Source organism: Peromyscus eremicus, unplaced genomic scaffold, assembly GCF_949786415.1.
Source record: "Peromyscus eremicus unplaced genomic scaffold, PerEre_H2_v1 PerEre#2#chr23_unloc_1, whole genome shotgun sequence".
Lineage (NCBI taxonomy): Eukaryota > Metazoa > Chordata > Mammalia > Rodentia > Cricetidae > Peromyscus > Peromyscus eremicus.
Genome location: NW_026734287.1, coordinates 1,058,181 through 1,130,074, shown reverse-complemented (window position 1 = coordinate 1,130,074; position 71,894 = coordinate 1,058,181). Strand labels below are relative to the sequence as shown.

The following is a 71,894-nucleotide window of genomic DNA, read 5'->3' as shown; positions in this document are numbered from 1 at the left end:
CTTTGGGAATGTGATGATCAAAACTGTATCACATCTTTGGAAATCCCTGTTGCCCAATGTTTGGAGCTGAGATAGAAAGGACTACAGGAGAGATTTAGAGTCAGAGAGAACACTTGGCATGTGATGTCCAACTAGCATGGGTGGCAGAAGCCTGTTGCTCAATCTGTCCTGCCAATAGGCTGACAAGGACACAGATCTGAGCAAGATTGTGGTGCTGTTTGCTGGAGGAGTTCTAACTGTGGATAGTCTGTGAGAAACTTGTTGCTGCTGTGCTGCTGCTATTAGGGTAAATAATGTAACTCCATTAGTGAGTGAAGATGTCCAGGCTTAGAGAAAGGACTGTGAGGTGCACTAACTGGAGGGCTTGTTTGGCATAATAGTAGCCATTGTGTGAATGTGTCAGGGTGGATTCTCCTGCCAGCTCCACTGCACACATATGCTTGTTCTGACTCCAGGTTTCTGCTGAGGAAATTCCAGGTATGATAATGCTGGGTTTGCAGTATCCTGGAAACTTTTATTTGTAAATTGTCCAACATCAGCTATTCCTTAAGTCAGAAAGTATAGAGGCAGTACAGGAGGACAGCTTCCATAGAAGGCAGAGAAAAAGGTCTTTGAAGAGCCAGAAGAAGAATGGGGGAAATGTCAGGAAATGCCTAGAGGAAGCAAGGAACCAGATACTAAGAAGTGCTTCTGATATGAGTGTCCACTGAGACCATTGGCTGGATACAGATGAGGTAAGAGATTGAGAAGTACATGGCTAAGTATGTATGTGTATACATCTCTCAACTACTGAAGTAACCAGAGGTAGCAGAGGAGAACTTCATTTGTGTCTCTAAAATTATTTCATTTAAAATTTATTTTATAATTAATTGTTTAGTTAGTTTATTTGTCCATGACTTTCAATGGTATGTGTATGGAGGTCAGAGGACAACTGTAGATTCAGTTTTCTTCTTTCATCATTTGGACTCTATGGGTTGAACTGAGGTTGTGAAGCTTGGAAGAAGGTTCCTTCATCCAGGAACCATCTTACTGGACTAAAGGTTCATATGTTAATCCTCATAGGATAAGACTGAGCTAGCCATGTAAGGTGATAGCTGTAAAGATGAGACATTGAGGTGCCTTGGTCAACATATAGCTTAACTCTTCATTGGTTCAATTATTCTTTGAAGAATGCATTTAGTTCTGAGTTCTTTGCTTGAGAACATAAACAACCTGGAATTTATGACGACCTTGGTGGGTCTTTAGTGAGTGTTGTGTGAAATTTTCTCCAGGGACACATGGCAGCACAGCGTCTATTCACCCCAGAATCCATGAGAGACCAGAGTAATGACTACAGCAAAGTTTAATGTGGTGAACCAAGGAGTTTATTGGAGAATGGGGGAATGTCTACTTGCAGGAGCAGGGAGAACTCAAAAGTAGCTGCATCGCAGAAAAGCTCATCCCAACACTCATGATGATTCATGAGAGTGTCAGAGCCCTGGAGCTCTCTGCATGACCTGCAGCCAGCCTCGTTGGTAGGAGAGTCTCTTCTCTCTTTTTTTATTTAAGAAATTTTTTCATTCATTTTCTGTACCAACCACAGATTCCCCTCTCATCCTTCTGCCCCCATCCACCCTTCCCCAACTCCTAAGACCTCCCTCCAAAAGGGTAAGGCCTCCAATGGGGAGTCAGCAAAGCCTGAAATATTCAGTTGATGCAGAACCAAGCCTCTCTCCTTGCATCAAGGGTGAGCACGGTAACTCACCATAGGTAATGGGCTCCAAAAAGCCAGCTCATGCACCAGGGATAGATCCTGATACCACTGCCAGGGGACCCTCAAACAGACAAAGCTACACATTTGTCTTCTCTATGCAGAGGGCCTAGTCTGGTCCTATGCAAGTTCCACAGCTGTCAGTCTTATGTTCTTGAGTTCCTAAGAGCTTGTTTTGGTTGTCTCTGTCGATTTCCACATCATGATCTTGATGCCCCTTGCTCATATAATCCTTCTTCCCTCTGTTCAACTTGACTCTTGGAGCTCGGTCTGGTGCTTGACTGGATCTCTGCATCTGCTTCCATCAGTTACTGGATGAAGGCTTTATGATGACAGTTAGGATATTCACCAATCTGATTACAGAAGAAAGCCAGTTCAGATACCTTCTCCACTATTGCTAATGGTCTAGTCTGAGGTTGTCCTTGTGACTTCTTGTGAATTTCCCTAGCACTCAGTTTCTGCCTAATCCCATAATATCTGCCTCTATCAAGGGGATGGGGCATGAGAACATGAGGGAATGGGATGGCTGAGCTGGGGGAGGGACAGAGTGGGAGAACACTGGAAGAGTGTCTCTTCTTAGCAGTATGGCTGCTTAGAGTCTCCTGCCTAGCCTGCCTCTCTTTACTGTTTCCATGTCTTTGGGAAGGGACCCTTAAGACTCTTACAAGTTTCAGCTTTCCTAGATGTGTGAAGTTTGTTTACTTCCTGAGTCTCACCAGCATCTTCCCTCCTTCATGTTTTAGGGAGTGTTTCAGTCAGATGGACATTGCTATAAAACAATGCAGAGGGAAAAATGAAAACCAAAGAAAGATAGGGTAATACTTGTAAGATCAATTTAGAATTGTTTGTTAGGCTTCACCATGGAGATTAAGTGGCCAATGATAGCAGTGTTCAGATGGGAAAGGATAAAGTATAGATGGGGAAGCTTGGCTGATGAATTGCTGCAATCCTAGTTTCTCCTGTTCATGATTCACAATTTGATGGGCACAAATATATGCAGGAGATATCTGAGGCACTTTTTCTACGGGGTTTGGGTAGAGTGGCTTTGTTATGTTTTATCTTACTACTCATTGGTGTTTCTTTAAACCAGTGGTTCTCAATCTGTGAGTCACCAACAAAATCTTTACATGACAATTCATAATGGTAGCAAAATTACCAGGAATGAAAATACTTTTATTGTTAGGGGGCAACCATGACACAAGAAACTGTATTAGAGAATTGCAACAATAAGAATGTTGAGAACCACTACTTTAAAGTGTCCTTGACTCTGCAGAAGAACAATATGAAATACAGTGACTCACATATGACTGTCCCTTATAGAACTAAAACCCGCTAGTGTTTTAAGAAAAGAAGGATGCAGAAGCAGCAACCCTCAGAGGATTCCATATGTATCCATTCATGCCCACCCTGACTCCTTCCTCCCTCTCCTCAATCACGTTCCTCTTCTATCTTCATGAGCTCTTCTTTCTTCTATTTGTAGCTTACTCAGTCTGGTTTACACTCCTTGATGGGATGGATGTTGGTGGATTTTGCTGACTTGACCTTGTGCAGGTGATCCTAACTGTGGTGAGTTCATGAGTGCAGTGGGTATACTATGTCTGGAGGGCAGCATTTGACAGCATTTCTCTCTATCCACATCTGATAATTTTCAGTTAAGTCTCAGGGGTGAAACTTGCGTCATCAGGCTTGCAGGGTACCGTGTGTTATTCTTGGTGAGATATCACGCCAGTCCCAAATTGGGCTTTCATTAGAATGCAGATATTCTAGAACTTCGCAGTGATGATGATTTTTTAAGAAAGTGTTTGAGATTTCTCTTTTTTAAAGGATGATTTGGATATTAGAATTGTTGCACATTAGAAATAGACATACACTTGTACAAGATGTCCACATATGATCTAGTATCATGTCCAGTGAATACATACAAAGACATTTCAAATATGTAAAATAAAGAGAAAATATTCTTCACATTTTTCTTGAGAAAAGAAGTGCTCATTGTGAAGCTGTGTTTCTTGCATGACACTTCCGTCTTCTCCCTGTTCCCTCAGGGGCTGAGGAACGGAGCATGTGGAGGTGGAACCAGACCTCTCTGGAGGACTTCATCCTTCAAGGGCTCTTTGATGACTCCTTCAACCACTTTTGTCTTTTCCTCCTCATCATGCTGGTCTTCCTTACAGCAGTGAGTGGCAACAGCCTCACCATCCTCCTCATCTGCGCCGATCCCCGTCTTCACACACCAATGTACTTCCTGCTCAGCCAGCTGTCCCTCATGGATCTGATGCACGTCTTCACAACCATTCCCAAGATGGCTAGCAACTACCTGTCAGGCAAGAAGTCCATCTCGTTTGTGGGCTGTGCCATCCAGCACTTCCTGTACCTGTCTCTGGGTGGTGCAGAGTGTCTCCTGCTGGCCCTCATGTCCTATGACCGCTATGTTGCCATCTGCCACCCCTTGAGGTACACTGTGCTCATGAGCAGAAGAGTGGGAGTGATGATGGCTGCCATGTCATGGCTGAGTGCATCTGTGAACTCCCTAATCCACACATCCATCTTGATGAGCTTCCCTTTTTGTGGTTCGAGAATCATCCACCATTTCTACTGTGAATTTCCAGCTGTTTTGAAGTTGGTGTGTGGGGACATCACTGTGTATGAGAACACAGCCTATATCAGCAGCATTATACATCTTCTCCTCCCCATCATTCTTGTCTCTACATCCTACGGATTCATTCTCCACAGTGTCATTCAGATGCGTTCAGCTGGGAGTAAGAGAAATGCTTTTGCTACATGTAGCTCTCATCTCCTTGTGGTTTTCCTTTTGTTTGGTGCTTGCATGTTCTCCTATATGAGACCCAGGTCCCAGCGCACTCCATTGCAAGACAAAGTTGGTTCTGTTTTCTATAGCATCATTACTCCAACTCTGAATCCTCTTATTTATACGCTGGGGAATAAGGATGTTGCTAAGGCTCTGAAGAAAGTGTTGAGGAGGGATATTCTTGCCTAGAGATTGCAATCACCGTTGCCCTGGATACAGTGCTGGGTAAATATACTCCTTACATTGATCAGGGCAAAACACTAAGACTTTTAGGTTCTAGATTTCTGATGCTCTTTGAGGAGGACATGAGAGAAGTTTTAAGCTCGAAGCTCACTATTACAATATTTTTCCCAGCAGGCCATACCACAAATTATGGTCCAGTAAGCTGTTTGAAGTGGGGGTCAATACTAAAATGTCTCTTTAGAGGAGTTCATACAGGGCAGCAGCTCAGTTGGTAAAGTGCTTGTTGTGCAAGCATGAGCTGAATTTTGTGCCCAGAAATTTGTATAAAAAGCCTCACATGGTGGCATGAACTGATAATCCCAGTGTTGTAGAAGTGGAGACAAGCTGATGCCTGTGTCTCCCAGTCTAGCCAGCTTGGCTGAATGGGCAGTTTCAGGTTAAGGAGGCTCAGAGAGGTTGGATGACTCCAAAAGAGTAACATCCAAGGTTGAGCTCTGCTTTGCATACACACACACACACACACACACACACACACACACACACACACCAAATACACACAAATAAAAGATGAGGGTGAATATAATAGATAGGAATCCACTGATAGAGACAGACAGATGGACAAACAGATAGACAGACAGATTATAAAATGGATAAAAAAGACACATAAATGCCAGTGGAACTGAAAAAAAAAGGTATGGTAGTCAAACAAGGATCTTTATCAATTATTGTTTTTATTAATTTCAAATAGACAAAGCATGACAAAAGAGAAGGTGTAATTGGGCCACTGTGGTAGTTTGAATAGATATGGCCCCCGTGGACTCATGTGTTTGAATGCTTGGCCTATAGGGAGTGTCATTATTAGGACATGTGACCTTGTTGCAGTAGGTATGACCTTGTTGGAGGAAATGTGTCACTTTGGAGGCAGGTTTTGAAGTCTCATATGATCAAGCTACACCAACTGTGGGACCCAGTTCACTTTCTGTTGCCAGTGGATCAAGATGTAGAGCTCTCAGCTCCTTCTCCAGCACCATGTCTGCCTCCATGCCATCGTGTCCCACCATGATGATAATGGACTAACCTCTGATCTTTAAGCCACTCTCAAATGTTTTCCTTTATAAGAGTTGCCTTCATCATAGTGTCTCTGCACTGCAATAGAAACCCTAAGACAGACCCATACAATGCTTTTTAATGAAAGTGTGTAGATTAAAGCAAGTTTTAGAAGAAAGGGTGGATGTAGGGCTCATGATAGCTCACAATGAAAAGGTGCTTGCTTCAAAGTTGCTGACAGTTCAAGTTTGATCCCCATAACCCACTTGGTCCAAGGGAGAAAACTGACCCTTGAAAGCAGTTCACTGACTTCCACATGTATGCTGCAGTATTTACCTACACAGAAACACATGCACAAAATAATAAATAAACAAGAAAGCATAGATGGTAGGAAAGCCATATTTATAGGCCTTTAAAGTGTTGTTTTACTCAGTAGCCAAGAATTGAGAGAGGGGCTGAGGAGATGGCTCAATGGGTAAAGGAGGCTTGCTGCCAAGCCTGATGATGTGAGTTCAATCCCCAGGACTCACATGATAGAAGAGGTTGTCCTTTGGTCTCTAAATCCACACATACAAATAAAAAAAATAAAAGCTCATTCTCATAAAAAATAAAGTCAGGGAGAATGAATAATTATATATATATATATGTACACACATACACACACACACATACACACACACAGACACACACACACACACACATATATATTGAGAGAGAGAGAGAGAGAGAGAGAGAGAGAGAGAGAGAGAGAGAGAGAGAGAGAGGCAGGGAATCACCATGCATCTTTGGCTGATTTAGAGCTCATTATGTATACCAGGCTGGCTTGAACTCAGAGATCCACTGGCTTTGACCTCCAGAGTGCTGGGATTAAAGGTATTCACCACCAAAGCTGGCCACATTTTGTGTTTTCTTAGTGAAAACATGTGTGTACAGTTTTTATAATGCGTGTTGAATCACACAGAATTTACTGAGTGTCTGTTATCAGCCAAGTGCTTTGATGGGGCTTTGGGATTTGTCTTTATGAAATCTCACATCCTTTTTGGGGAGCTTCTAATTTCTTTGTTCTGCAGTGGACCTGTAGCACCAAATAGGGATCTAAAGATTTGATATCTCAAAGTCCACAACCCCAAAAATCTTTGTGTTTTCTGAGGATTTGTTGTTGTCTTTTGAAAGGGAGTCAGACATATTTGAATTGGAACCTGTCACTCATAAACACTATAGCATAGGATAAATTAACCTTCCTATGCCTCAGCAATCTTATATAACCAGCTTCTTTAATAAATTATATAGTAAATCTTAAATATAAAACACAAGTATCTGATATTCTGTGTTTGCTTTGGTGTGAGTTCTGAGAAAGAGACGTGAGACCTGAATGTCATCGTTGGAGAATGATTTTACTGAAAGGATATTGGGAACAAGACAGAGTTGGAGGGAGCTCTACAGAATTAAGCTTTGTTTCGGGAGATGGTTCAGTTTCTAAATGCTAGCTGAGCAAGCCTGAGCATATGAGTTCAACCTTCCAGAACCAAGGTACAGTAAGGTGTGGTGTAGACTCTATAAGCCCCGTGCAGAGTGCAAACTTGTACAGTCACTTTGGAAATCAGTATAGTGGTTTCTCAGAAAATTGGAAATCAATCTACCTCAAGACCCAGCTATACCACTCCTGGGCATATGCCCAAGGGACAATCCATCGTACATCAAGGACATTTGCTCTGCTATGTTAATGGCAGCTTTATTTGTAACAGCCAGAAACTGGAGACAACATAGATGTCCCTGAACATAAAAACGGATAAAGAAATTGTGGCACATTTATACAATGGAGTATTACTCAGCTGTTAAAAACAATGACATCTTGAAATTTGCAGGCAAATGGATGGAACTAGAAAAAGCCATCCTGAGTGAGGTAACCCAGACTCAGAAAGACAAACATGATATGAACTCACTCATAAGTGGATAATAGCTGTAAAGTAAAGCATACCCATTCTATGGTCCACAGACCCAGAGAAGCTAAGTAACAAGGAGGGCTCAAGTGGGCAGGGGGAAATCTTCTGGGAAGGGGACATAGAATAGACATTATGGTTAGAAGCGGGTTGGAGGTATGAGAACAGGAAAGATTAGGTGGATGAAGGATGGAGGTAGAGCGTCCTCAGAGAGACAACTGGAATTGCGGGGTATCTCAGGACAAACTAGAAACCTAGTGCAATGGAAATTTCTAAGAATCTATGAAGGTGACCCTAGGAATAGGGCATACAGGCCATCTCCTGTAACCAGGCATGACTTCCAGTAGAGGGTTGGGATACCAAACTAGCCAAATAACTTTCAACTTACAATTTTTCCTGCCTACAAGATGTGCTGGGGTATAGGTGCAGAAACTGTGGGAGTGGCAAACCAGTAACTGGTCCAGCTTGAGAATCATGGATAGAACCAAACATGATTGGCAAAAAACTAATGAAATGGTTCCTAATGATATTCTGCTCTACTCATAGATTGGTGTCTAGTCCACTTGTCATCAGAGAGGCTTCATCCAGGAACTGATGTAAACAGATGCAGAGACCCACCCCCAAACATTATGCAGACTTATCCTGCAGAAGAGGAGCAGGAAGGATTGTAGGAGCCAGTGGGGTCAAAGACACCACAAGAGAACCAACTAACCTGGCCTCATAGGGTTCATAGAGATTGAACTGGCAGAACCAACCCCCTGTATACAATTTACTGCCTGGTTTTCTAGTGAGACTCATAAAAGTGGGAGCTGGAGTTGTCTCTGAACTCTTTTGCTGTCTTTTGGGACCCTTTGCCTCATAATGGTGCCTTGGCCAGCCTTCAATTTGATATGCCATGTTTGGTTGAAATCCATGGGAGGCTTACCTCCCTCTAAATAGAAGTAGAGGAGGAGTTGATAGGGAAGGGCAGAGGGGACTTGGGAAGGGAGGGACTGAAAGGAGCGGAAGAAGGGGAAGCAGGGATTAGGTTGTAAAAAAAACTAAGAAAGCAAAGTAAAATCATAAAACACACACTCACATACACAGACACAGATACACACACACACACACACACACACACACACACACACACACCAAATGTCATAAAAACATAAACCCAGAAACCATAATATACAAGCAAAAGACCAGCATGACAACAAATGCATCGAACAACACGAGACAAAGTCTACAACTATACCATTGAGTTCACTTCCTGTTGGTCATTTACTGCTGGGTGGAAGCATTGTTTCTTTACCCAGGGAGACTCCATGAGAGATCACTAAGTTTTCCTTTGAGAGCAGGTGTCAATTGCAGATTGCTTCTTGGATGGGGTGAGAACTCATGTCTGCTTCCCCACTCAGGATGGGATTCCATCTGGCTTGAACCTGCCCAGGCCCTGAACATGGTGCCCCAGTCTGTGTGAGTTCATATGTGCATCAGTCCTGTTTTGTGTGGAAGATGCTGTTTCCTTGGTATTACCCATCAGCCTTGGCTCTTACTCCTTTTCTACCTCCTCTTCCACATAGCTCCCTGACCCCTGAGGGGAGGGGTTTTAGAAGACATCTCATTTAGGACTGAACATTATGAAGTCTCCCACTCTCTGCACATTATCCCAGGTCTCTCTATTAGTTCCCATGTAGTGCAGGAGGAAGCCTCTCTGATGATGGCCAAGCTAGGCACTGATGCATGGGTACAGCAGAATGTCATTAGGAATCATATTACTGCTGTGTTCCTTTAGAAGTACAATAGTCTGTGTTTTGTTCCTTGGCCTGTGGCCTATCTAATCTCAGGTTCTTGGCCATCCAATCATGTCAGGTATGGGCTACATCTTCTGGAGTGGTAAATGGATGGAGCTAGAAAAAAAAATACTGTGTAAAGTAACCCAGATACAAAAACCAACCAACCAACCAACCAAACAAACAAACAAACAAATAAGAGATTTTATGGAGAAGACCTGTGGGGGCACAAAGAGGAGACAGCTATCTATAAACTAGGGGGAGGACTGTCCTGTCTCCACCTCTCATCTCGCTATAGGAATGCTGGAATTACAGAGGCATTGTATCAGGTGTGACTTGTGCATGGGTTCTGGAGTTGAAATTCGGGTCTTTATTGTGGAACCACAGCTACTTTATATTGATGATCCTTCTCTCCAGCTCCACAGCAATAATCTGGTTTCACTATCCCTGGTGTTTTCTTCCACAAAGTAGCTAGAATGACTGTTTCCAAACACAGATCTTTTCTTCCTTATACTTCTTACAGACTTGGCTGAGAATACTTAGAAAATAATCAGAACCAGGAAAGCCTTTATGTAAAACTAACTAGAGTTCTGTGTCATCTCCTGCTTTCTTATTCAGGCACCATTTTATCACCTTGCCATTGTTTTTGAGGTGGGGTCTTATGCAGATCATGCTGACCTCACACCTGCTATGTCAGTTGAAGATGACCTTGAATTTGTGATCCTCCTGTTTCCACTTGGGTTTACAGACCTGTAACACAACACTTGCTTTATGTAATGCTCAGGGCTCCATGTATTCTAGGCAAGCATGTATCAACTAAATTACAGTATTTATGTAAAAAGTTGAGCATGGCCATGAACACCTACAACACCAATCATAGGTAGGGGATAGGGAGAGAGAATGATCCCTGAGGTTTCCTGGCGTAGTGACTGATTCTCTAGAGTCTTTCAATACAGATATCCATGCTCTGCTTGCATCTCAGCATTCTAGGGACACTCTCCTTCTCAGATGTTGGCTTAGACTCTCTCAAAGAGTTAAACAGACAGAGGCAAGAGAGATATGTGTTCTAAAACAAGAAACCATGACTATAGCAATGGTTCACCATGGTTAATTCATCCCTAGTGAGACTATTCCTGCATTATCCTCAGGGCCAACTCTTCACAGATACCTTATTCCCCTTAACCCTCAAACTCCAAGTAAATAAAGTCTTGGCAGAGCACATAATAGCTGGTGTGTGGAGTAGGTGTTCCCAGGAGAGGTCCAGAATGCACTCTTTGTGGAAGAGTCCCTAAGCTGCCAATTTAGTGTTGTCATCTTGGCTCAGCTGGCATCATAGGTCCCATGTGCTTGGAGAGGTTTCATTTCTCATAGATGGTGCTCCTCTTTCCTCATGTCTGCCTCACACCAGGCCAAGTCCATTCTGGTGTCTTTAGTGACATTTGTAGAGTCAGAAAATGCCTTCTTAACTAGCTCTGCTGATTTCAATCTTAATAACAGAAGCAGAGTGTATCTATAAAGAGAGCTTTAGAAATCCAAATGGCAGGCAAACCCAAATTCTAATTTTTTTTGGCTTTGGGAATGTGATGATCAAAACTGTATCACATCTTTGGAAATCCCTCCTGCCCAATGTTTGGAGCTGAGATAGAAAAGACTACAGGAGAGATTTAGAGTCAGAGAGAACACTCGGCATGTGATGTCCAACTAGCATGGGTGGCAGAAGCCTGTTGCTCAATCTGTCCTGCCAATAGGCTGATAAGGACACAGATCTGAGCAAGATTGTGGTGCTGTTTGCTGGAGGAGTTCTAACTGTGGACATAGTCTGTGAAAAACCTGTTGCTCCTGTGCTGCTGCTATTAGGGTAAATAATGTAACTCCACTAGTAAGTGAAGATGTCCAGGCTTAGAGAAAGGAGTGTGAGGTGCACTAATGGAAGGGCTTGTTTGCAGTATAGTAGCCATTGTGTGAATGTGTCAGGGTGGACTCTCCTGCCAGCTCCACTGCACACATATGCTTGTTCTGACTCCAGGTCTTTGCTAAGGAAATTCCAGGTATGATAATGCTGGTTTGCAGTATCCTGTAAACTTTTATTTGTAAATTGTCCAACATCAGCTATTCCTTAAGTCAGAAAGTATAGAGGCAGTACAGGAGGACAGCTTCCATAGAAGGGAGAGAAAAAGGTCTTTGAAGAGCCAGAAGAAGAATGGGGGAAATGTCAGGAAATGCCTAGAGGAAGCAAGGAACCAGATACTAAGAAGTGCTTCTGATATGAGTGTCCACTGAGACCATTGGCTGGATACAGATGAGGTAAGAGATTGAGAAGTACATGGCTAAGTATGTATGTGTATACATCTCTCAACTACTGAAGTAACCAGAGGTAGCAGAGGAGAACTTCATTTGTGTCTCTAAAATTATTTCATTTTTAATTTATTTTTTAATTAATTGTTTAGTTAATTTATTTGTCCAAGACTTTCAATGGTATTTACATGGAGGTCAGAGGACAACTGTAGATTCAGTTTTCTTCTTTCATCATTTGGACTCTATGGGTTGAACTGAGGTTGTGAAGCTTGGAGGAAGGTTCCTTCATCCAGGAACTATCTTACTGGACTAAAGGTTCATATGTTAATCCTCATAGGATAAGACTGAGCTAGCCATGCCTTGGTCAACATACAGATTAAAGAATATGCCTGTTCATTGGTTCAATTATTCTTTGAAGAATGCATTTAGTTCTGAGTTCTTTGTTTGAGAACATAAACAACCTGGAATTTATGACGACCTTGATGGGTCTTTAGTGAGTGTTGTGTGAAATTTTCTCCAGGGACACATGGCAGCACAGCGTCTATTCACCCCAGAATCCATGAGAGACCAGAGTAATGACTACAGCAAAGTTTAATGTGGTGAACCAAGGAGTTTATTTGAGAATGGGGGAATGTCTACTTGCAGGAGCAGGGAGAACTCAAAAGTAGCTGCATCGCAGAAAAGCTCATCCCAACACTCATGATGATTCATGAGAGTGTCAGAGCCCTGGAGCTCTCTGCATGACCTGCAGCCAGCCCCGTTGGTAGGAGAGTCTCTTCTCTCTTTTTTTATTTAAGAAATTTTTTCACTCATTTTCTGTACCAACCACAGATTCCCCTCTCATCCTTCTGCTCCCATCCACCCTTTTCAAACTCCTAAGCCCTCCCTTCAAAAGGGTAAGGCTTCCAATGGGGAGTCAGCAAAGCCTGATATATTCAGTTGATGCAGAACCAAGCCTCTCTCCTTGCATCAAGGGTGAGCACGGTAACTCACCATAGGTAATGGGCTCCAAAAAGCCAGCTCATGCACCAGGGATAGATCCTGATACCACTGCCAGGGGACCCTCAAACAGACAAAGCTACACATTTGTCTTCTCTATGCAGAGGGCCTAGTCTGGTCCTATGCAAGTTCCACAGCTGTCAGTCTTATGTTCTTGAGTTCCTAAGAGCTTGTTTTGGTTGTCTCTGTCGATTTCCACATCATGATCTTGATGCCCCTTGCTCATATAATCCTTCTTCCCTCTGTTCAACTTGACTCTTGGAGCTCGGTCTGGTGCTTGACTGGATCTCTGCATCTGCTTCCATCAGTTACTGGATGAAGGCTTTATGATGACAGTTAGGATATTCACCAATCTGATTACAGAAGAAAGCCAGTTCAGATACCTTCTCCACTATTGCTAATGGTCTAGTCTGAGGTTGTCCTTGTGACTTCTTGTGAATTTCCCTAGCACTCAGTTTCTGCCTAATCCCATAATATCTGCCTCTATCAAGGGGATGGGGCATGAGAACATGAGGGAATGGGATGGCTGAGCTGGGGGAGGGACAGAGTGGGAGAACACTGGAAGAGTGTCTCTTCTTAGCAGTATGGCTGCTTAGAGTCTCCTGCCTAGCCTGCCTCTCTTTACTGTTTCCATGTCTTTGGGAAGGGACCCTTAAGACTCTTACAAGTTTCAGCTTTCCTAGATGTGTGAAGTTTGTTTACTTCCTGAGTCTCACCAGCATCTTCCCTCCTTCATGTTTTAGGGAGTGTTTCAGTCAGGTGGACATTGCTATAAAACAATGGAGAGGGAAAAATGAAAACCAAAGAAAGATAGGGTAATACTTGTAAGATCAATTTAGAATTGTTTGTTAGGCTTCACTATGGAGATTAAGTGGCCAATCATAGCAGTGTTCAGATGGGAGAGGATAAAGTATAGATGGGGAAGCTTGGCTGATGAAATGCTACAATCCTAGTTTCTCCTGTTCATGATTCACAATTTGATGGGCACAAATATATGCAGGAGATATCGCCTGCTCATTTTCTGGGGGATGTGGATAGAGCGGCTTAATTATGGTTATCTTACTACTCACTGGTGTTTCTTTAAACCAGTGGTTCTCAATCTGTGAGTCATCACGGAAAATCTTTACATGACAATTCATAATGGCAGCAAAATTACCATGAATGAAGTTAATTTTTTGATTGGGTGGTCACAATGACAGGAGAAACTGTATTAGAGGCTTGCACCATTAGGAAGGTTGAGAACCACTACTTTAAACTGTACTGACCTTAGCTGAAGTTTTTCTGGTCCTGCCTGGCCCACGGTCAGGACAAATCTTTCCCACTCGCGTCCCCCAAGTAAACACACAGAGACTTATATTATTTATATACTGTATGGCCATAGTAGGCTTCTTGCTAACTGTTCTTATATCTTAAATTAACCCATTTCTATTAATCTATAAGTTCCCGCATGGCTAGTGGCTTACCGGTATCTTAACATCTGCTTCTCACCGTGGCGGCTGGCAGCATCTCTCTGCCTCAGCCTTCCAACTCCCCGACTTCTTCTCTTCCTTGTCCTGCCTACTCTATCCTTCCTGCCTGGCTACTGGCCAATCAGCATTTTATATATTCACAACATACAGGACATCCCACACCATTTGACTCTATAGAAGAACAATATGAAATACAGTGACTTTCATATGACTGTCTCTTATAGAACCAAACCTTGGTAATCTTTTAAGAAAAGAAGGATTCAGAAGCACCAACCCTCAGAGGATTCCATATGTATCCAATCATACCCACCCTGACTCCTTACTCTCCCTCCTCCATCAAGTTCCTCCCCTATCTTCATGAGCTCTTCTCCCCTTCTATTTGTAGCTTACTCAGTCTGGTTTACAATCCTTGATGGGATGTTGGTTGATTTTGCTGACTTGACCTTGTGCTTGTGGTCCTAACTGTGGTGAGTTCATAAGTGCAGTGAGCATACTATGTCTGGAAGACAGCATTTGACAGTGTTTCTCCCCATCCAGATCTGATAATTTTCAGTTAAGCCTTGGGGGTGAAACTTGCGTCATCAGGCTTGCAGGATACCGTGTGTTATTCTTGGTGAGATATCACCTCAGCTCCCAAAGTGGGCTTTCAATATAATGCAGATATTCTGGAACTTCACAGTGATGATGATTTTTTAAGAAAGAGTTTTAGGTTTCCCTTTTTCAAAGTATGATTTGGATATTAAAATTGTTGCACAATTAGAAATAGATATACACTTGTACAAGATGTCCACATGTAACCCAGCATCATGTCCAATGAATATATACAATGACATTTGAAATATGTAAAATAAAGAGGAAAAATTCTTCACATTTTTCTTGAGAAAAGAAGTACTCATTGTGAAGTTGGCTTTCTTGCATGACACTCCCGTCTTCTCCCTGATCACTAAGGGGCTGAGGAAGGGAGCATGTGGAGGTGGAACCAGACCTCTCTGGAAGACTTCATCCTTCAAGGGCTCTTTGATGACTCCTTCAACCACTTTTGTCTTTTCCTCCTCATCATGCTGGTCTTCCTTACAGCAGTGAGTGGCAACAGCCTCACCATCCTCCTCATCTGCGCTGATCCCCGTCTTCACACACCGATGTACTTCCTGCTCAGCCAGCTGTCCCTCATGGATCTGATGCACGTCTTCACAACCATTCCCAAGATGGCTAGCAACTACCTGTCTGGCAAGAAGTCCATCTCATTTGTGGGCTGTGCCACCCAGCACTTCCTGTACCTGTCTCTGGGTGGTGCAGAGTGTCTCCTGCTGGCCCTCATGTCCTATGACCGCTATGTTGCCATCTGCCACCCCTTGAGGTACACTGTGCTCATGAGCAGAAGAGTGGGAGTGATGATGGCTGCCATGTCATGGCTGAGTGCATCTGTGAACTCCCTAATCCACACATCCATCTTGATGAGCTTCCCTTTTTGTGGTTCGAGAATCATCCACCACTTCTACTGTGAGTATCCTGCTGTTGTGAAGTTGGTTTGTGGCGACATCACTGTGTATGAGAACACAGCCTACATCAGCACCATTATACTTCTTCTCCTCCCCATCATTCTTGTCTCTACATCCTATGGATTCATTCTCCACAGTGTCATTCAGATGCGTTCAGCTGGGAGTAAGAGAAATGCTTTTGCTACATGTAGCTCTCATCTCCTTGTGGTTTCCCTTTGGTTTGGTGCCTGCATATTTTCCTATATGAGACCCAGGTCCCAGCGCACTCCATTGCAAGACAAAGTTGGTTCTGTTTTCTATAGCATCATTACTCCCACCCTGAATCCTCTTATTTATACTCTGAGGAATAAGGATGTTGCTAAGGCTCTGAAGAAAGTGTTGAGGAGGGATATTCTTGCCTAGAGATTGCAATTACCGTTGGCCTGGATACAGTGCTAGGTAAATATACTCCTTACATTGATCAGGGCAAAACACTAAGACTTTTAGGATCCAGATTTCTGATCCTATTTGAGGAAAACATGAGTGAAGTTTTAAGCTCGAAGCTCACTATTACAATATTTTTTCCAGCAGGCCATACGACAAAGTGTGGTCCAGTAAGCTGTTTGAAGTGGGGGTCAATACTAAAATGTCTCTTTAGAGGAGTTCATACAGGGCAGCAGCTCAGTTGATAAAGTGCTTGTTGTGCAAGCATGAGCTGAATTCTGTACCCAAAAATTTGTATAAAAAGCCTCACATGTTGGCATGAACTCATAATCCCAGTGTTGTAGAAGTGGAGACAAGCTGATGCCTGTGTCTCCCAGTCTAGCCAGCTTGGCTGAATGGGCAGTTTCAGGTTAATAAGTTTCAGAAAGCGTGGATGATTCCAGAAGAGTAACAACCAAGGTTGAGCTCTGGTCTGGATTCTCTGTCTTTGTCTTTCTCTCTCTCTCATACACACAGACACACAAACACATGCACATACACATGATGGGGGGGATGGAATTGATAGAAACCAACTGATAGAGACAGAGAGTCTTCTGGACAGATTGTAGAATAGGTAAAGAAGACACATAAAGGCCAATGAAAATGAAAAAAAAAGGTATGGTAGTGAAACAAGGGTCTTTTACAATTATTGTTTTTATTAACTAGGCAAAGCATGCTGAAAGAGAGGGTATAATTGGGCCACTGTGGTAGTTTGAATAAGTATGGCCTATATGAACTCATGTGTTTGAATGCTTGGTCTGTAGGGAGTGTCACTATTAGGATGTGTGACTTTGTTGCGGTAGGTATGGCCTTCTTGGAGGAAATGTGTCACATTGGGGGCAGGTTTTGAAATCTCATATGATCAAACTATACTTACTGTGGGACCCAGTTCACTTTCTGTTGCCAGTGGATCAAGATGTAGAACTCTCAGCTCCTTCTCCAGCACCATGTCTGCCTACATGCCACCATGTCCCACCATGATGATAATGGACTAATCTCTGAAGTGTAAGCCAGCCTCACTTCAATGTTTTCCTTTATAAGAGTTGCCTTGATCATGGCGCCTCTTCACAGCAATAGAAACTCTAACTAAGACAGACACATTGATTTTTATTGAAAATGGGTCTAAAGCAAGTTTTAGAAGAAAGGGTGGATGTGGGGACCAGGATGGCTAAAAATGAAAAGGTTCTTGCTTCAAAGGTGCTGACAGTTCAAATTTTATCCCCATAATCCACCTGGTCCAAGGGACAAAACTGACCCTTGAAAGCTGTTCTCTGACTTCCACATGTATGCTGTAGCATTTACCTACACAGATACACATATACAAAATAATAAATAAACAAGAAAGCATAGATGGTGGGAAAGCCATATTTATAGGCCTTTAAAGTGTCAATTTACTCAGTAGACAAGAATTGAGAGAGGGGCTGAGGAGATGGCTCAAAAGGAGGCTTGCTGCCAAGCCTGATGATGTGAGTTCAGTCCCTAGAACTCACATGATGGAAGAGGTTGTCATTTCATCTCTAAATCTACACATACAAATAAAAATAGTAAAATCTCATTCTTATAAAAATGAGGTCAGTCAGAATGAATATGTGTATATATATACATATACATGTATACATGTATATATATACATACATATATATGTGTATATATATATATATATAATATTTGAGGCAGGGTATCACCATGCATGTTTGGCTGGTTTGGTGCTCACTATATAGACCACAATGGCTTGAACTCAGAGATCCACTGGCTTTGACCTCCAGAGTACTGGGATTAAAGTTATGCATCACCATGGCTGGCCACATTTTGTGTTTTCTTAGTGAAAACATGTGTGTACAGTTTTTATAATGCGTGTTAAGTTACACAGAATTTACTGAGTGTCTGTTATCAGCCAAGAGCTTTGATGGGGCTTTGGGATTTGTCTTTATGAAATCTCACATCCTTTTTGGGATGCTTCTGATTTCTTTGCAGTGGACCTGAAGCACCAAATAGGGATCTAAAGATTCGATATCTCAAAGCCCACAACACCAAAAAACTTTGTGTTTTCTGAGGATTTGTTGTTGCCTTTTGAAAGGGAGTCAGTCATATTTGAATTGGATCCTGTCACTCGTAAACACTATAGCATAGGATAAATTAACCTTCCTATGCCTCAGCAATCTTACACAACCAGCTTATTTAATAAATTGTATAATAAATCTTATATATAAAACACAAGTATCTGATATTCTGTGTTTGCTTTGGTGTGAGTTCTGAGCAAGAGACATGAGACCTGAATGTCATCGTTGGAGAACGGTTTTACTGAAGGGATAATGGGAACAAGACAAAGTTGGAGGGAGCCCTATAAAATTAAGCTTGGGTTGGGGTAGATGGTTCATTTTCTAAATGCTAGCTGAGCAAATCTGAGGATATGAGTTCAACCCTCCAGAACCGAGGTACAGTAAGGTGTGGTGTGGACTCTATAAGCCCAGTGCAGAGTGCAAATTTGTACAGTCACTTTGGAAGTCAATATAGTGGTTTCTCAGAAAATTGGAAATCAATCTACGTCAAGACCCAGCTATACCACTCCTGGGCATATGCCCAAGGGACACTCCATCATACATCAAGGACACTTACTCAGCTATGTTAATGGCAGCTTTATTTGTAACAGTCAAAAACTGGAGACAGCCTAGATATCCCTCAAACTAAGAATGGATAAAGAAATTGTGGCACATTTATACAATGGAGTATTACTCAGCTGTTAAAAATAATGACATCTTGAAATTTGCAGGCAAATGGATGGAATTAGAAAAAGTCATCCTGAGTGAGGTAACCCAGACTCAGAAAGACAAACATGATATGTGCTCACTCATAAGTGGATATTAGCTGTAAAGTAAAGCATACCCATTCTATAATCCACAGACCCAGAGAAGCTAAGTAACAAGGAGGGCTCAAGCAGCAGGGGGAAATCTTCTGGGAAGGGGACATAGAATAGATATTATGGTTAGAAGCGGGTTGGGGGTATGAGAACAGGAAAGATTAAGTGGAGGAAGGATGGAGGTAGAGCGTCCTCACAGAGACAACTGGAATTGGGGGGCATCTCAGGACAAACTAGAAACCTAATGCAATGGAAATTTCTAAGAATCTAGGAATAGGGCATACAGGCCATCTCCTGTAACAGGGCATGACTTCCAGTAGAGTGTTGGGATACCAAACCAGCCACACAACCTTCAACCTACAATTTGTCCTGCCTACAAGATGTGCTGGGATATAGATGGTGCAGAATCTGTGGGAGTGGCAAACCAGTAACTGGTCCAGCCTGAGACCCATGCCACAAGAGAGAGTCCACCCCTGAGACTGCCTGTGGGGCCAGGACCCAAAGTCTGGATTGCCCAGAGACCTAGGACAGAGCCAAACATGATTGGCAAAAAAACTAATGAAATGGTTCCTAATGATATTCTGCTCTACTCATAGATTGGTGTCTAGTCCATTTGTCATCAGAGAGGCTTCATCCAGGAACTGATGTAAATAGATGCAGAGACCCACCCCCAAAGCTTGTGCAGACTTATCCTGCAGAAGAGGGGCAGGAAGGATTGTAGAAGCCAATGGGTTCAAGGACACCACAAGAGAACCAACTAACCTGGCCTCATAGGGGTTCGTAGAGATTGAAGTGGCTGAACTGACCCTGTGCATAAAATTTACTTTTGAGTAGCTTGATTTTCTTGTGAGACTCATAACAGTGGGAGCTGGGACTGTCTCTGAACTCTTTTGCTGTCTTTTGGGACATTTTTCCTCACATTTGGTTGCCTTGACCAACCTTCAACTTGATATGCCAAGTTTGGCTGATATCCATGGGAGGCCTACCCTCCTCTGAACAGAAGTAGAGGAGGAGTGGATGCAGAGGGACTGAGGAGAGCTGGGAGGGGAGGTACTGGGAGGAGAGGAAGAAGGGGTAGCAGTGATCGGGTTGTATAAAATACTAAAAAAAGCAAAGTAAAATCATAAAACACACACACACACACACACACACACACACACACACACACACACACCAAATACCATAAAAACTTAAACCCAGAAACCATAATATACAAGCAAAAGAGCAGCATGACAAAAAATGCAGAGAGCAATATGAGACAAAGTCTACAACTATACCATTGAGTTCATCTCCTGTTGGTCATTTTCTGCTGGGTGGAAGCATTGTTTATTTACCCAGGGAGACTCCATGAGAGATCACTAAGTTATCCTTTGAGAGCAGTGTCAATTGCAGATTGCTTCTTGGATGGGGTGAGAACTCATGTCTGCTTCCCCACTCAGGATGGAATTCCATCTGGCTCGAACCTGCCCAGGCCTTGAACATGGTGCCCCAGTCTGTGTGAGTTCATATGTGCATCAGTCCTGTTTTGTGTGGAAGATGCTGTTTCCTTGGTATTACCCATCAGCCTTGGCTCTTACTCCTTTTCTACGTCCTCTTCTACATAGCTCCCTGACCCCTGAGGGGAGGGGTTTTAGAAGACTTCTCATTTAGGACTGAACATTATGAAGTCTCCCACTCTCTGCACATTATCCCAGGTCTCTCTATTAGTTCCCATGTAGTGCAGGAGGAAGCATCTCTGATGATTGCCAAGTTAGGCACTGATGCATGGGTACAGCAGAATGTCATTAGGAATCATATTACTGCTGATTTCCTTTAGAAGAACAATAGTCTGTGTTTTGTTCCTTGGCCTGTGGCCTATCTAATCTCAGGTTCTTGGCCATCCAATCATGTCAGGTGTGGGCTACATCTTGTGGAGTGGTAAATGGATGGAACTAGAAAAAATCATCCTGGGTAGAGTTACCCAGATACAAATAGACAAATAAGAGATTTTATGGAGAAGACCTGTGGGGGCACAAAGAGGAGACAGCTATCTATAAACTAGGGAGAGGACTGTCCTGTCTCTCCCTCTCATCTGCTTATAGAAATGCTAGAATTACAGAAGCATGGTATCAGGTGTGACTTGTGCATAGGTTCTGGGATTCAAACTCAGGTCTCCAAACTGGAGACCCAGGCACGTTAAAATCTGACCCTTCTGTCCAGCTCCACCAAAATAATCTGGTGTCCCTGTCCCTGGTGTTTTCTTCCACACAGTAGCTAGAATGATTCTTTCCAAACACAGATCTCTTCTTCCTTATACTTCTTACAGACTTGGCTGAGAATACTCAGAAAATAATCAGAACCAGGAAAGCCTTTATATGAAACTAACTACAGTTCTGTGTCATCTCCTGCTTTCTTATAATGTCGCCATTTTTTCACCTTGCCATTGTTTTTGAGGCGGGGTCTTATGCAGATCACGCTGACCTCACACCTGCTATGTCAGTTGAAGATGACCTTGAATTTGTGAACCTCCTGTTTCCACTTGGGTTTACAGACCTGTAACACAACACTTGCTTTATGTAATGCTCAGGGCTCCATGTATTCTAGGCAAGCATTGTATCAACTAAATTACAGTATTTATGTAAAAAGTTGAGCATGGCCATGAACACCTACAACACCAATCGTAGGTAGGGGATAGGGAGAGAGAATGATCCCTGAGGTTTCCTGGCATAGTGACTGATTCTCTAGAGTCTTTCAATACAGATATCCATGCTCTGCTTGCCTCTCAGCATTCTAGGGACACTCTCCTTCTCAGATGTTGGCTTAGACTCTCTCAAAGAGTTAAACAGACAGAGGCAAGAGAGATATGTGTTCTAAAACAAGAAACCATGACAGTAGCAATGGTTCATCATGGTTAAGTCATCCCTAGTGAGACTATTCCTGCATTATCCTCAGGGCCAACTCTTCACAGATACCTTATTCCCCTGAACCCTCAAACTCCAAGTGAATAAAGTCTTGGCAGAGCACATAATAGCTGGTGTGTGGAGTAGGTGTTCCCAGGAGAGGTCCAGAATGCACTCTTTGTGGAAGAGTCCCTAAGCTGCCAATTTAGTGTTGTCGTCTTGGCTCAGCTGGCATCATAGGTCCCATGTGCTTGGAGAGGTTTCATTTCTCATAGATGGTGCTCCTCTTTCCTCACGTCTGGCTCACACCAGGCCAAGTCCATTCTGGTGTTTTTAGTGACATTTGTAGAGTCAGAAAGGGCCTTCTTGACTAGATCTGCTGATTTCAATCTTAATAACAGAAGCAGAGTATATCTATAAAGAGAGTTTTAGGAATCCAAATGGCAGGCAAACCCAAATTCTAATTTTTCTTGGCTTTGGGAATGTGATGATCAAAACTGTAACACATCCCTGGAAATCCCTGTTGCCCAATGTCTGGAGCTGAAATAGAAAGGACTACAGGAGAGATTTAGAGTCAGAGAGAACACTTGGCATGTGATGTCCAACTAGCATGGGTGGCAGAAGCCTGTTGCTCAATCTGTCCTGCCAAAAGGCTGATAAGGACACAGATCTGAGCAAGATTGTGGTGCTGTTTGCTGGAGGAGTTTTAACTGTGGACACAGTCTGTGAGAAACCTGTTGCTCCTGTGCTGCTGCTATTAGGGTAAATAATGTAACTCCACTAGTGAGTGAAGATGTCTGGGCTTAGAGAAAGGAGTGTGAGGTGCACTAAAGGGAGGGCTTGTTTGGCATAATAGTAGCCATTGTGTGAATGTGTCAGGGTGGACTCTCCTGCCAGCTCCACTGCACACATATGCTTGTTCTGACTCCAGGTCTTTGCTAAGGAAATTCCAGGTATGATAATATTAGGTGTGCAGTGTCTTGGAAACTCTTTTTAGTTATTTGGCCAACATCAGCTATTCCTTAAGTCAGTATCTTTGAGGTTGCCCAGGAGGACAGCTTCCATAGAAGGCAGAGAAAAATGTCTTTGAAGAGCCAGAAGAAGAATGGGGGAAATGTCAGGAAATGCCTAGAGGAAGCAAGGAACCAGATACTGAGAAGTGGTTCCGATATGAGTGTCCACTGAGACCATTGGCTGGATACAGATGAGGTAAGAGATTGAGAAGTACATGGCTAAGTATGTATGTGTATACATCTCTCAACTACTGAAGTAATCAGAGGTAGCAGAGGAGAACTTCATTTGTGTCTCTAAAAGTATTTCATTATTTATTTATTTTTTTAATTAATTACTTAATTTGTGTGTCCATGACCTTCAATGGTATGTGTATGGAGGTCAGAGGACAACTGTAGATTTAGTTTTCTTCTTTTATCATTTGGACTTTATGGGTTGAACTTAGGTTGCCAAGCTTGGAGAAAGGTTCCTTCATCCAGGAACTATCTTACTGGACTAAAGTTTCATATGTTAATTTTCATAGGATAAGACTGAACTAGCCACATAAGACGATAGCCCTAATGGTGAGACATTGAGTTGCCTTGGTCAACATATAGCTTAAGAAATATGCCTGTTCATTGGTTCAATTATTCTTTGAAGAATGCATTTAGTTCTGAGTTCTTTGTTTGAGAACAAAAACAATCTGGAATATATGATGATCTTTAGTGAGTGTTGTGTGAAATTTTCTCCAGGGACACATGGCAACACAGCATCTATTCACCCCAGAATCCATGAGAGACCAAAGTAATGACTACAGCAAAGTTTAATGTGGTGAACCAAGGAGTTTATTTGAGAATGGGGGAATGTCTACTTGCAGGAGCAGGGAGAACTCAAAAGTAGCTGCATCGCAGAAAAGCTCATCCCAACACTCATGATGATTCATGAGAGTGACAGAGCCCTGGAGCTCTGTGCATGACCTGCAGCCAGCCCCATTGGTAAGAGAGTCTCTTCTGTCTTTTTTTATTTAAGAAATTTTTTCACTCATTTTCTGTACCATCCACAGATCAGTTTAGGCTGAACCAAGCTTCTCTCCTTGTATCAAGGGTGAGCAAGGTAACCCACCATAAGTAGTGGGCTCCATAAAGCCAGCTCATGCACCAAGATTAGATCCTGATCCTACTGCTGGGGACCCTCAAACAGACCAAGCTACACATTTGTCTTCTGTTGGGGACCGACTCCGGACAGCTGTGTCCTGAACTTTGTCAAGCCTTGACAGGAAGTTCCTGGCCTAACTGCATTATATAGGATTAGATAAACTTTCTGGAGCCTGTCGGCCAGCTGCAAGGGGCCTGGGACCAAAGCGACCTCACCCTCCCTTAGGAATTTCCCATTCTTCTCTCCATGCTTCCCCTGCTCCCCCTCCCTGCCTGAAGCCCTGCTTATAAGCCTCAACACCCAGTCAATAAAGGAGACCTCGATGCGACTCAGACTGACTCTGTCTTCCTTTATGCGCCTGGTCTCCTTTCTCTCTTGCCCCCATTGATCTTTCTGGAGTTGCCTCCACGGGTCTCATCTAATAACCTGGCCCGTGGGACGGGTCGGTCTTCTGTATGCAGAGGGCCTAGTCTGGTCCCATGCAGGTTCCACAGCTGTCAGTCTTATGTTCTTGAGTTCCTAAGAGCTTGTTTTGGTTGTCTCTGTCGATTTCCACATCATGATCTTGATGCTCCTTGCTCATATAATCCTTCTTCCCTCTGTTCAACTTGACTCCTGGAGCTTAGTCTGGTGCTTAGCTGTGGATCTCTGTATCTACTTCTGTCAGTTACTGGATGAAGGCTCTATGATGACAGTTAGGATATTCACCAATCTGATTACAGAAGAAAGCCACTTCAGATACCTTCTCCACTATTGCTAATGGTCTAGTCTGAGGTTGTCCTTGTGACTTCCTGTGAATTTCCCTAGCACCCAGTTTCTGCCTAATCCCATAATATCTGCCTCTATCAAGGGGATGGGGCATGAGAACATGAGGGAATGGGATGGTTGAGCTGGGGGAGGGACAGAGTGGGAGAACACTGGAAGAGTGTCTCTTCTTAGCAGTATGGCTGCTTAGAGTCTCCTGCCTAGCCAGCCTCTCTTTACTGTTTCCACGTCTTTGGGAAGGGACCCTTAAGGCTCTTGCAAGTTTCAGCTTTCCTAGATGTGTGAAGTTTGTTTACTTCCTGAGTCTCACCAGCATCTTCCCTCCTTCATGTTTTAGGGAGTGTTTCAGTCAGGTGGACATTGCTATAAAACAATGGAGAGGGAAAAATGAAAACCAAAGAGAGATAGGGTAATACTTGTGAGATCAATTTAGAATTGTTTGTTAGGCTTCACTATGGAGATTAAGTGGCCAATCATAGCAGTGTTCAGATGGGAGAGGATAAAGTATAGATGGGGAAGCTTGGCTGATGAAATGCTACAATCCTAGTTTCTCCTGTTCATGATTTACAATTTGATGGGCAGAAATATATGCAGGAGATATCTCCTGCTCATTTTCTGTGTGTGTGTGTGTGTGTGTGTGTGTGTGTGTGTGTGTGTGTGTGTATGTGTGTGTGTGTGTATGGAGAGGCTTCGTTATGTTTTATCTATTCATTGGTGTTTCTTTAAACCAGTGGTTCTCAATCTGTGAGTCACCACGGAAAATCTTTACATGACAATTCATAATGTTAGCAAAATTACCAGGAATGAAAATGATTTTATGGTTGTGGGGTCACCACGACATGAGGAACTGTATTAAAGGCTTGCACCATTAGGAAGGTTGAGAACCACTACTTTAAACTGTCCTTGACTCTGCAGAAGAACAGTATGAAATACAGTGACTCTCGTGACTGTCCCTTATAGAACCAAAACCCGCTAATCTTTTAAGAAAAGAAGAATGCAGAGGCAGCAACCCTCAGAGGATTCTATATGTATCTGATCATACCCACCCTGTCTCCTTCCTCTCCCTCCTCCATCATTCCTCTCCCTGCCTGCCACCTTCATAAACTCTTCCCCCTTTTATTTGTAGCTTACTCAGTCTGGTTTACACTCCTTGATGGGATGGATGTTGGTGGATTTTGCTGACTTGACCTTGTGCAGGTGATCCTAACTGCGGTGAGTTCATGAGTGCAGTGAGCATACTATGTCTGGAAGACAGCATTTGACAGTGTTTCTCCCCATCCAGATCTGATAATTTTGAGGTAAGTCTCAGGAATCAATATTGGGTCCTCAGTCTTGCAGGGTACCTTTTGTTATTTTTGGTGAAAAATCACCCCAGTCCCAAATTGGGCTTTCAATAGAATGCAGATATTCTAGAACTTCACAGTGATGATGATTTTTAAGAAAGTGTTTGAGGTTTCTCTTTTTAAAAGGATGATTTGGATATTAGAATTGTTGCACATTAGAAATAGATATACACTTGTACAAGATGTCCACCTGCCATCTAGTATCATGTCCAGTGAATACATACAAAGACATTTCAAATATGTGAAATAAAGAGAAAATATTCTTCACATTTTTCTTGAGAAAAGAAGTGCTCATTGTGAAGCTGTGTTTCTTGCATGACACTTCCATCTTCTCCCTGTTCCCTCAGGGGCTGAGGAACGGAGCATGTGGAGGTGGAACCAGACCTCTCTGGAGGACTTCATCCTTCAAGGGCTCTTTGATGACTCCTTCAACCACTTTTGTCTTTTCCTCCTCATCATGCTGGTCTTCCTTACAGCAGTGAGTGGCAACAGCCTCACCATCCTCCTCATCTGCGCTGATCCCCGTCTTCACACACCGATGTACTTCCTGCTCAGCCAGCTGTCCCTCATGGATCTGATGCACGTCTTCACAACCATTCCCAAGATGGCTAGCAACTACCTGTCAGGCAAGAAGTCCATCTCGTTTGTAGGCTGTGCCACCCAGCACTTCCTGTACCTGTCTCTGGGTGGTGCAGAGTGTCTCCTGCTGGCCCTCATGTCCTATGACCGCTATGTTGCCATCTGCCACCCCTTGAGGTACACTGTGCTCATGAGCAGAAGAGTGGGAGTGATGATGGCTGTCGCATCATGGCTGAGTGCATCTGTGAACTCCCTAATCCACACATCCATCTTGATGAGCTTCCCTTTTTGTGGTTCGAGAATCATCCACCATTTCTACTGTGAATTTCCAGCTGTTTTGAAGTTGGTGTGTGGGGACATCACTGTGTATGAGAACACAGTCTATATCAGCAGCATTATACTTCTTCTCCTTCCCATCATCCTTGTCTCTACATCCTACGGATTCATTCTCCACAGTGTCATTCAGATGCGTTCAGCTGGGAGTAAGAGAAATGCTTTTGCTACATGTAGCTCACATCTCCTTGTGGTTTCCCTTTGGTTTGGTGCCTGCATATTCTCCTATATGAGGCCCAGGTCCCAGCGCACTCCATTGCAAGACAAAGTTGGTTCTGTTTTCTATAGCATCATTACTCCAACTCTGAATCCTCTTATTTATACTCTGAGGAATAAGGATGTTGCTAAGGGTCTGAAGAAAGTGTTGAGGAGAGATATTCTCATCTAGTGACTACTGTTGTAGTTTTTCAGAATATATACTTGAATAGGATTTGCCTTAAACTGATTTGAGCAGATTCCTGATTCTTTTTACTAGTACAAAAATAACATGGATAATGTGTAACTCTACTATTGTAGTATGATCTCCATCATGCAAATTGAAGCTGTGCTGCCATCTTTGACCCTTAACATGAACTTTTTGTTCTAAGAATGGCACAGAATATTCTACAAAACATTCTAAGTGCTTGAATTCAACCACACCACAATAACCAATGCCTTCAGAGAAAGAGGAAACTTGGTCACCTGTCTGGTGATGTATTGTGTACCCCAATAAAGCTTGTCTGGGGATCACAGGACAGAGCCAGCTACTAAATTAGACATATAGGTCAGGCCGTGGTGGCACACACCCTTAATCCTGTCACTCGGGAGGCAGAGATCCGTCTGGATCTCTGTGAGTTCAAAACCACACTGGGAACAGAGCCAGGTGTGGTGGCACAAACCTTTAATCCCAGCACTAGGAATGAGGGAAGATTGCAGGGCACAGAAAGTTATATAAGGCATGAGTAAACAGGAAGTCTCTCTCTTGAGGGTGAGGATTTTGTAGAGGTAAGAACATGGCTGGCTTATTCTGTTCCTCTGATCTTTCAGCTTTCACCCCAATATCTGGCTCTGAGTTGTTTTTCTTTTATTAATAAGACCTTTTAATATTCATCTTACACACTTGACCACACATACATCCCCTTCCCTTCTCAATCTTCTAACCCAACAAAACTTCCCTAGCTTGTAAGAGAAATATTCTCATTATCTGAATATGGGTGTGAGCCCTTCTTAGGTTTTCCACAATAAGCTCATAACTTCTGTTGAACAAGCTCTGACTTCAGATTCCTCTGGTTTGTCATCTATTTTCTAACACATATACTATGGGGTACACACCATGAAGCTCTTGAAGGACTAAGGAAAAAGTAAAACCCAAACCCAAACCCAACACAAAAAAATGTTTCGAAAGCAGGCATAGGGAAATGCAGCTCAGTTGGTAGAGTGTTTAGCCTTCCCCAATTCCTGGCTTGGATCTCCAGGAGTGCATGGAATCGGGTATGGTAGTATATGTGTGTGATCTCTGAACTCATGAGGATCAGAAGTTCATGGTTCTTCTCAGGTAAATAGTGAGTTTTAGCCTCAAAATTAACCCACCCAAACAAAACCAACCAACCAACCAACCAACCAACCAACCAACCAAACAAACAAACAACCCCCAATAAGACATATAAAGTCTAATGACATACCCCAAAATATTAAGATAAAACTACAATACCTCTAGATAAGAGTTCAAGTACTATACTGAATAGGTATGGAGAGAGTGGACATCCTTGCCTTGTTTCTGATTTTAGTGGAAATATTTTGATTTTCTTTCTGTTTAGGATGATGTTGGTTGTGGGCTTGCTGTAAATGGTATTTATTATGTTGAGATATGTCCCTTGTATCACTAGTCTCTCCAGGACTTTGTTATGAAGTGATATTGGATTTTTCTCCATCTAATGAGATGATCATTTTTTTAGTCTGTTTATATATGGTGGATTATGTTTATAATGTTTATGTGTATTGAACTATCTCTGAATCTCTGGGGTGATGCCAATAATGGTGGATAAATGATGAGCCCCATTATTGGTTGCCCAGTGCAGAGTGGTCAGCCTTGAAACTATATACAGGCAAACAACAATAATGGACTGTTGTATTTATTTATCTGTGTATGTTACAAATATAGTAAAAGAAAAATGCTATCAACTGAAGAGTGGGGGGCATGACAGGGGTTCAAGGGAAGGTGGCTGAGGGGCTTGGGGAGAGAAAGGGGAGGAGGAAGTGATATCATTCTATTTAAGAACATTAAAAAAGAAAAAATATCATTAAGTTATTGATGCAAGAATTCTCTAGTGTTTTGATGTAGGTATGTAGTGCTATGAACTTTTTTTTTAAATTGCCTCCATTGTGTCTCGCAAGTTTGGGTATGCTGTATTTTCACTTTCGTTCAATCCTAAAAAGTTTTAAATTTCCTTCTTGATTTCTGTCTTGGCCCAGTTTTCATCCAGTGGTGAGTTGTTCAGCTTCTGTGAGTTTGTATATTTTCTCATCATTTATCACAAATCAATTCTAAAAGCTTGTGAATCGCAGCGTTAGGTCTAGAGACAGCAACTACCTTATTTCTCAGCAGTTTGTGTTAGACAGTTTTCTGTTGCTAAAAGACCTGAGAAAAATAAGCTCATGGGAAGAAACATTTTCACTCCTTTTCTCAGGGTTTCAGTCCATAGCCATTTGGATTTGTAGCTTTCAGGTCTGTGGTGATTCAAGAAATAGGTGGTGGATATTGGCTCACCTCACAGCAGTCAGGAAGAGACACAGGGAGTTAAGGAAAAAAATATGCCCTTCAAGAGCCTGGCTCCTGTAATCTACTCCCTCCAACTTTAGAGACAGCATCTTCTAGTAAACAGAGATGTCTCGGTGAGAGGATGAAAGCTTGCCATCTAAGTGCTCATTTTCTATCTCAGTTTTGGGTTGGATTCTTGCTCAACTCTGCGTGTACACATGTCAATCAATCCCTGAACAAACACTCAGATAGATAATAAATAATCCTTATTCAAGGTTGAAGACACCAAGGTTATTAAGATATTTTCAGGATTTACAGGGCCACAATAATGAGCATGTTGTCAACCACAAGGTTTACGTTATCCTGCTCCCCATGACCGGAGCACAGTCTAGGATTCCCTAGTCATTGCACTAACCCTAAGGGAACCGGCTCCATCTTGCTGTTCAGACTTGTCCTTTTCTGAGTGTCACGTTCTCCTACATTGACCTTGGCTTCCAAGAAGAGCAGGTGTGACGAATAATCATCTTTTGACTAGAGACGAAACTGCCCCCAGGCAACAACAACATTCCTACTGCTGTCAATAGTGTGTAGTCAATCCAGAGAAAATTTCTAAACGCCGCCGAGACTGCTTGACCGCGCACGCTTCTTGCCTCCTACCTTTTATTCCCCACCACTGTTACCTGGGAGACAGAACTGAGGGTGGCTGGCATCCCTTCTGCTCCTTCCTGGCTTTACTATATCAAACATAATCACTTTCATGTTTCACTTCTTTTCCATTCTTGTTTTCACGTCCAGACTTGGACTTTTAGGAACTCCCACAGCCAGACCTTCCTGGCAAGGGATGGTAATAGCACAATTAGTAGCACATGATAAAGTCTCCACCACTTCCCAGTAGCCCGTGAAACGATGGATCCATCGGTGGGCTGACCCACTGATGAGGTCAGAGCCCTCGTGCTCAATCACTTCCCAAAGGCTTTGTGTCTCAACGCTATCCCACTGGGAGCCACACTTTTGATATTTGAGCATGTGAGGTTATTACAGATCTCAGTGACACCATGAAAATAGAGGAGGGATTATCAGAGACTGAAAAGTGGGTGATGGGAGCAAAGAGGGTGGGGGGTAGAAGGAGGATGCATATTGTGTATCAGAGCAAACCTTATTAACCTGCACAATTAAAGAAAACAACCAGGGCTGTGGAGATGGCTCTGCAGTCAAAGCTCTAAGCACGAGTATGATAACTGGAGTTGAGATTCTCAGAACTCATGTGGGCGTGACAGGCCTTGCTGTGGGATGGTCTGTGTGTCAAGTGTGTTGCTGATTGGTCAGTAAATAAATCACTGATTGGCCATTGGCTAGGCAGGAAGTATAGGCGGGACAAGGAAAAGAATTCTGGGAAGTGGAAGGCTGAGAGGGAGACACTGCCAGCTGCCATCAGGACAAGGAAGATGTAAGGTACCAGTAAGCCATGAGCCATGTGGCAAAGTAAAGATTAATAGAAATGGGCTAAATATAAGAGTAAGAGCTAGACAATAACAGGCCTGAGCTAATGGCCAAGCAGTTTAAATAATGTAAGAGTCTGTGTGTTTATTTTATAAGTGGGCTCTGGGACTGGCGGGACTTGGTGGCGGGAGCTGGAGAGAAATTCTCCAGCAACAAATGGCGTCCAACGTGGTGGCAAGAGTTTCCACCTAAAAACTTAGAAAAAAGATTCTAAAACGAACCTAAAAACAGCTTCCTAATTGTCTCTCTCAAATAAGCGGCAGCTGCCGGTTTGAGCTACTGGCGGGTTCCTAGCGTGCGCTCTCGACCTGCAGTATGGTGGGAATGAGGCCTCTGCAAGTAGCACATTAAACTGTGTGGTGGATTTAGCCTTTGCTAGTACAAAACAAAAAAAGAGGTTTCTGGGCTACACGCTACTTTGGTAAAAGTGTAGACCCACTATTTCTGAGAGTTACGGCTCCCAGAGCTGGCGGAAAGTGGACCACCGCCATGTTGGGAAGCTGAAGTGGGCGGAGCCAGCAGCCACTGTGCCGTTTCAGGCTTAGAAGGCTGCAGTTTAAAAGGAATAGGCTCAAGCTAATATAAAAAAATAAGCCACGTAAAGATGACTACCACACAGAGAATCTGGATTATGTTCTCTTTGATATTCGTAACTGCAGAAAAACATTTGATTGTAAAAGCTGTTGAGTTATGCCAAAATGTATATTTTAAAGGTACCTTGACTTCAAAATTTGGATATAAGGATATGTTGCTTTGGAAAAGAGTCTCTGCTCTTGTTTCCACAGAAAGCCAGAGACTATGGATTTGTTCCAGATTAAGATACATCAGGTTTGACCAGCCAAGACCCCCTGAAAGGTCTCCAATGACACCATGGCCCAGATGATTCAACATCCAGAATGGTTTCAAGTCAACTGGCTCAGATATACAGCCTCACGGACTACTCCATGATCCTAAAATTTTCTTTCTGTCTCCAGAAGATACAGCGCCCCCCTCCAGCAGGAAGTAGTAAGAGAAGCTACGCCCAAATTCCCAAATATACCAAGCTGGCTTTAGAGATGGAATTGGCTCACTCCCCCTCTAAACCCAGACATATTGCTCAAAAAAAAAAAATGGTTAAGAGATTCTTGTGTCCCAAATCAGAAGAGCCCTCTGGTGTGGGACAGAGAAAAAACAATATTTTTATTTAAATCAGGTTGATTATAAATACAATCTCTTTCTAAAACAAAAAGGGGGATAGTTTAGATATGATAGGATGAAAGGGTAGATTAATGAACCTACTTTTAAAGAGTAACAACTTGTTTAAAATGTTTTACATTGCTATAGATTTTAGTTTATTGATACAAATTTAAACTTAATTTTGTTATACTGTATATATATTTCTATTCTTGTTTGAGGTATTATGTTTATGTAACTCATTTAAAATTATAATGGATAATTAAAAAATAGATTAATAATTAGTCATCTATGATAATCATATTTGTAGCCATGTTAGTTAAGTCTTCTAGGTATACATAGTTATATTTCAGATAGATAGGTAGTCTTCAAACACTTCAAAGACCTACAGAATATGGCATTTAAAATGTTTTAAAAATTTAGACTTTCTGGACAGTGAGACATGTCTGCTCCTGACAGCACCGATTTACTTCAGAGAGGAGGATGGGCATCGAAGACACTCCATACGGAGTTTATCTTCACCTTGACAAAAATAGCCATTTGGGCAAGAAACTGTTCTTGCCTGGACTGCCTGATCAACTGGACATGCAGGACCCATACAAAGGTGACCACTGAACTTTGCTTGACAAAATGGTCCTTCAGGTTCCTGCTTTGCAGAGAAATCTTCCAGACATTCTACAGGACACAGAGAAAAGTGAATAAGAGACTCTAGACCTGTGGGCTGAAGACAGATGCCCCAACTTTACAAGAGAACTTTGAATGACTGTCCAGGCTGCCAGCTGTCTCTGTCTACCCTACAAGACTCCTAAAAGTTGCTTATATCCTTCTCCATTTCTCAGGTAGTAGTATATCCTTCTGAGGTCTTTGATGTGGTTAAAGACTAGATACTTACAATTTTCCTTAGTTATAATAAAAGATAAGTTAGATATAAAACTTTAAACTTACAAATATAAGATAGATAGGATCTCTTCTTTAATATTGTAACTGTAATTCTTGCTTGATAATTGTTTTGTTATATGTAATTTTACTATGTTAAAGTTAAAACCTTCCTTTTTAAGAAAAGAAAAGGGGAAGTGCTGTGGGATGGTCTGTATGTCAAGTGTGTTGCTGATTGGTCAGTAAATAAATCACTGATTGGCCATTGGCTAGGCAGGAAGTATAGGCGGGACAAGGAAAAGAATTCTGGGAAGTGGAAGGCTGAGAGGGAGACACTGCCAGCCGCCATCAGGACAAGGAAGATGTAAGGTACCAGTAAGCCATGAGCCATGTGGCAAAGTAAAGATTAATAGAAATGGGCTAAATATAAGAGTAAGAGCTAGACAATAACAGGCCTGAGCTAATGGCCAAGCAGTTTAAATAATGTAAGAGTCTGTGTGTTTATTTTATAAGTGGGCTCTGGGACTGGCGGGACTTGGTGGCGGGAGCTGGAGAGAAATTCTCCAGCAACAAGGCCTCCTGTAATTCTACCCTTGGAAGGAAGAAACAGGGCATGCCTAGCGCCATCTGGCTAGTGAGACTAGCCATATTGACTCGCTTCAGGTTCAACTGACCACTCCTGCTTCAGTATATGAGGTAATGGTGGTTAGTCTTAGTTTTCAGCCCTGAGTGCTGTTTTCGAAAGGGAAAACCCCAACTGAGAAGTTGCCAGAACACTGCGCACGTGTGTGTGTGTGTGTGTGTGTGTGTGTGTGTGTGTGTGTGATTGTCTTGATTATTAATTGATGCAGGGCTCATCTCACTGTGGGCCGCACCATTCTTTTTTTTTTTTTTTTGTTTTTGTTTTTGTTTTTTTTGAGACAGGGTTTCTCTGTGTAGCTTTGTGAAGGCCGCACCATTCTTTGGACATGTGGTCCCGGGCTGTATAAAACTAAGCATGGGTCTACAAGCAAACAAGTGAGCAAGCCAGCCAGGAGCATCCCTCCACAGTTTCGGCCTCTGCTTTCCTGAGTGGCATCCTGCCTGACTTTCCTCAAAGGTGGATGCGATCTGGACATATAAGCCAAGCAATCCTTTCCTCCCTGTGTTGGTTTTGGGCCGAGTTTTGAATGACAGCAAGAGAAGTCAAACTAGAACAAGTAGAGAGTGACAAAGAAGACACTCAGCACCAACCTCGGGTCTCCACAGGCATGTGCACACACATGCATGAACCTCCCTAACCTCATGTGCATCTCCACACATGCAGATATGAACACACACATGCACATACACCACATACAGACATATTAAAAATTATCAATTGAGAGACCTTATCTTTTTTTCACATTCAATGATAACTTATTTTTATTCTTCTCTCATACAATACAACCCAACTGCAGTGTTCCCTCACTCCACTCCTCCCAGTTACCTCCCACCCCTGGTCTACTGCTCCTCTGTTTCCCTTCAGAAAATAGCAGGCCTCCTAGGGATATCAACTGAACAGGACATAACAAGACGCAATAAGACTAGGCACAAACCCTCATATCAAGGCTGAATGAGGCAACCTAGTAGGAGGAAAAGGGTCCCAAGTGCAGGCAAAAATGTTGGCGACAATGCCTACTCCCACTGTTAGGAGTCCCACAAAACCCCCAAACTAAACAACTATAACATGTATGCAGAGGACCTTGCACAGACCCATGCAGGCTCTGTGATTGCTGCTTCAGTCTCTGTGAGCCCCTATGAAATCTGCTTAGTTGACTCTGTGAGACACCTTATCTTAATAAAATGCACTTTATTCTATACATGTGTGGGTACATATACACACATGCATGCGTGCGTGTGTGTGTGTGCACACACACACACACACTAAAAACGGGGGGGGAGTACTAGAGAGATGGGTCAGCAGTTAAGAGCACGTGTTGCTCTTGCAGAATGCTTGGGCTCTGTTTCTAGCACCCACATGGTGGCTCACAACTATCTGTAATTCCAATTTGAGGGCTTTCAACACTCATTTTAACCTCCACAGGAACCAAGCATGTGTGTAGTGTGTATACACACACGCAGACAAAACACTCATACACATTTAAAAAAAGAAGAGTATATCTACAAACAGAAAGGGGTGGGACTGAGAGATGGTTCAATGGCTAAGAGTGTGTGTTTCTCTTTCAGGGGACCTCATTCTCAGCTTCTGCTTCTGTCTGTGGACTACAACCTGTAACTACAGCTACAGGGGATCTGTCTCCCTCTTCTGGCCTGGATTCGCAACTGCATTCATGTGCACTCTTGTCCCCACATACATGATTAAAAATAAATATTAAAAAAGATTGTGACTTATGAAATTTTAATATAATATGCTCAAGTGGATAAAGTCACTTGTGGCCAAGTCTGAAGACTGGAGTTCCATCTGTGGGACCTGCACAGTGAAAGGAGAGAATAAATTGTCAGTCTGATTTTCATATGCATGCTGTAACACACACCTACACATCCCAAAACAGACTTTAAAATGTAATAAAATTAAAAAGTTTATACAAAAATGTAGAAGCAATAGAGGAAGACACCTTTGTTCATAAGGGTGGGTGCAACTGCACACACATATGCATATACTACACACACACACACACACACACACACACCACACACACACACACACACACACACACACACACACAGAGACAGACAGATAGATAGACACACACAATCCAAAAACTCCTGTTAGGCCTTAGGAGACAGACTTGCAGTCAATGAATCCTTTTATCTGTTCCCAATATGGTGTCAGAGATTAAGTCTCCTTCTTTGTTCTTCACATTTATCCATCTCCTTAATTATCACATGGGGGATGGGTGGCTCAGCCTCTTCTCATGGGATTCCCAGTGTCCAGGCTTTTGTACTAAAACTGGGAACAGATCAATAAGCATGATTATATTTATTTCTGAGCCTAATGATTTCTTTACTGTTATGCAAGAACAAACTTTGTCTTGGTAGGGACACAGAAAAAGATAAGCAATTCAATATTGATAAGGCTGTATGTATCTAATACCTGGGTGATTAATTTCAGCTCAGTGTATTTTCGTTAACAACTGTTCCTATCTGCAACCAGGGCTGCATCTGGCTGTTACTCAGCTTATGCCTGGCTGTGAGTCACCTGTCCATTCCAAGTTCAGCAGGCAGTGAATGCTTCGGTACACGTCAGAGGTTAGGATGCACTTCCAGCACACAGTATGTACCTTCACATCTTCAGCTCAGTTCTCAGTGTACCTGTTTCTTCATGCTGAAAATTATTACCTTGCATAGAACAAGGTTCACAAAAGCATTCCTTCGTTAATAAGCTAAGACCTTACACAGTGAGTTAGCCTTAATGTTGCCTGGGCTTTAATCTCAAGGAATAACCAGGCTATCCCTCCCAGTGAGACTACAGGCTTACAGGTGGATAGGACAGGGGAAGGTCATATTATATATAGTCACAAGAGCCTCTTAACTAAGTGTGTTTTTCAGAGCAAAACGTGATTAGTTCCAGATGGGTTTTACCTCTTGTGTATGGTTGTGTGTCTGTTTGCTCTTGCATTGTGAAACTGCATGTTTGGAACCAAGGGTCAATATCAAGAGGCTTTCTCAATTGTTCTCTACCTCACTTTATTTATTTATTAATGAAATTTATTCATTTATTTTACATCCTAACCATGGTTTCCCCTCCCTCCTTTCATCCCATTCCCTTCTCCCACCTCCCCCAACCCCCAGTCCACTCCTCCTCTGCTTCGGTTCAGGACAGGGACTGGCCTCCCATGACCACCACACTTTTTGAGACAGGGTCACTCACTGGATTTGGAGCTTGTTGATTTGGCTACATTGACTGGCCAGTAACCCCAAGGGATCCTTCCTGTCTTTGTTTCCTATCACTGGGGTCACAGGCATGGCTTTTTTTTTTTTTTTTTTTTTGACAATGTTTCTCTGTGTAACAGTCCTGGCTGTCCTGGAACTCACTTTGTAGACCAGACTGGAGTCAAACTCACAGGGATCCACCTGCCTCTGCCTCTCAAGTGGTGGTGGCACACAGACATGGCTTTTTATGCTTTAAGGAGATCCAATTCAGATCCTCAAACTTAGGTGGTGAGCATCTTATTCACTGAGCTTTTCTTTAGGCTGGATTTACATTTTAAAAGTACAAAAAGGGTTTTGGATTTGGGGGAGCTCATTAAGTCCTCAACAGTTGGGACACAGTAATCCCTTCCTGTTTTCATGGATTCTGTGCTCTTTGGTTGGGGGCATAGAAAGGGAGCTTCCACACAACACCCTTACATTGCTGTGACTTGACTCTTGTTTGCCCCTGCCATGATAAGAATGAGTATTAGTTCTAGAAGACACTTACTGGACTTGCTGAGTGGGGACACACAGGCAAAAATCGGAACTTCAGCCACATTGCTGTCGCAATCTTGAATCTCCAGCATGTTCCCACAGTCAGGGAATGGGCAATGCTATTAATCTGCCACAACAATTCTCTGTGTGCATGTGCTGTATGCACATGAGTACATGTGCAAGCATGTGTGTGTAGAGTCCTGAGGTTGACATCAATTGTCTTTCCCAGTCACTCTCCACCTTCATTCTTTTTAAAGATTTATTTTATTTTTACTTACATGCTTATGTCTATGTGTGCAATTTCACACAGAGTCCAGAGGCTCCAGACTCCTAGAGATGGAGTTACAGGCTGCCTGTAGTGACTGCTGGAAACTGAATTCCAATTTTCTGCAAGAACAGCAAACACGCCCTGTGTGATGGCCTAGGTCTTTCATCCTAGCACTTGGGAGGCAGAAGTAGGTGGATTTCTGTGAGTTTGATGCCAGCCTGCTGGTCTACATAGGGAGGTTGAGGCCAGCCAGGGCTACATAATGAGATCCTGTCTAAAACCAAACCAAACCAAACCAAACCAAACCAAACCAAACCAAACCAAACCAAACCAAACCCAAACAAAAAACAGCAAATGCTCTTACTAACTGAACCATCTCTCCATACCTTTCAGCTGTATGTTTTGAAACAGCGTCTCTCACTCAATATGAGGCTCACTGATTAGATTAGGTTGATGGGCCGGGGATCCTCAGAGATCTGCCTGTCTTCACCAGGTTGGGGCTACAGTCTCACAACTGCATGTGACTTTTCATGTATGTTCTGAGGATCCGAACTCATGTCCTGGTGCTTGCATGGCAGCCACTTTATTAATTGAGCCATCTCTCAAGCTCCTCCCTCTTTTTGGCTGAGTCTCATGTATCCAAGTTGACTTCACACTTTTTTTTTTCATTTTTTTATTAAGAAATTTTCTACTCACTCCACATATCACCCACAGATCCCACTTCCTCCCTCCTCCCACCCCCAGCCCTCTCTCCCAAGCCACCCCTCATCCCCACATCCCCCAAATTAAGGTTTCCCACGGGGAGTCAGCAGAGCCTGGCACACTGAGCCTAGGCAGGTTCAAGCCCCTTCCCACTGCACCAAGGCTGCGCAAGGCATCACACCACAGGCACCGGATTCCCAGAAGCCTGCCCACATACCAGGGACAGATCCTGATCCTCCTGCCTGGGTGCCCCCTCCAACAGTTCGAGCCAAACAACCATCCTCTGTATCCAGGGGGCCTAGTCCAGTCCCATGGAGGCTCCACAGCCACCAGTCCACAGTTCATGGGCTTCTACTAGTGGGCTTCACACTTTCTATATAGCAGAGGATAACCTTGAACTCCTGATCTTTTACCTCCCATGGGATTACAGGTTTGTGCCACCATGCCAGGTTATATCTAGTACTTGGGATCAAATCCAGGGTCTTGGGCATAATAGGCAAGCATTCTACCAATTGAGTCATATCCCCAGTCCCAACTAAAGGAATTAAATCTCCCTCCATATTTACTTAATAGATGTTTTTGTGGCCATAAAGGTTGATATGTGGGGTTGGCAAGATTATTCAGCAGTTAAGAGCACTTGTTGTTCTTACAGAAAACCCAGGTTCAGTTTCCAGTACCCACATGGTGGCTCAAAACTACCTGTGATTCCAATTCCAGGGGATCTGATGCCCTCTTCTGATTTCCTACGTCGTCAGGCATGCTCATGGTGGACATAAATACATATAGGTAAAACATTCGCACACATACAATGAAAAAAAAATCTAAAAAAAAATTAAAAATTGCAATTGTAAAGCTGCTGACAGTCACTGAAACTCAATTTTAACACCTCTAAAATGGGGATAGCAGCATAACTCTACATGACGTTGCCTGGTGAAGTGAAAGAAAATGACAGAAATGTATGAGAATTCAGTGGAGTTTCAACCCTAGTTCATCAGCACATCTTCAGGTTGCCATGTGTGTCTTTAATACCTATGGAGTACCCAGGGTTCCTGGGGGTTAGCTACATCTGGCATGGGATATCAGGGAAAAAAATCTACGTATACTATATTCTTATGTCTGTTAACTTTATTCCTCTAAGACAAAATTCTATCAATTCAGCTATAGCTCCACCAGACATTCAAGGCAGGAGGAATAACTCTAGACATACCAAGCTCTATATCTGTCTACTCTATTTCTCTGGGATGAAATCCCATCTCCATAACTGCAGTTCTGTCCAGCTCCCTAGCTCATAGTGCTGCTAACAACTAAACTCCTATGCTTCCAGCCTCATCTTCGTCCTCTGTATCCTCTTTCTCCATCTCTGCTACTCTCTACTCCTGGCACTCAGAAAACTCTACCTGAGATCTGCTTACCCTCTATGGAACCTCTGTCTTCCTCTCTTCTCTCTTGCCATGTTGTTCAGTCCCGTTTCTACAGAAAATGCCTGCCCTTTCTTTCCCTGGGCACAAGGTTCTCTGCCTCCTCAGGAATGTTACTCTACCTCTCACCTAGATATGTAAAAACCTCTTTTGTTCTCAGTCAGTTGCTCTGGAGAGCCACTGGGCCTTGGGTCAGGGGGATGGTCTGGGCTTCATTTGCACAAGAAACAAAGCTATGAGTCTCCTGCCAGCTTGACTTTGCTTACTTGACCTTATCCAGGTACTGGCTCCTGCAGGGAAGTTACCTAGAAGTTCAGGTCTGAAAATATTTTAGCACATAGGAATTTCATAGTAGAAGACAGCTGGAATGTTAAAGGCTGGGTAGCACCAAATATTCGTAATAAATGGCTTGCCTCTTGACAGGACTCTTGGCCAGTCATGGAATAGCTTTAACACACAGCTGAATCTCTATAATATATTCTTGCGGCCTGAAAGAAATACCCAAGCTCCTTTCTACTTGTTTTCATGCCTTTGTGTAGGACCCTTTCATCCCAGAGATTCCAGAGGTGAACCACATGTGTGCTTTTAATCAAGGCCCCCTTCTACAGAAATAGAAGTGTGAGACCAAAATGAGCCATCTTAGAAATAAGACCAAAATGCTTTCACCCTAAAATTAAGGCCTAAGATTTTTCCTTTTGGGAATAGGCCATTAGTTACTGAAACCAGTCAGTTCAGATTCCAGAAACCAGGAAATGTAAAAGTACAGAGTCACAAGATAGTCACGAGGTAATGCCTGCCAGACTATGGAATGTCCTCTCCCTGGTTTCCAGCATAACTGACCATAAAAATGCCCCCACCTGAGGGCAGCCAATGAGAAATGGTGGCGGGCAACCACTCCCTTAGAAGTAATTTCTAGAAGCCCCTAGAAGCGAGCCAATCAGAATTGTACCCGTACTAGCACCCCTAAACAATGTAACCTTGTGACTTTTCCCTTTAAAAGCTGAGCTTGCAGATAGGTGGGCACTTCCTCCAGCTTCCACTGCGTTGGATGTATTGGACGAAGTCCCTGCCTAGGCTTGTATTGCTTTTGCATATCCAGAATTAAACCATGCTTTTGCATTCCGGTTTGCTCGTCTTTGGTGGTCTCTCTGGGGGTCACGATCTGGGCACAACAGAAGGACCTTGTGAAAAAGGACAGTGGTGCACCTAGTCCACAGGGTATTCAGACATTAGGCCTTGAATCAAGTCCTCTGGCTCCACAGCTGTCATTCAGATTAGATGGTAGCATATAGAGCTCTCTCTGTCCCTATGGCCTTGTTGGCTGCCATTCATGTTACCCTCTGCTGAATGGCCTTGTCTTTTCTCAGAAGATGTTGTAGATGTCCATCTCTAGCATCTGAGGTGTAGGGACAAGAATCTGCTCAGGACACCCCAAGACCAAGTTTTCAGCACAAGGGAGATTTATTTGCCCCAGAGGGACAAAAGGAGGGAATAAGAGACAAAGACAGGAGACAGAGGAAGAGGGAGAAGGGGAAGGACAAGGGAGAGGGGGAAGGGGACTTTGCCTTGTGGTGACAAAGTGTGAGACCAAAATGAGCCATCTTAGTAATAACACCAAAATGCTTTCACCCAAAAACTAAGGCCTAAGATTTCTCCTTCTAGTAATAGTCCAATAGTTACTGAAACAAGTCAGTCCAGATTCCAGAAACCAGGAAGTGTAAAAGTACAGAGTCACAAGGTAGTCACGAGGTAATGACTGCCAGACTATGGAATGTCCTCTCCCTGGTTTCCAGGGTAACTGACCACAGAAATGCCCCCACCTGAGGGCAGCCAATGAGAAATGGTGGTGGGCAACCACTCCCTTAGAAGTAAGATTAAGCCATGATTTCTAGAAAGCCCCTAGAAGCGAGCCAATCAGAATTGTACCCATACTAGCACCCCTAAATGATGTAACTTTGTGATTTTTTTCCTTTAAAAACTGAGCTTGCAGACAGGCGGGCACTTCCTCCAGCCTCCACTGCGTTGGATGTATTGGACGAAGTCCCTGCCTAGGCTTGTATTGGATATCCAGAATTAAACCTTGCTTTTGCATTCCAGCATGCTCATCTTTAGTGGTCTCTCTGGTGGGTCATGATCTGGGCACAACAAAGGGACTGCACTTGGATAGAGGGAGACAGACATGCTCATAGGCAAAGGGTGGTTTATAAAGGTAAAATGAGAAACCCCATGTTAGGATGAGTTGTTTAATTTTAATTGGGCATGTTAATTATGGCAGCCAAAGGGGGCTTCTGATTGCTGAACTTCAATACTTTGATAGCTGGACCTCAATGGTCAGTTTCAGGAGGAGGAAGAGGTCAAATAAGGGAATAGACCTTGGTGGCTAGCTTTAGGAATGTAATCTAATGGTTTTTAGCAAGACAGATAGAGTGGGGGAGAAGGGCAAGGCCTGCCAGAGCCATGCTTGCCATGCTTGGGCTGGCTAGAGTCCCTTCATGGGGGTCTCTACTACAGCATTAATTTCACTCTCACAGTTTCACCTGTCTCCTTTTCAGGAACTGCCATGGAGATTGTGACTTGAACACAGGCTCTGTCCTCTCGGCTTTCCTGTGCAGTATTATGGAAACCTCCGTGACCGTCCCCCTCAATGCTCACAATCTGCATTCCTATGAAATTCAGATGCCAACAAGTTCTGCTAACAGATACAGCAGTTAAAGGGCCAATTTGGACCACAGCTATGGCATCCTATGTGTGGCTTGATCGTTGAATATGGACAAGCACTTGTTTGGGTTGTTATGTGGCAGTTTTCTCTGAGTCATTTCATCCTGGAAGGAAATGCCTTAAATCTCAGGAATTTCAAAATGAATCTGCATAACACTCATGAAATTCTAAAGGGAAGCTTATTAAGACTCAGGAAGGAAACAACTCAAAAGGCTCAGTTAGTCCTTGATGTTGATTAGATGTACAAGGTCCTCCCCTCTCAAAGCTTTATAAGCACTAAGGATTGCTGAAGAGAGGAGACTCTATGACCTATTAAGGTACCTGAAAAATGTCCAGAGAGTTACAGGGCTCACATTTTTTTTTTTTGAGTCATTACTCATACTGGGATGGATGAGCAAACTTTGTGTGATGTTTTTGAGCTATCCATGTTTTGATAAGGAACTTCTCACCCCTACTCCTGCAGATAATCTCAATAAACCAGCTGATTTGCCAAGTTGGACTTTGGTGTAATTGATTTTTGGTCTGTCATCAGTTCCTTATCTGGGGTTAATAGGTGTTTGTGTTCCATCTTCTCAGGGAAAATGTCACAGCAAGGTGGCTCCGTGTGAGCAGGTTGCCCTGAAACTCCCAAAGCAATCTTTCAAATGACTTCACGTTTTTACACCATTGAGCCTGTGATGGGTGAGGTGCAATGCAGCCAGTACCTGATATGCTGTCAAGACAGTTTTCCTACTGTCCCACCACAAATTACCTGGCTTCCTTTTTTTTTTTTTTTTAAAAAAAAAAACTAGTGTAATAAATTGTCCAAAATTCTAAGGGAGTTCAGTATGAAATTTTACATAAGACCCTTTGATCATATTTCCTCTCATTACTCAAACTTGTTACCCTCCTATGGTCCCCTCTTTATTCCTTTATAACCATTCCTCTCTGTCTAGGCCTTTTGTTTGTAAGGTTCCATATGAGGGACCTGGAGAGATGGCTAGGTTGTTAAGAATACTTTCTGCTCTTACAGAGGACTGAAGCTGAGTGCCCAGCATCCATGTTGGGTGGCTCACAACTGTTGGTAACTCCAGTTCTAGGGGAGTTCTAGTCCACTGTACTTTTCTGGCCTCTGCAGGTACCCACCCATGGGTGTACATGTGCACGCACTCCCAACATGACTGAAAAAATAAAGTAAAACCTAAAAAGATTCCATATGCAATACTTGTCTTTCTGAATCTGACTTATTTTGCTTAACCATGGTGATCTCAGGTTCCATTCGTCTTCCTGACAATGAGAGGAATGCAGGAGAGGATGTAGAAATAAACCTATCAGCTACACCTGATGTAGGAGAACAGCAGGGAAGGAGGTTCCAGAGGCATCAAGATTGTCATATACGTAAACCAATGATAGAGGAAGGATAGAACCCCCTTTTTCTTTGTAACTGTTGTACTACAGTGAAGAGGCACCATGGCCAAGGCAGTTTAGTTTCAGAGGGTGAGTCCATGATCATCGAGCTTGGCGACAGGCAGGCATGGCACTGGAGCAGTAGCTGAGAGTTTACATCCAATCCGAAGGCAAGAGGCAATGAGAGAGAATGGGAATGGTGTGGCCTTTAGAAACCTCAAAGCCCACTCCTGGTGACACACCTTCTCCAACAAGGCCAGACCTCCTAATTATTCCCAAACAGTGGAGTAAGTGTTCAAATATATGAGCCTACAGGGGCCATTCTCATTCAAACCACCACATGACCATGGGCTGCATACAACAAAACAGAATTTAAAAACCACACACACACACACACACACACACACACACACACACAAATATATACACAAAACTCAGAAGGCACTATGTAAATTGTCTATAAAGGAGGGGGAACTCTCATGTCCCAGTGTCTTTGATCCTTGGACCCTTCCCAGCTCTCTGAACCATTTCCAGTGGGGAATAAATCAGGCTGACCAAGCCACAGGGAGCGAGTTTGTAAGTAGCCATGGGCTCTGCTTCAGTTCCTACCTCCAGATTTATACCTTGATTTTCTGCCCTGACTTTCTTTCATAAGTTGCAATATGAAATAAACCCCTTTCCCCAGGTTGTTTTTGATCATAGTGGTTTCTTCTTCTTCTTCTTCTTCTTCTTCTTCTTCTTCTTCTTCTTCTTCTTCTTCTTCTTCTTCTTCTTCTTCTTCTTTTTTTTTATCACAACTACAGAAAGCAAACAAGGGCAGAACTACTAGAAAAGAATTAAAGCCAAGGATTTCATTTGAGTTTCTGATAAGAAGCAATAACCTTTGCACTCAGTGATAATGAAATCACTGGTTGCATTTTTTTGGTTAATATTTATTACCAAATGAATTCAAAGATCAAAGTGGGCACATCCATGGTGCCATGCCAACTGCTAAGATAGAGAGTGTACCTGACTCATGGAACTGTGGTTGGAGCACTCTGGTGTTTTCATTGGTTGCAAGGCCAGCCCAACCCCTTTCCCAGTCCTTAAGCACTGCAGGCTGGCCTCCTTGAGTCACAGCTGGGTGGGGAAGGAAGCTCATCAGGCTCAGACCTGCAAGGCACAACACACAGAGCTGAGAATAAAACACAAAAGAGAGACTTGATTAAAGAAAGCGGCGATGGACCTGATCCCAAACTTTTCCATGGAAACCTGGATGCTCCTGGTTACCAGCCTGGTGCTCCTCTACCTGTGAGTAAACTGCCCAGGCTCCTCTCCTCAGTGATCAAGACTTGGGGATGTGAATTGGATAATTCTTTCCTCTACCTGTTTGGAAAATCCAAAGAGAAAATGAAGGGGACGTTGCTTGAGTGTAAGATGCTAAGACCTAAGGTGTTGCTATTGGTCTTATGCAAATCCCTCCAAGGGGATAAGTAGGCCTTCCCCTTCTACTAAACTCCACTTTCTGTGGATAGGAGGATTGAGTGACCTCAGTTATACTTGGGGTATCCTCTGATTGAGTCTTGGTTTTTCCCTAGATTAACCAACCAGAGCTCAGCAGAAGCAGATTACAAATAGCTGGTCACTGTGTATGATAGGAGGAGGCCTCTTCTGCAAGGTCTTGGGATTGTGGGGATGGGAGGAGCTTCTGTGTCATCTTCACCTGTGTCCTCTGATGCAGGAGATGTATAGTGTTGCCTCATGTGCACATGGCTAGTTTCTGCTCCCTTGTCCCACTTCTAAGACCATTTATACAATGCCCCTAATATACTCCAGGCTATATGGTACGCTCAGACTATTCCTTGTTTTGTTATCCTTCCCTGGATCTCTCTGTCTTCCCCCAATTCAGTCCTTCTACCTATAATTTGCTGAACTATTTGCTTCTAAGTAATGAATCTTTTTGTATTATATTTGATCATTTTATTTTATGTGAGTGCTTGGTCTGCATGTATATATGCGCACTACATGTGTTATTGTTGCCCATTGAAGTCAGTAGAGGACATCTTATCCCTTGGAACTGGAGTTACGTATAGATGGCTGTGAGCCACCATGTAGATGCCGGAAATTGACTCCGGGTCCTCTGCAAGAGCAACAAGTGCTCTTAACCACTGACCCATCTCTCTAGTCCTCATAAATGATGAATCTTTAGGGCAAATGAGACCTGTAGCCTCAGTATAAGGAGTTACTCCTCCCTGGCTTTGAGATCTCCTGGCATCCTCAAAAGGCAGGCAATCTGTAACCAAAATTCTAAGTTCTACTGGGAGCATCAGTCAAAACATCCATCCCAGGATTTCCTTTCAATGAAGGGAGTCCTGTACAAGTGAGGGGAGGAGAGAGGTTATCCCGATTTCTGGGATTCAAAGCGTATGTGGCCACCATCCCCAGCTCATTCTACTGCAGTTGTTCTCAATCTGTGGGTCAAGAGCACTTTGGGGGTCAAACGATCCTTTCTCAGGGGTCACATATCAGACATTCTGCATATCAGATGTTTACATTATGTTTATAACTGTAGCAAAATTACAGTTATGAAGAAACAATGAAATAATTTTACAGTTGGGTCACCACTACATGAGGAACTGTATTAAAGGGTTGCAACATCAGGAAGGTTGAGAACCACTGTTTTTTCTCTCTCTGTCTCTGTCTCTGTCTCCGTCTCTCTTTCTCTCTGTGTGTGTACATGCGAGTGTGTGTGTGTGTGTGTGTGTGTGTGTGTGTGTGAGAGAGAGAGAGAGAGAGAGAGTGTGTGTACATGCGAGTGTGTGTGTGTGTGTGTGTGTGTGTGTGTGTGTGAGAGAGAGAGAGAGAGAGAGAGAGAGAGAGAGAGAGAGAAAGAGAGAAAGAGAGAGAGAGGGAGTCTATGAGTCTGTGACTTCTGTCACCATTTTACTCTAAGGAAAGTTAGACATTCATAATGATGTGAAAATGAAAAATTCAAACGTGGTTTTATTTTTATTTATCTTTAAAGCAATAGGTAAGTATTTAAAATATTGTGCAACATCGTTTCCATCTGATAATATTTTACAATTAATGGAAATGTTTCATTTCCTTCTTTCTATTCAGCTCTAGATATCCCAGAACCTTCCTTCAAAAAGTTAAAATGGGGTTGTTGCTTTCAATATTTGCGACAACTGATGTATTTACTCATTTGTTTATGATAGTGCCAGGAATGGGAGCCTAATGCATAAACAAATACGTGGTATAGATCGCATGTATGCTTTGAAATAAACTTGCTTATCAGGTTTTAAAAAATTCATCAGTGTTTGATATACCTGTCTGTCCAGTCATGTGAATCCCTTAGTACAGGTGGATAAGGAAGAGGATGGGCCAGTGATGAAATGAAATATCTTCAGGTATGAGTTACAAGGAAGTGGAGAATATGCCTCCTCTCTCAAGAGAAAACTCTCAGATACACTTGCTGGTTGTAGTCTTTGAGAGTCCCATGGAGAAGATGTGAAGACTAAAAATAATTATTGTTGTTGGAGTTTTTGTTATTTGTTGCCGACATGTTGCCTCCCATGTTTGAATTTTACAGTGTCTGTATCCACAGCTGGTGAGCCACTATAGCATACAATGACAATCCCAATGTACTAATTTTCTCTTTTACTTCATAGGTATGGAACCCATTCACATGGGATTTTTAAAAAGTTGGGAATTCCTGGGCCCAAGCCTCTGCCTTTCTTGGGTTCAATTTTTGCTTACCACCAGAAGGTAAGTGTTCACTGGGCTCCCTATCTTTCCTCTTGTGTTTGCCAAGATCGGCTTAGGTCCATCAATAAAAAGACAAGATCTTGAGTAGAACTGAGGTAGCATTTCAGAAACTATGTTTGGCTTCCATCTGAGACAAGATCAACTTCTTGAAGGCCTTGCTGTTAGTCTTTGGAAAATCTGGTTTGGCGCAGTTCATCAGCTCAGACCTTTGACATATCAACACTCATGTTGAGGACTTGATGTTCAGACTTGTGATCCTCCAAGGACAATGTCCTTTGTTCCCAGTGCAGATTCTAGCAAGAGACAGCCATGCTTCTGGAATTTTTATTTGCATAATTAGAACTTATAACTGAAACTTAGCAGAAGTTTTCTTCTGAAGTGTCAGAGACTCATTGCCAGTATTTCATTTCCAACATTATGTGTAGAGGAGAAAGTACTTTCCTTTGCTCTGTTCTGTGTAGAGGTGGCCTCTCCCCATTTTTCCATGTTGTCAGGGCGCCATAAAGGCAAACTCTCTTTGTTATTTTTTTAAAAATATATTTTTTTTGTGTATGGATATTTTGCCTGCATACAAGTCTGTGTATGAGTTCTGGGTGCCCACAAAGGTGTCCCCCTAGAATTGGAATTACAGATAGCTGCTATGTGGGTGCTGAGAATTGAACCCTGGTCCTCTGACACATCAGGCAATGCTCTTAACCACTGTGCCATCTCTTCAGCCCACTCATTATCATTCTTATTCACTTGCCTTCTCACTCAGAAACTTGCTGGAGACTAAATGCTCTAAATTAAAGGAGGCCACTGGTCTCTTCACTGTCACAATTCTGTTAGTCTTCTAAGGAAAGAGGCATGAAATAAATGAAAAAGATGCTGGGTAAGGAGTTTAGTGGATCTCACTGGCATTCCCTTAGCTTCTGTTTCTCCATTGTGTCTATGGAGGGAACAGTTCAGAGAGTCTTGGGATTTTAGGGACAGCATGTGGAGAAGCGAAATCTTTAGAGACATGTTGTTAGCTGTTATTTGTAGTGAAGGGTAAGTGGCCAAGCATAGGCAATTATTTACAATCAAGGGTGAGCTTTTGTTCATTTGCAATGTTGGGAGAAAATTCGAGAAACTTTAATATCCCCATTTCAAATACCTCTAGCAATTTAATCTCCTTTCCACTCCGACAGCTACAAATAACAATCCTCTCACTGCTGTCTAGGGATAGACAGTATACCTGATTTTGTAAGATCCAAATCATTTGTGCCCAAACTAGAGGTGGGAAGAGTATATTTAATATATTTATGGATTTTTATTTTCTTTCTCTTTCCAGGGCTTCTGGGAATTTGACAAACAATGTCATAAAAAATATGGGAAAATGTGGGGGTAAGTATTATGGCAACTTCCATTGGGAAGACAGGAAATGTCAAAGCCCACAGGAGTGTAAGCTATGTATTACGAAGATTTTGGGGGGCTTTTCCTACCAAAGGTCCCATATGTCTCCCAGTGTTGTGCTTCGCAGACAGAATTTGGCAGAGAAAGTCACATATTTTGACTTTTCTCCAGGACTTGACAGTTCAGGAATGGTTCACCTGAGTTTCAGTCCAGTGTCTGGATGTTCCACTATTTTGAACTTAAGTTACTTACTTTCAATTTTCCATTCACTTCATATCCTTTTTGGTATTCTAATATTTTGATCATGCAAAATTATAAAAAATAGTACATGGGCAATATTCATGTAGGCACCATCCAGGTAACACATGCTCCAATTTAGTTCTAATTATGATCTTTGTGTAGAGCTATTTTGTGTTTGCCCCTCCCTGAATGTCCTACGTTACACTTCGTTTCATGAGATGCCAGTGACCTATGGTCAGAATCCCTAACTTGAACTAGATGCTCATGTTGCAGCATGTTGCGTAACTAAGGTGTTGGTTATATAACATCTGGATCAGATTCTGGATTCCTTGGCATGCCTCCAACTATCAAATCTAGATGGCTGGGTTTAATCCTCTTTGCTTTGCCAATGCAGATTTTTTGAGGGCCGACAGCCTATGCTGGCTATCACGGATCCAGATATGATCAAAACAGTGTTGGTGAAGGAATGTTATTCTACCTTCACAAATCGTCGGGTAGGTGCCTATTCTCTATTTATATATTTATTTATATATTAGGGTCTTTTTGAGGCATGAATGTTTACGTACATGTGCATGAGGTATATGCATATGCATGCCCATGTACATACCTACACACATATGGAAGTCGGAGAAGGATGTTGGATGTCCTGCTCTATCTGCCTTATTCCCTTGAGACAGAGTCTCTCACTGAACCTGGAGCCAGGCTGTCAGTCAGTAAGCACTGGCAATTCTCCAGTTTCTGTCCCTCACAGAGCTGAGGTTATAGATGCACAGGGCCATGTCCAGCTTTTTAAATATGTGCTTGATATTCAAACTCAGATCCTATGTTTTTATATGTTAGTGGTTTTTTTTTTTTTTTGAAAAGGTTTTTCTGTATAACAGCTCTGGCTGTCCTGGAACTTGCTTTGTTTTTACAGAGAACCACCTGCATCTGCCTCCCAAGTGCTGGGACTAAAGGTGTGAGCCACCACCACCTGGCAATATGTTAGTTTTTTATCATGAAATAATTATAATTTCATAGGGCATTGGCCCAAAATACATAACAATGGTCCATATGTTCCTCATCTTGTTTGTCTCAATGGTGATATTTTACATAACTATAAATTTAGTATGTTTCTGTGACAGAAAATTTGTATAACCCATACATTTTATTCAGTACCAATTTTACATCTCTTTATTTTGTAGTGTGTGTGCACAAGGGTATGTAACCCCATGCATGTTTATTGGTGCACCTATGTATAGCCATCAACAGCCAAGGTACAGAACTGTTCCTTCACCACGAGGTTCCCACATCCTTGTCTATTAGAGTTGCCACACATAGCTTGTATTTTCTTTTTTTAGTTGGAAACATTTTATCTTTAGTTTCTACAACATTGGCATATATTTATTGTACAAAACAGTGGGCTTTCTTGTGACTTTTTTATTTTTTAAATAGTTATTTTATGTATATGTTTGTATGTGTTTCTCTCCGTGTGTGCATGTGCACATGTGTGTAGGTGCCCACAGAGGCCAAAAGAGGGCACAGATCCTTTAGAGCCATAGTTATTGGTATTTATGAGCCAGCTGTTATGTGTCGGGGACCAAACTCCAGTCCTCTGCAAGAGCAGCAAGTCTTCTTTTTTTTTTTTTTAATTAAGATTTTTTTCATTCATTTTACATACCAATCACAGATTCCCCTCTCTTTCCTCCTCCCATCCCCTCCAGCCTTCCCCCTGACCCACCCCCATTCCCTCCTATAAGAAAATAAGGTCTCCCATGGGGTGTCAGCAGAGCCTGGTACATTCAGCTGAGGCAGGTCCAAGCCCCTCCCCCTGCACTGAGGCTGTGCAGTGAGTCTTAAGTGCTGACCCTTCTCTCCAGTTCCTATAATATTTTGTTGTATGAACATAGTTTAAAAAAAACTATTATCGACACTGATAGGTGATATTCATGTCTCTGAATTTGTCTTCACTTAATGTGATCTTTGGTTCCATCTATTTTCCTGTAAATGATATAATTTTGTTCCTCTTTATGGCTGAATAAGACTCCATTTTGTGTGTGTGTGTGTGTGTGTGTGTGTGTGTGTGTGTGTGTGTGTGTATGCATGTCTATAGCACAATACTTTAGTATTCTAAATCTTGTGTTTGTGAGAGTTTTATGTGAGAAAGTGTGTGTACATGTGTGTGCCTGTGTGAACCTGCAGAGGCCCCAAGGAGGATGTTAGGTGTTCTACTGTTCTACACTGCTGTTTTGGCTAGTCTGGGGGGTCAGTGAGCTATCGGTATCTGCCTGTCTCCATTCCCCCAACACCAGGTTACAGGCACTCTTGGCCATAAAATGTTTTAAAATGTGGCTGTTGCAGATTCAAACCCAGGTCCTCATGCTTAAAGAACAAGCCCTTCTACTCTTGGAGCCGTCTCCCCAGCAGATTGTTTTGATCTGTGAATTCTTGACGTTTCTTCATTCCTTCAAATTTTCATTGATTTTTTTAAATGAGCATTTTTTTTTAAAGATTTATTTATTTATTATGTATACAGTGTTCTTTCTGCACATATCCCTGCAGGCCAGAAGAGGGCACCAGATCTCATTACAGATGGTTGTGAGCCACCATGTGGTTGCTGGGAATTGAACTCAGGACCTCTGGAAGAACAGCCAGTGCTCTTAACCGCTGAGCCATCTCTCCAGCCCCTTAAATGAGCATTTTTATCACTATTGTTAGGTTTTGTTAGATTCATACCTAAAGTATTTCATTTTCTTTGGAATGATTGTGAAAGTCATTGTGTATTTAATGTAGTTTTGCATATTCCTCACTTACCAGTGTGCCTTAATTTTTGCAAATTGACTCATTTGTAAGTTCCAGATATTTGTTTACATCTTCCATGAATTCTCTATCTTGACATTATTTTAATAAAAAATAGGGAAGTTTTTTCTTTCTATATACTTTTTATTTCATTTTTTTCTTCACTCCAGTACAATGTTGAACAGAATGTTGAGTGTGCATTTACTTTTAAAGGAGATAAACTTTATTCTTCCACAGTTGGGCTCAATTTTAGCTGCTGCTCTTGTGACTTTCCATACAACACATACACTTAAAATTTTTTATTGCATTTATTAATTACATATTATTAGTAGAGCTAGGCATAATATTGAAATGCATGCATATTGATACATCAATCAACTCAAGCTTACCTTTATCAAACCTCCACAACTGACACACCCTCCTTTCTCTACCTCCAGCCTCCTAGAGAGTAAGGCATTTGAAACACACATTTCCTGTGCCATTCAATGACATAGTTATAAACAATTTGTATGTAAATGATGCCTGTTAACATTTCCCCACAACCTGGCAGTTCTCCAAATCTATATAGGGCAACATCTCTTTTGCTTTGGATTCTAGGTATTTGGTCCATCGGGAATTTTGAAAAAAGCCATCTCCATCGCTGAGAACGAGGAATGGAAGAGAATTCGAGCATTGCTGTCTCCAACCTTCACCAGTGGAAAGCTCAAGGAGGTAATGAAGTAATAAGCTTGTCATTGGAAACATGAGGAACAGATCTGGGGACAAGTAGAGTGGAAAATCACAGTCCTTTTCCAAGCAGTGTCCTCTGAGTTGAAACTTCCTAAGAATGTCCTTTTGTGTTAATGGGACTTCTTGCTTTGTCCTTGGGGAAGCTGTGTCCACTGGGAACTGAGCCCCCTCAGCTCACAATGGATGGTGTTTTGTTTTGTGTATAGATGCTCCCCATCATTAACCAGTATGCAGATGTGTTGGTGAGAAATATGAGGCATGGATCAGAGAATGGGAATTCCATCTCCATGAAAGAGTGAGTGCTGGCACGGTTGTTGGGGGCTAGGTTGTTGTGTGAGTTCTTTTTCTGTTCCTGTGACAAAAGATCCTGACAAAAGCAACTGAAAGAAGAAAGGTTTCATGTTGGCTTACAGTTCTAGGGGGATACAGTATGTCACAGCATGAAGACATGGTGGCATGAGCAGGAGGCTAGCGGATCACACTGTATCTACGATCAGGACGAAGGAAGTATGGCCAGACTATAGAGACTCAAGGCCTGCCCAAAATGACTTGCTTCTTCTAATGAGGCTCTACCTCCAAGTTTCCACATTTTTTTCACAGACAGTGCCACTAGCCAGGGACCAAGTGTTCAAATGCATGATCCTCTGGGGGAATATTGCACATTCAAATCATAACAATAATGCTAGGAGACCCCATAACTGCCAGCTGTGGTGTTGAAGTGTCCATTGTTAGGTTACTCCAGGACCAGTAGAAAGTGAGTTGTATGGTGTTTCAACTGATTACAACAGTTCAGACTACTACTGAAGTTTGAGACCAGAGGAAACTGGAGACATCCTTTGTAGCAGTATTAGGATGGGCTTATAATGGGCCAGCCTACAAAGGGTTGTCTCCTATAAGAAGGTAGGATGACTTACAGAGAACAAGGCTCACCTCTGTATACAAGATCCATTACTAAGTCATCTACTCAATTGCCATTTTTGAAATTCTAGAAAAAAAAGATAATTTAGAAAGAAGGGACATTATCTAAACAAACCTGTTAGTGTTGATTCAGTAGAAAAGATGGAGAAAGTACTCGGATGCTGTGTGTGTACCAGGAAAGTTAAAATGTCAAACAATTTATATTCCATCATAAACTTGTTGAGACTATCAATGAAATAGTAAATCTTTCCTTGGTCTGGCAAGACAGTTCAGTGGGTAAAGGCACCAGCCACCAAAGCGATAACTTGAGCTAGATCCCTGGGAGCCACATGGTAGAGGGAGAGAATTGACATCCATAGTGAAGAACAATGTAAAATGAATACACACAAGCTTAATATTTAGCTTATCTTTCCCACACTTACAAAGCTCAGGACTGAACCCAGTGTCTTAGGGTTTCCATTGCTGTGAAGAGATGCCATGACCATAATGACTTTTTTCTTTATTTTTTTTTATTATGAGATTTTCTATTCATTTTACATATCAACCTCAGATTCCCCTGTCCTCCCTCTTCCCACCCCCAGCCTTCCCGCCCGCAGAGCAACCCCTATTCCCATCACCTCCAAGGCAAGGTCTCCCATGGGGAGTCAGCAGAGCCTGGTACATTAAGTTGAGGCAGGTCCAAGCCCCTCCTCCCTGCACCAAGGCTGTGCAAAGTACCACGACAACTCTTATAAAGGAAAACATTTAATTGGGTGGCTTACAGTTCAGAGAGTCAGTCTATTATCATCATGGTGGGACATGGTGGTGTGCAGGTAGATATGGTGGTAGAGAGGTAGCTGAGAATTCTACATCTTGCACAAGCAACAGGAAGTGAACTCGGACACTGGGTGGAATCTTGAGCATAGGAGACCTCAAAGCCCACCCTCACAGTGACACACTTCCTCCAACAAGGCTGCACCTACTTCAACAAAGGTACACCTCCTAAAAGTGCCACTCCTTATGAGCTTATTGGGGGCCAATTACATTCAAACCACCACATCTAGGGAATGCTAATGTGGATCATGTCTTCCTACATCCATTAACACAATCAAGGCAACACCCCATAGGCATGTCCAACTTGGTATAAACAATTCCTCCTTAAGAGTTTCCTCCCAGGGATTTCTAGATTATGTTATTTTGATAATTAAAACTAACCATCGTAGTATCCATGCCATCCCACAGCACAAAGACAGGAACAACACTGTCACCTGAAAAACTTCTCACAATTGAGTATGATTGGAACAAAGGCATCATAGGCAGGGTTTCTGTGTGGCACTCTGATTATCTTGGCTGGACATGAATTTACTCCTACTTCACACCTTATGTGTCTTAGGCAGAGTAGGAAGAGGTGTAGCTGTTAATTTCCATTTCTCTATGTCCTCAGCATTTTTGGGGCCTACAGCATGGATGTGATCACTGCCACATCATTTGGTGTGAATGTTGATTCCCTCAACAATCCACAGGATCCTTTTGTGGAAAAAATAAAGAAGATCTTAAAATTTGATGTCTTTGATCCATTGTTCCTCACAGTCAGTACGTGACCTAATGTTTCATTCTTTACGTCTTTTTAAGTAACAGTGTAGTGAAATATTATTTGCCTATGTTGTCAGTAGTCCATTTAAACAGGCCAAAAGACGGTTTTCAGTATATTTAAAATATTTTCAGCTATCACTGTTGTCAGCTGTGGAACATTTTTGTCATCTCAGAAACTCTGTACTTTTAATGACTAACTCCTTACTCAGGCATAAACAACAAGTAAGTCTATTTTCTAACTGCACAGATTTACCTATTCTGGAAACTTCATACAAATAGAACTGTGTAATGTCACCTTTTGTATCTCACTTTCAAATTAGTATGTTTTAAAAGTTCATGCATCTTAGGTGTGTATTAGTATTTCATTTCTTCTATGACAGAATTGTGTTCCATCTTATGGACATGTCATGTTCTGTCTGTGACTGATGGATATTTGGAATGTTTTGACTTTTTTGGCTGTTGTGAAACAGTGCTGTTAATGAATATTCTTTTTGTTTTTGTTTTTCGAGACAGGGCTTCTCTGTGTAGCTTTAGAGCCTGTCCTGGACTTGCTTTGCAGGCCAGGCTGGTCTTGAACTCGCAGAGATCCGCCTGCTTCTGCCTCCTAAGTGCTGGGATTAAAGGTGTTCGCCATCACTACCTGGCCTTGCTATGAATATTATGCAAGTTTGTGTTTCAACACGTTTTCAGTTGTTTTTTGATGTATACTCAAGGGGAAGTCCTGAGTTGTATAGTAATATCTAATATAATGTGCTGAACTAATTAAGGACATGTCTTTAATCACAAAAGAGGTTTTTTTTTGTTTTTTTTTTGTTTTTTTGGCTTTTCTGTTTTTTTCATCTGTTCATCTGTTTTGCTGATTTTCATTTTCATTGATATACTCAGTTATACAGCAGAGCATCCTTGAGATGAATCCTACCGAGTTAGGGTAATATAACTCTTCTTATAGTCACTTGATTTAGTATCTAATACTGTGTTGAAAATCTTGCAACCACATTTACAAGTGATGTTAGTTTGTAGATTTCTTTTCCTGTGAGATATTCGTCTGGTCTCAGTATTAGGACAGTACTCATATTATGGAAAATTTTGGAGATGTTTTCATGTCCTTTCTATATTTTGGACATATTTAGGAAGAAATGGCATATGCTTTTCTTTAAATATCTAGCAAAAGTCATCATTGAAACCTCCTGGTTTTAGGCTTTCCTTGTGGATAGCATTTTTTAAAAAATCAGAAGCACTTTAAATTCTGTACTTAAGGCTAGATAGGAGGAGGTAAGATTAAGTATGATCCTGGAACACATTGATCTGATAATCTCCTCTTGTCATAGTTTTCCGTTTTCTCTAGATTGTGAGGAATGCTATGGATCTCTGTGTGCTTGCTTTGCAAAAAATAACTTCTCATTATGTCACCAGTCTATTATGCATTGTATGCATTTCTTTTTGAGTCAGTTTCTACAATTTGTGTATTTCTAGGAATTTGTACATTCTGGCTCAGATGTATAATTGAGGCTATTGTCCTAGTCGCTCAATTACTAGTGGGATTCCTTTATATGCCCTTGTGTTTTCCATAACATTATTCTCCTCCCACTTCACTATGCATGCTAGTAATCTGAGCTATCACTCTAATTCTAGAACAATCCCAGCTAACATTTTGCCAACTCTGAAGACATTTTCAAAGAAGAATCTTTTGTTTTCATTGATTTCCTCCATGTTTTTTATTTTATTAGTTTGCACTTTGGTCAGTAGTATCCACTCTCTCTCTGCCTGAAGTATGTTTTTCCTTCTCTTTTAGTGGTACATGCTATAAAGTATTGTCATACGGCATCAGTTTTTCCTCAATACCCATAAATTCCCTTCTGGATATTGTTTTGTCTCTATCTTATAAGGTTTTCTTCATTTTTTTTTTTGTGTTTTTGGTTAATGTTATCATCATCATCATCATCAGTGTCTGTGTTCATGGGTGGGTGGGTAGGTGCACTGGAGTATATGGGTATATGGGTGTATGCACTGGAGTATATATAAGTATGCAGAGGTCAGAGGACAACTTCAGGCATCTGCCACCTTTTGTTTGAGGCAGGCTCTCTTGCTGGCCTGGAACTTCACCAAGTAGGTAGGTGAACTTCACCAAGCTTCACTAGCCATTAAGCTTCCAGGAATTCACTGTCTTCATCTCTCATGTTGCCATTCCCGAGGCACTGCACTTGGATTTTAACGTGGGTTCTGGGAACTGAACCCAGAGCCTCACATTTGCAAGGCAAGCACTTAAGCCTCTGAGCCATCTCTCCAGCGTGAAAGCTCTTTCTTGAACATCACGATTAACTGCAGCAACTGGACTGAAGCCTGATTTATCCAAAAAGACCTTAGTCCAACATGTCAAGGGTGAGAGGTCAAGGGATTTAACCCTGAAACCATGCAGCAGGTGCCATTGATATCACTTCTATGTCAGTGGCCATACATTGACACACCCTTTCCCAGCCAGTGGCTTGGAACCTGAGAGAGAGAGAGAGAGAGAGAGAGAGAGAGAGAGAGAGAGAGAGAGAGAGAGAGACAGACAGAGACAGACAGAGACAGAGACAGAGAGACAGAGAGAGACAGAGACAGAGAGACAGAGAGAGACAGAGACAGAGAGAGAGAGAGAGAGAGAGAGAGAGAGAGAGAGAGAGAGAGAGTCTTGGTTGAGATCCTGATAACTTTTACTGTTCTGAGTGTTTGGAATAAATGTAATCATTCCAGGTAAAATTTGTATTTTCACCACGGTTTCTCTTTTCTTTCCCCTCTAGCACTCTTTCCATTCCTTATCCCAGTATTCGATGTGTTAAATATCTGCTTGTTTCCAAAAGATGTTATAAGCTTTTTTAAAACTTCTGTACAGCGAATGAAGGAGGATCGATTGCAAGAGAAAGCAAAGGTAATAACTGCTCACACGAGGACTTTCATTTGTTGATAATGTATTTCTCCCTCTTTCTATAAAACAATTATGCATATATATATATATATATATATATATATATATATATATATTTCCTCTGTATCTTTAAAAGTTACATGAGGAGTGTTACATGAGGAGTGTAGGTTAACGACAGGGAATTTTTGATATTTAGAAGAGAATGAAGAGTGTAGTGGTTGGGAATAGAGAAATAAAATGAGCCAGAGAAAGCATTTAAAATTAATGATATGCCTGACAATTAGTGTACCACAGAATAAATATTTTTAGGGCAAGAATTTCACCACATGCTAGTAAAAAGATATTGCTTGCATATGATTTGTGGGGATGTAAACTGGGGGAATTATGGAAAACTATATGGATAGATCTAAAAAAAATCAAAGTTTGTTATTTTCTCAGTGCTGGAGATAAAATAAAACCCAGATCCTTACATGTGATCAGCAAACATGTCATCCTTGAACAATGGTTCAAGTTGCCCTGGGTATCCAGCTCAATCTTATTCTAGAGTTTCATATTGGAAACAGAGTTTATGACTTTGATGTTGGACTGGAAGATCCCAACAGAGAAGCTATTATTATTATTATTATTATTATTATTATTATTATTATTATTATTATTTTGGTTTTCACCTTCCTCTGCCTCCTGAGTGCTGGGATTAAAGGTGTGAGCTATCACACCTAGACAGGAACAACCATTATTAATGGATAATTTCTTCAAAGATTAAGTCTTCAGTGATCTTAGTTCACATCAGAGGAAAAAGATGAGCAAAAAGTCAAAAGTAGAACTTCCATGTGATCCAGCCATCTTCCTGTTGGTCATAAGATGACATAAGCTTGTGTGGGAGACATTTGTACTCCTATGCTCATTGAAGTCACTCTAAAAATCCCCAAAGCTATAGAGGAATGGACTTTGAAAGTTCTCATCACAGATGAGTAATGGATGTTGAGAAAAATGTACTTAACCTGATTTAAGCAACATTCAATATATACATGCATCAAATTTCATTTCATTCCATTTCTATGTACAATTTTTTTTGTGTGTGTCATTTAATGTAAATTTAAAAAAGTGAGACAAAATTACTACTTCCTTTTCCTAAAAGGATAATGATTCTGCTTACAAATTCTTTCCAGGTACTTTAACTCCCCAGACCTCATACTGGCAAGAAATCACTTCATTTCCAAGCTTATCATTTTACACATTTTCAAAAAAAAAGTCATTTTATTCTACCCAGCACAGTTTAGTCTGCTTTATTTTTAATTTTAAGTTTTTTTGAGATAATCTTGCTATGAAGCCCAGGCTCGTCTCTCTCAGTCATTCTGCCTCCAAGTTTCATCATAAGGACAATGGTTTGAGATTAAGATGGGAGAACACCAGACTGAAGTCCAGAACTTCTGTGTGAGCACACATGCAAAGGGAAGGGGCTAACCTGGACTGTTCAGAAGCCAGAGAACTCAGGGTCAAAGACAGGAAAGACCAAAGCCATTGGATGCAGAGCCAGTGTTCACTCAGGAAAGCATTCTGCTCTCCAAAGCATGTGTATGGACATGTTTTTTTGTTTATCATTGACTTTGGGAATCCCAGCCAGACTTCTGGACTTTCAATAAGCATTATTATCAGAATGGTGACTAGTTCTGCACTTGTGACTCACTCTGACCTCTCAACTGACCTTGAATCTTTTAAAAATTATTCTTTCAGCAAAGAGTGGATTTTCTTCAGCTGATGATAAACTCCCAGAGTTCCAACATCAAGGAGTCTCATAAAGGTAAGCAAGAATGTTTTATGTTTACTGATGGGGAACCTCAGAGTGAGGAGTTTGTCCTGGAAATATTCAGAAGGATTTTCAAGTAGATGACTATGTCTCCAAATTTCAAACAAACAATTCCAACCCCTTAAAAAAAACTCCACCCCAACCCACAGATGTAGACATTATATACAGCAGCCAGAGGAACTTTCTAGAAGCACAGGATTATTACTGTGTTCAAAACCTGAAGGGCAGCTGTAAGCATGCAATTCAGGACTGGAGATCACCAGTGGTCTCTGGATCTGGTACTACAGAACAGATACCAACTGGGCCTCATCTAGATCCCCTGAGTCAAAAGCTCTGCCTGGAGATTTTCATGTAGACACCCAGTGAGAGGAACAGCCCCACAGTGGTGATGGTCACTGGAAACCTGGGATGAATGCTTGTCCAGCTCTTGATTTACAGCCAAGCTTTGATTTCCTGTGTAGTTGATATGGAACGTGTAGAGAAAGCCTTGGGACTAAGTACATACCCCACTACTCTTACTAGCTTTTCACCTGCTCATTATCCCATCATGGGTGGTTTCTAAGGAAGCCATTGCTGTGACGGTTGAAGAATGATGGCTTTCTAATGCCGTCCCATCCTATGCAGCTATGAGCTCTGTTCTGTGTAAGAGAGGGGCAAGCCGTCTGTTTTCTGTTTCATTTTCTTCTTTTTCCTCCTTCTTTCTCTTCCTTCCCTTCCTTCATCCTCCACAACTCCTCCTCCTTCTTCTCTCCCCTCCTACTCTTCCTCCTCCTCCCTCCCCTTTGTTTTTCTCCTGCTCCTGCTCCTCACCTCCCCTGCACAATCCCATGTATTAATTCTGTTCCCTCACTATCATTACTTATTTTGACACTCAGGTTCATTCAGGCATGTACATTGAATAAGTCTTTCATATGGGCATCTGAGCTCTTTTTTTGAGATCATATATATATAATCACAAGATTTATCCTTTCCCTTTCTCCAAACCCTTAACATATACCCCTCCATGCTCTCTTTCAATTTCACGTTCTCTTTTTTCATTGTTATTGAATGCACATATGTATATACATAAATGTTCCTAAATATAATCTGCTAAGTCTGTATGACGTTATACATATGTATGCCTTCAGCAATGGCAATTTGGTACCGAATAACTGTGCTCTTCCCTGGAGAAGACTGTTTCTCCCCCTCTCAGCATTGCTTAGTTGCCTGTCATTCTCTGTGTAGTGTTGAAGCCTCATGAACTCTCCCCGTGCACTTTGGCATATCTATTGGTGTCATCCTTGTCAGCTCGTGTTTGGGCAGTCATGTTATTGAGACTTTATGGGCATAGCTTCTGATATTACTAGGAGACAGTCTCACAGAGGACTTCCTGATCTCCTGGCTCTTCCTGCCCCCTCATCTGCAATGTCCCTTGAACCTTGGGTGTGGGAGTGTTTTGTAGATATATCTACTCGGACTAGGCTCCACAGCAGTAGTGGCACACACACCTTGGTGGTAACCAACAGCTCTCTAATTGGATTTAAGACCTTCTCAACAAGAGGGAAACCATGCCTGGTACTGAAAACCAGCTAACTACTCAGGGCTAGTAAAGTCATGGATCTTAGAGGAGAATCTACAACCACCATTTTACTAAACCAGCATAATCCCTAACAACAGTCTAAACATTTGGCCTTACAGCATCAGATAAGTACACTCTTCATCCCTCATCAAGGAAACTTGTCTTTGGAACAGACTAAGTTCTTTCCTATTCTTCTCTAATTTTATATATTTTAAAAAGTAGTTTACAAATTTTAGAGAAATTATAGGCTCACAGTCAATTTCAGTTGAGTTTATACAGGCTTTCATATGTTCCTGCCCCCCTCACGTGCACAGTCTCCCATCCTTTTTAGAATAAATTTTAGAAATTCACTTATTTTGTTTGTGTATATATGTGGGCATGCACATGAAATGGTGTGCGTGTGCGGGTCAGAGGAAAATCTGCGCAATCCTGTCCTCTCCTTCTGCCCTTTGTTTCTGGAGATGGAACTCAGCTCATCAGGCTTGGCAGCAGACCCTTTACCTGCTGAGCCATCTTGCTGTACCATCAAACTCTCCCATTTTTAACATTCCTCAATGGAGCAATATGTTTGTTATGAGCATTGAACCTACATGTTCATATTATCACCGAAGGCCCATAGTTATAATTAGGATTCATTCTTGGTCTTGTCCATGGCATCTGATTCATGCTCAATGACTGTGGGCAAGTTTATACTTGACTGGCTAGTTTATACTTTATGGGAAGATAACATGAGTCATTGTGCATACGACTACCTTGTTGTAATCCCTGCACTGTAAAGAAAAACTGTTAAATAAAGAACACACACATAAGGACAGTCTTGCTTGGTCAAGTTTAGCTTTAGTCAAAAGCTTGGGTCTTAGGGAACAGGGCTGCATTTCACAGCTTCAGGGTACAGCATTCCACAGATGCAGTTTATCTGGAGTTGATGTTTCTTCCATTTGAGATTAAAAACAAAATCTCTAATGAGGCTCCATTTATTAGAATGTTGCTAGTCATTACCATTTCAATTAAGGAATTATTCTCTAATTTATTTCTGTGTATGTGTGTATGTATGTGTGAATGGATGAGTGCAGGTGCCTGTGTTGGTTAGAGGAGAGCATCCCTGGAGCTGAGGTTACAGGTGGCTGTGAGTTGCCCACAACTGAACTTAGGTGCTCTTCAAGAACAGCCTGCATTCTTTTTTTTTAGACAGACTTTTTCTGTCTGTCTTGGAACTTGCTTTGTAGACCAAGCTGACCTCAAACTTAGGGATCCACAAGCTTCTGCCACCCAAGTGCTGAAATTAAAGGCATGTGCCACCACTATCCAGCTACAACCTACATTCTTTTTTATTTAAAATTTTTTTCATTTTACATACCAACCACAGATCCCATGTTCATCCTTCCTCCTGCTCCCCTCCAGCCTCCCCCATAACCCACTCCCCATTCCCTCTTCTGGAAAGGTAAGGCCTCTCACAGGGAATCAGCAAAGCCTGGTACATTCAGTTGAGGCAGGTCCAAGGCCCTTTCCCTGCATCAAGGCTGTGCAAGGTGTTCCACCATAGGTAATGGGCTCCAAAAAGCCAGCTCATGCACCAGGGATAGACCCCAATTCCACTGCCAGGGGCCCCTTAAACAGAGCAAGCTATACAATGTCTCTCACAGGCAGAGGGCCTAGTCTGGTTCCATGCAGCTTCCACAGCTGTCAGTCTAAAGTTCATGAGTTCATGAGCTTGGTTCAGTTGTTTCTGTAGATTTCCCCATCATGATCTTGACTCCCCTTGCTCATAGAATCCTCTTTCCTCTCTTCAATTGGACTCCCAGAGCTTAGCCTGGTGCTTGGCTGTGGATCTCTGCATCTGCTTCCATCAGTTACTGGGTGAAGGCTCTATGGTGACAGCTAGTGTAGTCACCAATCTGATTATCAGGGTATATAGCCTATGTTCTTAACAGGCTGAGCCATTTCTCTAGCCCATCACTCTAAATACTCTGTAGCTATTCCTTTTTTCTGTATTTCTCTCATTTCTGAATTACATTTTGAAGATTGGTAATACTCGTTTGTCTAATGGTTTATGCATATAAATATCACAGCTCATGAAAGTTCAAACACTGACCAGGGAGACGTGGGGTGGGTTTGAGATTCTACTAAGAGCTTCCAAGTTGTTGCTACTGGTCCACAGACCACACTTTGAGTAGCTTTCATACCACTGCCTCAGGTTTCTTAAGACCTATATAGTTCATAGATCTGCTAATGTTTCATGCACTTAAACCTTTCTATTTCATACTTACTCAAAATGTTTGAAACTAAGTTTTAGGCAGAATAATTTTTTTTTTAAAGGGCAAATGGTGTCATCTATTTTACTTATATGGAGTCAATTTTCCAGGGCTGGGGTTATGGCTCAGTGGTTAAGAGCAATTGCTTTGTGAACATGAAAATTTTAGTCTGAATCCCCAGCACCCATACAAAAGGCTAGGTAAAGCTACATGTGCTTGTATAGCCCCAGAGCCAGAAGGTGGGAACAGGAGGACCCAGAACTCAGTGGCTAGACAAACTAGCTGAAATGATGAGCTTCTAGTTCAGGAAGAGACCCTGTCCCTGCAAATTTCACGATGTCATTGTTTTTCTCTGCTGAGTAGTTTCCATTGTGTATATGCCACATTTTCTTTATCCATTCTTCAGTTGAAGGGCATCTGGGTTGTTTCCAGGTTCTGGCTATTAGGAACAATGCTGCTATGAACATAGTCGAGCATGTGTCCTTGTGGTATGATTGAGCATTCCTTGGGTATATGCCCAAGAGTGGTACTGCTGGGTCCTGAGGTAGACTGACTCCCAATTTTCTGAGAAACTGCCATACTGATTCCAAAGTGCCTGTATAAGTTTGCACTCCCATCAACAGTGGAGGAGTGTTCCCCTTGCTCCACATCCTCTTCAACATAAGCTGTCTTCAGTGTTTTTGATCTTAGCCATTTTGACAGGTGTAAGATGGTATCTCAGTGTCGTTTTGGTTTGCATTTCCCTGATAACTAAGGATGTTGAGCAATTCCTTAAAAGTCTTTCAGCCATTTGAGATTCTTTTGTTGAGAATTGTCTGTTTAGCTCTGTAGCCCATTTTTTTTTTAAATTGGATTGTTCGGTATTTTGATATTTAGTTTCTTGATTTCTTTATATATTTTGGAGATCTGCCCTCTGTCAGATGTGAGGTTGGTGAAGATCTTTTCTTATTATGTAGGCTGTTGTTTTTGTCTTACTGACCATGTCCTTTGCCTTGCAAAAGTTTCTCAGTTTCAGAAGGACCCATTTATTAATTGTTCCTCTCAGTGTCTGTACTACTGGTCTTATATTTAGGAAGTGGTCTCCTGTGCCAAAAATCATAATTTTTTTAAAAAAAAAAATACTGATCTCCTTTACCTAAAATGTGTCTATTTGGCCAGCAATATAGATCAACAGCCAAAGACCTGAGTTCAAATCCAAGGAACCAAATGTTGCAAGGAGAGAAATCACTCCTGCAAATTGTCCTCTGACCCTCACAAGAATGCCATGGCATACTCCCCCCTCCTCCCTCTCTCTCTCTCACACACACACAAATGAAATAAAATAAAATGTATTTCCTTTCCCATTAGCTTTATCCGATCTGGAGATTGTGGCTCAGTCTATTATCTTTATTTTTGCTGGCTATGAGACCACCAGCAGCGCTCTTTCCTTTGCTTTGTATTTACTGGCCACTCACCCTGATGTCCAGAAGAAACTGCAGGATGAAATTGATGCAGCTCTGCCCAATAAGGTGAGCGGACGGGACCTGGAGAGGGAGGAAGGGAAGAGGAGACACATTGACATGAATGACTCCTTATCAGTGAGATTTTTTTCAATGAAGTGATAATCATCAATTCCTTCATCACCTTTACTTAAGGTTCTAAAAAGAGAAATGAATGGGAAACAGGCATTGGCTACTTACTGCTTTTAGGAAAACAATGTCTTTGTTCATGAATGTTGGTACAGCTTTATCCATTTTCTGTCATCAAAAACTACCAAGAAACAACCACCAAATCACAGTGGCATGGAAGATGAGCTTTGGCTAGCCAAGTGTCTCAGCAGTCAGGTCTGCTGACGTCATGGGGTGTGCTGTTGCCTGCTGTTGGCTGAGTGTGACTGGCCTTGGCTGGACTGGGCTAGGCAGATTGATTTAGTTCTGTCCCACACATCTCTCTCCACTCATAGGCGGCCTGAGTCAAACTCTTAACCCTACATTACAGTTTGTCTGAAAGTCCCATAAAGTAATAGTCAAACATTTCTCACATTGGTCTTTACAACTCTGCCCAAACTGGGAGGCTTGGGATGTGAGGTTATGTGGTCTGTGAGGCCCTCTGTCTGCCTTATCATTCTCTTCAGAGCTCCCAGGCAAGCCCTGAGGGAACAACCAGTGTGCTGGACCAGCAATAGAGAATGTGGCTGAGTGATGGATCCTGTTTTCATTGTAACTTTTTACCAGGGTTGGAACTGAGCATTTTGATGGCAATGACTACATCTATCTTTTGTCACCTTTAATATAGAAGAGACCAGTATCTCCTCAGATCATTTAAAATTTTATCCTGTTAATGCTTCCAAATTTTATATATATTTGAAAGAATGGCCACATGGGATATTTTCAAATAAGTACAATAAAAATTTTTCTTCTTCCTATGTTTATATACCTTCAAGTACATGTACGTGCCCTTTCTGTGAAAAGGTAACTCTAAGTGTGTCAAGATGTTGACTCTAATTATCATGATCTGTTAGTTATGGTTCCCTACATAAGAAAGAAAAAGTAGTATATAGTAATGCTGAGGATTTTAGGTCCTGGGTTTGGGATTGTCACAAAGTCTCCATATTTCATAATTACCCTACATTTCTTATAGGTGCATTGAGCATGTTCAAATATCAGTTATCAAAATGCTTTTTAAATGCTAAGGTCTTTCATCAACAGGAGTTTTTCTTTGGTAGTGTAACCCCTTAGTAGTTCTCTACAGATGAAAGTTAGTTCAAAATCTTAATTTATGAAAATCTCTCTCTCTCTCTCTTTGTAGGCACCTGCCACCTATGATACCCTGGTCCAGATGGAGTATCTGGACATGGTGGTGAATGAAACTCTCAGGTTATATCCAATTGCTGGAAGACTTGAGAGGGTCTGTAAGAAAGATGTTGAAATCAATGGGGTGCTCATTCCCAAAGGGACTGTGATGATGGTACCAACCTTTGCTCTTCACAGAGACCCAAAGCATTGGCCAGAGCCTGAGGAGTTCCACCCTGAAAGGTACAGGGATATGGGAAAGATAAACTACCCAGAACTGGACTAGTCCAAGCATGATGTGCTGTCTATTGGTGTTGAAGTCACATAAGTAGCAAGAGCAGTCTGTCTCTGTGTCTACTTAATCTATCTATATACTTATCTACCTATTCAAACTTTTAAGACAAGAGTAGCATCTGTCACAATGTCCTCCACACTATGCCATTTTATGCATTAGGCTTTTCATGCCTAGGTTTTTCTTGCTGTTCCCTTTAGCTGCTCCCCTCACCTTTAGAGAATATTTACATTTTCCATTTGACTACACTTTGCCTCCTGGGTCCTTCACTGTGGCTGTAATGGTGTCATCTGAGGGCCTTGTCATTTGAGCAGCCTTGCTGAGGACAGAGGAGACCACAGGTCCTTACATTATTTGCCTCTGGCTGTTGTCCTGGCCACTTCCTTACCTTATGTGACGTTTCCAAAGCCATGTTGCCTGCTGTCTAGGAGTCTGAGACACTCTTCTTTTAGATGTGGCTCAGGTGGTCTCTTCTGGAAACCCAGAAGCAAGGTCAGGCTTCAGTCATAGTTCTACAGTCTAATTTTTTTTTTTTTTTTTTTTTTTGGTAAGCAAAATAAAGAATGGTGTTTTTAGGGCAGAGGCTGGCAAGCCGAAAGGACTAGGATTTAGACATTCATTGCTTCTAATTATACACCTCCTGGTTTCTGGTACCTTATGTTGTTGGTCATGATGTGCCATTTAGACATCATTAAGTCTTGCTAAAGAACTTAACCAGAACTCATCAGTTTTTCTGTCTTCCAGACCAGATGACTTTTGTGTTCCTTCCAGTCTCAATAATTACATCTCCTATAGCTTTGTAACACACAGATGATTGACCATACTGTTGTTATATTCATTTAATAATGAGACAGATAGCCTGTGTTTACTGTGTATGAGGGACTACTCCAAACACTGATAAAGCAATTATGTTGATGAATGTCTACAACAGAGAATGTTTGACAAATTCACAAGTGTACTGTATACAAATCAATATCCACAGTACCCTCAATGGAATTCTATGTGACCAGTAACCATTTGTCCATGTGTGGTGTTTGTTCACACACCTCCAAAAATCATCATTATGATTTTGGAAATATAATAGTCTTATATACGTTAGAATTTTTCCAAAATATTAAAAAATAGCTTAAAACACATAGTCATATTGCAATTGCCACTTTTCTAAAAATCAAAAATTTCTCTTAAGTATCATTTATATGTTATATAATTTGAATAAAAGTTGTCTATTTTCCTAGATTTTTATACTCAAAGGAACACATAGAGAAATAAATTAATGATAATATTATATTAGAGTAGCATTGTATGTCTTTGTAAATCATCTGACTTAAACTATTCAGTAAGAAGGAAGGGAAGAGCAAGAAGAAAAAGAAGTAAGAGGAAGGGAAGAAAAAGGGAGGCTAGAAGAGACAGAAGGAAGGAAAAGGAAGAGGAAGAATGAAAGAAGAAAGGGAGGGGAAAGAGGAAGGGAAAAAAGGGTAGAGGAAGGGAGGATGGGAAGCTGGAAGGAAGAGAGTGAGAGATGGAAAGAAGTGGGGAGAAAGGGAAGGTAAGCAGTGAAGGAAATAAGAGAAATAAAGTAGAAAAATAATAATGGAGAAGAGAAAAAAGAATAACAGAGAGAGGACAGTGCAAGGGAAACAATTTCAGTAGAGGTAAGAATTTTATCCTCCTGCTTTAATGAGTGTTAGTTCAGCCAATAACATACTTTTCTTCATTTGGTCTCATTTCTTATGTCTCAGAGAATGAACACATCATACTAAATGCAAAGATCATGTTTAAAGATGAATGTTTGTTTTAGACAGCATTTACTTCATCTCAATATGACTCCTCCATGGTAAAGCAAGAGGGAGGACTTGTAATTTGTATAATTCTTATGGCATATCACCCACACTTTTGACTTGTATAATTCCTATGGCATATCGCCCACTCTGAGGCCCAGAGAACATCACAGAAGAGGTGGTAGAAAGACTGTAGGAGCTAAAGAGTAGAGGAGGTGTGGCAATAGTGTCTTCTGGCTAGAACACAGCCTTTGCCATCATGAACACATAATGTCTGTGACAACCTATGAAAGACTCACACAAAATAGACATGAAAATAGGAGGGGACAAGTTGTGAAGAAGACAGTGAATAGAGTTGGGGAGGGTATACACGAAGTTAATGTGGCAGGGAAAACAATCACAATGCATTGTATACAAGTAAGAAACTGTAAACGTCACACCAGAATTTCCACAACTGACTCAGGAAAGCTTCCTGTTTACTACTGCTTATGGGTATCTAAAAAATATCAAGCAAGTGACTGTTGTGGATTCTTAGGCTTCATTAACTTGTCTTCATCTACTCCTGTGGGACCAGGTTCAGCAAGAAAAACCAGGGTAGCATTAATCCTTATACATATCTGCCCTTTGGGGATGGACCCAGGAACTGCATTGGCATGAGGTTTGCTCTCATGAACATGAAAATTGCTCTTGTCAGAGTCCTGCAGAACTTCTCCTTCCAGCCCTGTAAGGAAACTCAGGTGAGTGTGCTTTTTCAGAAGTTATATTTTTGGGGAGTTTTGCTTTTTAACTGGGGCATTAATTTGCAGAAAAGCATATTGATCTATTTGTCCAAGGAATTTCTTTGCAATATCTATTGGATAGTTTAAGTATTTCAGTTTTAGAGTTGCATCTTTTGCTTTATAAAGACCTAAGTATAATGACTGTCTAAATTCACGGGCTTCAGAAGATAGGTCTGTCAGTAAGGTTCTTGCCTTGAAAGCATGTGGACTTGAACTTAATCCCCATAACTCACGCAAAACAAAGCAAACAAAGCAAACAAGTAAGCAAACAAGCAAACAAACCAAAAACCCACCAACATACCAACCAGAAAACCCAGCCAGCAACCAAACACCAACCAACCAACCAACCAACCAACCAACCAACCAACCAACCCACCTATTACCAGCCAGGTGTGTTGGCATGCACTCGTAATCCCAGCACTGAGGAGATAGACCAGCAGATTCCTGGGGCTTACTAAGCTGCTACACTATATAATTTGTGAGTTCTAGGCCAGTGAGAAACCCTGTCTCCAAAAAGGTAGATAACACCTAAGGAAGGACATAGGAGGTAAAAGTAGTTTTTGTGTGCTTGTAAAGCACTCTTGGCATTTGTATGTCTCTTTGTATTTGTGGTTGGTGTCATTTCACTGACTGCTTCTTGTACTTGCTGGACTGTTACAGATCCCTTTAAAAATAGCCAAGCAAGGACTTCTTCAACCAGAAAAACCAATCCTTCTAAAGGTTGTGTCAAGAGATGAGACTGTAAGTGGAGCTTGATGCATAGTCGTCTATTATGATGCTGCATCCCACTGGACCAGAAACCAATTCAGATTGTGAATAAATACAAAGATGAAGATGTGGTAATCTTGTGCACTCATGCAGGATTCTGGGTGTTCATTGAGCTTGTCATGGAACATAAGGATATAATGACACCAATCTAAGATAGATATGTTCAACTCCCTGGTTCTTGTGGGACTCTATTTCTACTTCATTGTCACTACCAAATCCCCTGATTTCTGATGATAAAATAAACACCAGTTACTAGTTTTAACAACAACTACTACTGAAAATGAGAATTTTTATAGTGATGCTTAAAGCTAATTTTTATTAAGAATTTTTTTATTCATTTTATATACCAAAGATGCCCCTCTTCCCTCCTCTTGCACTTTCAGCCTCCCCCTCCCAGTCTACCCCCATTCCCTCTTACAAGAAGGTAAGGCCTCCCATGGGGAGGTACATTTAGTAGAGGCAGGTCCAAGCCCCTCTCCCTGCCTCAGGACTGTGAGACGTGAACCATCATATAAGTGGGCTCCAAAAGGCCTGCTCATGCACCAGGAATGGATTCTGATCCTACTGCCAAGGGGCCCCTTAAGCAGATTGTGCTACACAACTGTCTCAGTTATGCAGAGGGCCTAGTCCAGTCCCATGCAGGCTCCACAGGTGGTGATCTAATTTCATGAGTTCCCACTAGTTTGGTTTGGTTGTCTCTGTATGTTCCCCATCATGATCTTGATGCCCCTTGCTCATAGACTCCTTCCTCTCTCTTTTTGACTGGACTCTTGGAGCTCAGCCTGGTGTTTGGCTGTGGATCTCTGCATCTGTTTCCATCAGTTACTGGAGAAAGGCTCTATGATGACAGTTAGGATATTCACAGATCTGATTACTAGGGTAAGCCAGTTCAGGCACCCTCTCCACTATTGTTAGTAGTCTAAGGTGGAGTCATCCTTATGGATTCCTGGGAACTTCCCTAGCACCTGGTTTCTCCCTATCCCCATGATGTCTCCCTATATCATGGTATCTCTTTTATTGCTCTGCCACTCCATCTCTGTTCCAGCTCAACCGTCCTGTTTCCTTATGTTCTCATCCCCCGTCCCCTACCCTCCATTGCCCACCCCTCATTCCCAGTTTACTCATGGAGATATCATCTATTTCCTCTTCCCAGGGTGATCCATTTGTCCCTCTTTGGGTCCTCCTTGTTAGCTAGATCTTCTAGAGCTGTAGGTTGTAAACTAATGACTAAATTTTTACCAAATATTTTTATTTGCAGCATATTACAATTAATTTCTAAACTGAGAAGTCAATGGTGTTGATTTTTCCTAGAGAGTTTTGAAGGAATAAC

The 71,894-nt window shown here is 42.0% G+C and overlaps 4 protein-coding genes across 5 annotated transcripts; all 4 read left to right on the top strand.

Annotated features, from left to right (window-relative positions):
• Window positions 1-3,812: 3,812 nt before the first annotated feature.
• On the top strand, window positions 3,813-4,748 carry LOC131900868 (olfactory receptor 2AE1-like). Its single transcript, XM_059252195.1, has one exon. The coding sequence runs from the start codon at window positions 3,813-3,815 to the stop codon at window positions 4,746-4,748; it is 936 nt and encodes a 311-aa protein (XP_059108178.1).
• A 10,484-nt stretch (window positions 4,749-15,232) lies between these two features.
• Window positions 15,233-16,168, top strand: LOC131900867 (olfactory receptor 2AE1-like). Its single transcript, XM_059252194.1, has one exon. The coding sequence runs from the start codon at window positions 15,233-15,235 to the stop codon at window positions 16,166-16,168; it is 936 nt and encodes a 311-aa protein (XP_059108177.1).
• Window positions 16,169-26,581: 10,413 nt separating this feature from the next.
• Window positions 26,582-27,517, top strand: LOC131900866 (olfactory receptor 2AE1-like). Its single transcript, XM_059252193.1, has one exon. The coding sequence runs from the start codon at window positions 26,582-26,584 to the stop codon at window positions 27,515-27,517; it is 936 nt and encodes a 311-aa protein (XP_059108176.1).
• Window positions 27,518-45,515: 17,998 nt separating this feature from the next.
• LOC131900874 (cytochrome P450 3A9) lies at window positions 45,516-70,640 on the top strand. 2 transcript variants are annotated; one of them, XM_059252204.1, is made up of 13 exons: window positions 45,516-45,586; window positions 47,947-48,043; window positions 49,356-49,408; window positions 50,052-50,151; window positions 53,033-53,146; window positions 53,371-53,459; window positions 55,506-55,654; window positions 58,435-58,562; window positions 60,294-60,360; window positions 65,524-65,684; window positions 66,964-67,190; window positions 69,592-69,754; window positions 70,457-70,640. In XM_059252204.1, exons 1-13 carry the CDS (start codon window positions 45,516-45,518, stop codon window positions 70,550-70,552), a joined length of 1,515 nt encoding a protein of 504 aa, XP_059108187.1. In that variant the 3' UTR covers window positions 70,553-70,640. The 2 variants fall into 2 exon arrangements, with proteins under 2 accessions (XP_059108187.1, XP_059108186.1); XM_059252203.1 differs by having other exon boundaries at window positions 47,947-48,049.
• The last annotated feature ends 1,254 nt before the right edge of the window (window positions 70,641-71,894 follow it).

Excerpts from the sequence above, each read along its gene's own strand:
- LOC131900868 (XM_059252195.1), top strand. The coding sequence starts at position 3,813 with ATGTGGAGGTGGAACCAGACCTCTCTGGAGGACTTCATCCTTCAAGGG.
- LOC131900867 (XM_059252194.1), top strand. The coding sequence starts at position 15,233 with ATGTGGAGGTGGAACCAGACCTCTCTGGAAGACTTCATCCTTCAAGGG.
- LOC131900866 (XM_059252193.1), top strand. The coding sequence starts at position 26,582 with ATGTGGAGGTGGAACCAGACCTCTCTGGAGGACTTCATCCTTCAAGGG.
- LOC131900874 (XM_059252203.1), top strand. The coding sequence starts at position 45,516 with ATGGACCTGATCCCAAACTTTTCCATGGAAACCTGGATGCTCCTGGTT. Across the intron at positions 49,409-50,051 it reads AAATATGGGAAAATGTGGGG|ATTTTTTGAGGGCCGACAGC; the intron begins GTAAGTATTATG and ends TTGCCAATGCAG. Across the intron at positions 53,460-55,505 it reads AATTCCATCTCCATGAAAGA|CATTTTTGGGGCCTACAGCA; the intron begins GTGAGTGCTGGC and ends CTATGTCCTCAG.